Source organism: Sorex araneus, chromosome 6, assembly GCF_027595985.1.
Source record: "Sorex araneus isolate mSorAra2 chromosome 6, mSorAra2.pri, whole genome shotgun sequence".
In the NCBI taxonomy this organism is placed as follows: domain Eukaryota; kingdom Metazoa; phylum Chordata; class Mammalia; order Eulipotyphla; family Soricidae; genus Sorex; species Sorex araneus.
Genome location: NC_073307.1, coordinates 443,259 through 515,347, shown reverse-complemented (window position 1 = coordinate 515,347; position 72,089 = coordinate 443,259). Strand labels below are relative to the sequence as shown.

Sequence of the window (72,089 nt, the reverse complement as noted above, 5' to 3'; positions counted from 1 at the left end):
TTCAGTGAACCTGCACGGGAGCAGATAAAGTCACGAGAAGTTGAAGTGTTGGGGTCAGTGAGTGCTGGTGGGGGCTGCAGCACACGGCTGCCCACAGCAGTCACTAGCGTGCTCAGAGTAAACATGGAATGCTCTCCCTCCCCCATCTCTCCCTCCCTCTCCCTCCCTCCCTCCCTCCCTGCCTCCCTCCCTCTCTCCTTTCTCCCTCCTTCCCTCCCTCCCTCTCTCTCTTCCTCCCTCTCTGTCTCTTCTTCTCTCTCTCCCTCTCTTTCTCCCTTTCTCCCTCTCTCCCTCTCCCTCTTCCTCTCTTTCCCTCTTCCTCTCTCTCCCTCTCTTCCTCTCTTCCTCTCTCTCCCTCTCTCTGTCCCTCCCTCCCTCTCTCTCCCCCTCTCTCCCTCCCTCTCCCCCTCCCCCTCCCTCTCTCTCCTCTTCCCCCTCTCTCCCTCCCTCTCTCTTCCCCTCCCCCTCTCCCTCCCTCTCTCTCCCTCCCCCTCTCCCCCTTTCCCTCTCCCTCCCCCCTCTCTCCCTCCCCCTCTCCCTCCCTCTCTCTCCCCCTCTCCCTCCTTCTCTCTCCTTCCCCCTCTCTCTCTCCTTCTCTCTCCCTCCCTCCTCTCCCTCCCTCTCTCCCCTCTCTCCCTCCCTCTCTCCCCTGCCTCTCTCTGTCCCCCTCTCTCTCCCTCTCTCTCTCATTTCCTCCCCCAACAGACAATCACATGTCGGGCAGCCATTGCCTGGGCCACAAATTCTCCTCTTTCCATTGAGGATGTGCAAGTGGAGCCCCCAAAGGCTGGTGAAGTTCGAATTAAGGTAAATTTAAGTCTTTTATGACACAGGCACTTTGGGGAAAGTAAATTTTACCTTGAAGATAGATCCATACCATCTTCATTAGTAACCCAACATGCACTGAAGCCAAACTAAGAGAGCACTTTTGGGATCGGGGTTACAGCACAGTGGTAGAGTTTGTGTTGTGCATTTGTGAAGCCCTATGTTTGATCCCCAGCAGTGAAAAATGAAGGACATTATTTTCACCAGATTACTAAAGGGATTTAATAACAATACCCAGTGTTTTCTCACCTGTGGAAACTCATGCTCCATCACTGGGAAACTAAAATTCTTAGGTGATAAAGTTAGGTGATAACTTGACAACATTGTATCAAAGGTCTTAAAAATTTGCCTGCATTTTGATCCAGAAATTTATTTTATAAAATAATTTTAAATTTTATTAATAACATACAAAACAACAAATATAACATATTTTGTGTACATGCACATATTCATATGCAAAAAAGCAGTGACAATAATGGGTCTCATTCCCCTGACCTGAGAGAGCCTCCAATGTGGCACCATTGGAAAGGACAAGTAAAGAGACTGCTAAAATCTCAGGGCTAGGATGAATGGAGACTAGAGATTGAGACTGCTTGAGAAATTCAATGATCAACAGGATGATGATGACAATGAAGATGATGATAATGATAATGATGATGATGATGATGATGATGATGATGATGATGACGACACATATAATTTCTGGTCTGCTCACTTTTCTTAGTAAAGGAAGAATTTTTAAAACTAAAATAAGGAGCTGGACTGATAGTACAGCGGGTAGGACATTTGCCTTGCACACGGCCGACCCGGGTTCAATTCCCAGCATCCCATATGGTCCCCTGAGCACCGCCAGGAGTAACTCCTGAGTGCAGAGCCAGAAGTAACCCCTGAGCATCGACAGGTGTGACCCCAAAAAAGCGAAAAACAAACAAAAAAAACTAAAATAAATGGGGGACAGAAAGAGTATAGCAAGTAAGGTACTGCCTTGCATGTAGTTCACCCAGGTTCAATTCCTGGCACCACATATAATCCCCTGGAACCCCATGAGGACTGGTCCCTAAGTGTAGAGCCAGGAGAAGCTCTGAGCACTGTCAGGTGTGGCCCCCAAACAAACAAAAACTAAACGAAACTAATAGGATTAATGCTTGGAATACTAATCCCCAGGAATTCCCAAATAGAAGACTGTTAGGGTAGCTGACATTTTTCTGGTGAGGAGTGGGAGCACTGGTGGTACTTAGGAGCCACTCTTGGTTCTCTGCTAGAACTAATCTTATCACTGAATCGCTGTATCACTGTCATCCTGTTGATCATTGACTTACTCGAGCAGGCGCCAGTAATGTCTCCATTCATCCTAGCCCTGAGATTTTAGCAGCCTCTTTGTACTCGTTCTTCCCAGTGGTGCCACGTTGGAGTCTTTTTCATGGTCAGGGGAATTCAGGGGAATGAGACCCATCATTGCTACTGGTTTTGGCATATCGAATATGCCACGGAGAGCTTGCCAGGCTCTGCCATGTGGGCAGGATGCTCTCGGTACCTTGCTACGTTCTCTGAGAGGGAGGACTAGGCTATAAGAGATCAAGACCATGTGCTCCCTCGAGCTTTGTTTTATAGTCTCTGGCCACTGATGGGATTACACGGGTGGGGGGGGGGGGTTGGCAGTCCCTTGGTGTGACTGCCTAGCTACTGGAAAATGGGGGATCTGGGTGGAAGAGGCCCAGTCCCAATCCAAGCAGACTTGGAGATCTCAGTCCCGGGTCCCACACACCTGGGTTCCTCTGCCGGTTCCTTCATGCGTGAGGCTGGTCTGAACGTGTGTAGAGGGGTCTTGAGCATGGCTGTGGCTGGGTTCTATAGGTCTTTGGCTGCCAGGGCTCTGCTCAGGGCGGGGAGGGAAACTCAACCTGCTCCGAGGGGCCCCAGTGAAGACAGCCAGGTGTGGAGGCAAGAGACTCAATAAAAGAATTAATCTTAATAATTATAAAATATTGGCAGTTCACTCACATACATATTAGTTTTCAGTTACTAAATTTTTAACTTACATTCTATAGTTACCACAGCATGATTCTATGTATCACAATGCAACTTCTCGGTTTAGAGGAGTCTTAAGTCCTTTCCATTATCGAGGAATGAGAAATGCAGGACTCCAGGTATCTGCAGTACAAAGTTGAGACCACAATGCCTATTCGGTGATTGACAGACTATTACACCTTCAATATGGTAGCGTAAAAGCCTGTCTGTTACACGCTTACACCCCCATGCATCACACTCATACATCGTAACACACTCACAGTTCTGAAGGGCTCAGTGCTGGTACAGCAGTTTCCAGGAAGGAGAGGCCTTCAGAGAGCTGAGAAACAATTGCTGAACGGGGCCTCCAGGGGTGGGAATATGCTGACTTGCTGTTGACTTCAAGGAATATGAAATCATTAAATACCTAAAATTAAGAGTGTCACTGCTTAAAATCTTCTTAAACATTAAACTCATAAACCTTCTCATTTAAGACCAGGGAAATCAACACTTGATTCAACTGATACAACTGTGATATGCCACAAGGGCCACTCCATACCGGTCCCAATCAGGCAGAAGGTAGGGGAGAATGGTTAGGAGAGCCACGGAGAACAGAATGGAGGGAATACGAAAGAAACGGGATGAAGGAAGTAGAGAAAGGGAGTCCACCAAAGAGAAAGCAGGTGAATATAAGCACCCGTGTGCCACAATATCCCACACTTTACTTCATCATAGGAGGAAAACAAGACAGAAAAAGAAAGGTGGTGAGAATACAATGAAGAAAGGGGTTCAGTGACAGCTGTTGAGAAGTCATACTTGTCTATTTGCCATTCATCCAATGGCATTCATTGCAAAGCCATAGTCGCTAAAGATTTGCTGGTTAGTTAACCAAAGTTCTCTGTTTTCACATTGCTCCTTAGCTACAAAGGCTGCACCTTACAAATAAAGCCAGGGTAGCCCACAGGTTGGAAGATTTAGGGCAGGGACTCAGGATAGCATCAGATCACGGCTGACCGTCCCCTGAGGCCAGGCTGGTCTCCTTGGCTTCGTATGGAGGCTGCCCGTGGGTGACGGCATATTCTGGCTGTGTAGAAGAGAAGAGAGCTGGCCAGGAGCCTCCCCCTGCTACATGTCTAAGAGACCGCATGCTTCCTCGGAGAGCTCCTGGGAGCTGCTCAGCCCTGCAGGCACCCAAGCCACATACACTCCCACAGGCAGCCGTCACCTCTCCCTTCGCCACAAAACCCCATCACTGGCTCGGCTCCAAATATAAACGGGGGCCTCCTACTGCAGACGCTGACAGAGGACTCAGTGTGCTTGGGCATGCACGATCCTGGCTGCACACAGGCACAGCCTGGGGCGTCTTGCGCATACGCCCAATATAACTGGATTCACCTGCCCGTGCAGAGATAAAAACTTAAGCCATTGAGAAATCCTAACACTGCAGTGGGAGTTAAATTTTACAATCACTTGTATCACTTGTCATCCTGTTGATCTTCGATTTGCTCAAGTGGGTGTCAGTAAAATTTTACAATGATTAGTTTAATTTAAATTCACTTTATACTCAATTTAAGGAGCACTTGCTGGCTGAAGAGATAGTACAATGGGTAAAGCACTTACTTTGCATGCCACTGACATGGGTTCAATCCCCAGAACCCCAAGCCAGGACTAATCCCTGAGCACAGAGCCAGGATTAAGTCCTAAGCTCAGTTGGGTATGACCCAAAGACCAAATAATTACAAAGAAAACGTTTTAAACATCCATTTTCCAGAGCATTGGGGAAGCATTCTATAACATTAGACCTAAGTTTGGTGTTTCCCAGTAAATTACTTTATTGTAATGTGGTCATAAAATCCTTCACTGCATTAATTTATCCCCATATTTCAAAACTTTTTGAGGATACAGGATGACAGAGTATATATTAGGGTCCACATGTATTACTACATCTAAAAATATAGCATGTCACTTTGGACAAGTCACCTCACTTTTTTTTTTCAGGTGTGAAATATTTTTTAATGCCTGGTACTTTCCATTCATTTAAATAAATATAATCATTTACTTGAATATCCTAATAAGTAAGAACACTAGTTTTGGGGAGATAATCAAAGCATTTTTTGGGTCACCTCACTTTTTGAATGTTCTTTTCCTCAATGCTAAATTGGTGGAGACAAGTCAAGCTTTGTCTCCTTAGAGTGTTAGTATATAGTAAAACAAATGAGAAAATCCATGTGAAAAAAAAATGTAGTACTAAAACTAAGAAAAAAGAAAGAAAAGTTCCAAACCCATTTGATTCTTGGTCATTTCACCCCCATGCAGATGACCTCATCGGGGATATGTGGTTCTGATCACCATGTCCTGAAAGGATCACTCCCAGTGAACTTCCCTTTAATCCCAGGCCATGAAGGAGCTGGGATTGTGGAGAGTGTCGGCAAAGGCGTGAACTCCGTGAAACCAGGTGGGAGAGAGGGCCCTAAAGATCTTCCCACACACACACTGCCGAAGGTTCTCTCTGCGTAAAAGGAGAACTCAAACTGCATTAACATGTGCAGGAGACGCATACTGGCTTGTCATTCATACTAACCATGGGTCGTGATGCTCCACGTGGCCAATGATCTAAGAATCCTAAGGTTCTCTGTGTCACCTCTTGCCACCAGCCAACAATGTGTGAGCCAAGGCTGTGGCTACAGAGTTGAGACAGGACAGGACTTTTGACTGACCCCTCCTGATGGGCAAGACTGCTTACTACATACACGTTAGTCCCCAGGCATTTAACACAGTGCCTGTCCTCGACGAAATGACGACAGTGAATGGAATAGAATATAGGATTTGAATTAGGTGACAGGAATAGTGACATTTCAAAGAATCAAAGAAGCTGACACATTCCTCCTCAGATGGAATTCATTTCCGTGACCAGAGAGAGACGTGCTTGGGCGTAAGTTAAACATGTGCAAAGTCCTGGAGTTGCTCCCCAGTCCCACAGGGTCCCCAGAGCATCGCAGGATATTGCCCTGATGGCCCCAGCACTGCTGAGTATTTCCAGGGGGCTCCCAAGCACCGACTCCCAAGCTCCCGAGGTTGACCATCGATGAGAGTGCCCGGCTCCCGGCCCCCAGCACCACTGGAATACGGCCCCTGTTTTACATAAGGATCTTGACACAGTGATTCTCAGCATTCTCAGAAATGGTCACATGAATACGACCAATTACACTGATGAAGATATCACGGAACCCGGCATGTCATAACTAGTCACACAAAGAGATTTAAGAAAACACGGTGGGAACCCTCAAGAGACACCCTCATTGAACCCCCTCGGCAAGCGATAATAAGGTCAGCACCATGAGCTGACACGGGCTCAGAAGGAGGCACAGGTGTGAAAGGCTCATCCCTCCATCCCCAAGGACATAACTCATACAGTAGAGACCCAGCCTTTCCTCTAGAAAAACTCTGGTAAAGGGGTTTTGTAAGAAATGAGGCAAGTCTGAAGAGAAAAGACAAGGGAAAAGAACTTCTCCATCTGAGATCCAATACCTCTAGAACCCCGAGGAGTCATTGAGGGCCAGGTGCACAGAAAGAGATTTTCATTGCCATCAACACTCTGTAAGGAGCCAGAAAGGGGTCTTTCCATGTTATAGATACGGTAGCCAACCGAGCCCTCTGTAGGCTGTGATGGGTCTTCCCGACCCTTCCCCGTCTGTCACCCCAGGGCCCGGCGGGCTAACTGGTGACTGGATCTGCCTGTACACCACACCTTCCCCAGAACACTGCGTCTGTAGTAAGTACTCATCAGAGAAAGATGGTTTTGTCTATTCTCTGAAGTTAGAGTCACTTAGAACTTGCCCCAAAAGAAGAGCTATGTTAGAGGTGAGCCAAGGGTCTTTCACAGTGACAGCTGCTGTGGGACCTGATTCCCTCAACCTAAAACAAAAGGATCCGGTGAGATGCCGCATCTCTAAGCTTCACTCTACTTCCAGGACAGGGCGGAATGACTTCCATATATGTATCCAAGTAGAGCAGATAGCTGAATAAGGAGATTTCTAGACCCAGGGTACATGACCAGCAGCATTAATCTACACAATGTGAGTGTTGGGGCCACTGGAGAAAATTCTTCAAGCAATGCTGTTGTGTTTCTTTCAGTAATATTTTAAACTAATTCTCTTTTCTTCCCATATGTAGGAGATAAGGTCCTCACGCTCATTATTCCGCAGTGTAGAGAATGCAGCTCCTGCTTGAACCCCGAGGGGAACTTCTGTGAGAAGCAAGAGTTAGTATTTGCCCCTCAGTCTCTTAAGTCATTTCCTCTGAGCCAGCAGTGACCTGGAACCCAAGTGCTCCCTCTCTTGACCTCCCCTTGTGCCTCTGTCTGCCAGTGTTCTGCCCTCTTCTGGACTGATGCTGGATGGGACCAGCCGATTCACCTGCAAAGGAGAGAAGATTTACCACTCTTTCCGCACAAGTACGTTCACTGAATACACGGTTGTGCCAGAGATCGCGGTGGCAAAGATCGATTCTTCCGCACCCATGGACAAAGTCTGCATCCTGAGTTGTGAGGTGCCCACGGGCTACGGGGCCGCAGTACACGCAGCTAAGGTGAGACAGGAACTGGGTGTGGCTCACGGTGATGTGCAAAGAAAATGTCAAACATACCCCAGACTTGAATGTTTTTGTTTTGAAAAAATATTTCTTTCCAAAAGTCCCAGTGGTGGGGCCGGAGCGATAGTACAGCAGGTAGGGCGTTCGCCTTGCACGCGGCTGACCCAGGTTCAATCCCCGGCATCCCATATGGTCTCCCTAGCACCGCCAGGAGTAATTCCTGGGCACAGAGCCAGGAGTAACCCCTGAGCATCACTGGGTGTGACCCAGAAAGAAAAAAAAAGGCCCAATGGTGACTTTCATCTATTTTTTCTTAGTTAAGCGTGTGTCGGTACAGGTTTGTTTTCCGAATCTGCAGGTCAGCCCCGGTTCCACCTGCGTGGTCTTTGGACTGGGAGGGATCGGCTCTGCCATCGTCGTGGCATGCAAGGCCTCCGGAGCTTCCAGGATCATCGGGGTGGACATCAATGAGGAGAAGTTCCCCCGGGCCAAAGCACTAGGGGTCACTGATTGTCTCAACCCCCAGAGACTCGAGAAGCCTGTCCAGCAGGTGGTGAGGGAGATGACAGGCACTGGAGTGGACTTTGCGTTTGAGGCCATTGGACTGCCTGACACCATGGTGCGTGGGCTCCAGGGAGAGGCCTGAATGGCCTCACGCTAGATACTCTCGTACAGACAACTATAGTCACTCCTGAACATGCCTTTTGGACTTGTGGACCCTACTCTAAATTAAAATACAGGGCTGGAGCGATAGCACAGCGGGTAGGGCGTTTGCCTTGCACGCAACTGACCCAGGTTCGATTCCCAGCATCCCTGAGCACCGCCAGGGGTGATTCCTGAATGTAGAGCCAGGAGTGACCCCTGTGCATTGCCAGGTGTGACCCAAAAAGCAAAAAAAATATTTTAATTAAATTAAAATACAAATTAACACTAAATCAAAAAATACTTATTGTGAAAATAAAAGCAATATATATTTAAAGAAATTCCATTAGCATATACCAATTTTATACATGATTGACACTAGTTTCCCTTTTTCTTTCCTCCTAGTTCTTTTTTCCCCCTATCTCTTTCTTCATATGTATAAATTTATTTTGGTGGGGGTTTTGGGTTTGGGGTTTTGGCTGTTTTTGTTTTCGTTTTCTTTTTGGGTCACACCCAGCAATGCTCAGGAGTTATTCCTGGCTCTGCACTCATGAATCACTCCTGGTGGTGCACTGGGGACTATATGGGATGCTGGAGATTGAACCCAGGTCGGCCACATACAAGACTAATGCCCTACCCACTGTACTATTGCTCCAGCCCCAACATGCATGTTTTTATATTTTCATGTGAACATTATCAATTCACATATATTTATGTGTGCTCTAGATTCTACATTTTATTCACTTGAAACTGAGCTCCTGGGCCCCCGTGTGTTAGGGACCCAGGGGTGAATGGGCACTGTGCCCCAGTCTTCTAAGTTAGCAGGGAGGAGGTGGAGTCCTGGCATGCTTTGCTTTATACCCAAGAGATCTGATATTTATTGTGGAAAGTGCTCATGGTCACTGTCACCCTCCCAGCTTGCTGCGTGGGAGTCCTGCCACCTGAGTCACGGTGTGTGTCTGATCGTGGGGGTGGCGCCAGCAGACACACAACTCTCCCTGGATGCGACAAAGCTGATTTCTGGACGGACGCTGAAGGGCGTGTGTTTAGGAGGTAGGTCCGTGAACAGAATGCCCTCCCATCCCCACAGAAACATGGAATTCAAAGTTACTCTGAGACAAAGCTATAATGATTGATATTTCCATAGACTTCTCCAATAAATTAGGGTTTTATCACAGTATCACTGTATCACTGTCATCCCGTTGTTCACTGATTTGCTCGAGCGGGCACCAGTTTTAATTAATTTAATTAATCTAATTAAATATGGCTTAAGTTAAAATAAAATTTGCATCTCCCACAAAAAGATATGGGGTTTTCCAGTATTTGGAATAATTCGGTTGGCTTCGATATTGCACTGATAGGGTCGAAACACACTGTACTTCTAACAACAGTGCTTTGGGGAACTCTGTGCATCAACCTAGTATTTGGGCCTGACTTTCCTCTGTCCGGAGGACAGGGGTTTTACCCTGAGCAATGCTTGTCATCAGCTTCAGCAGATGAATGTCACCAGTTCTGTGCATGAGTGGAGAGAGGAGGACATACATGCATCTCTATACTAGAGCAGTGGGTGGGAAAATTCTAGTTTAAATGGGTCATTTTTCACAATGGAATACTATGCAGCTCTAATAAAGACCAAATCATGCAACTTACAGCAACGTGGATGGAAGTGGAGAGCCCCACACTAAGTAAAGTCAGTTAGGAAAGGGAGAAATTCAGATGTTCTCTCTCACAGCAAGTTAGCAACAAAGGGACAACACTATACAACATGGGAACTGGTTGACACAATTGAGTTGGGCCTGGAGGTTGAAAGGGAAGGATATTGAGATCCTGGGGAGGGAGGTGGGTACACTGTTGATGGGCATGGTGCTAGAATTAGGCATATTAGGAACCACAGTAAACCACAGAGTCTCAATTAATTTTTTAAATTTAGTAAAAACCAAACAGGTCATATTTCAACTTCTCAATATTCGATGATACAAAATGGGGCTCCCAATCAGTGCCTAGGGAACTTGGGTACTACCGAAGCAAAATTAAGTTGACTGAACTAGACAGTTGAATGGTAAGACCAGATGACGGAGCACTTTCCAGGGGACCACCCCTGGCAGTGCCCTGGGGCCACACAGTGCCACAGACTGAACCTCAGGCACATGCCCCTAACTCCTGGGTCATCTGTCCCTTCTCCACGATTGATTAGACTGGGGGAGCGAGTGTGGTCAGGGCCACATTAATGAGTGGGGGTCACTTCCTGTTTGTGAGGGGCATGCGGTGCCAGGAATTGAACCTGGACTTCCTGCATACCAAGTATGTGCTTAGCCCTGGGACTTATCTCTCTAGTTCTGAGTTTTTTCTTTTGGCTAGTCTTGCATTTATCAAATCTTATTACTATAGCCTCTTTTTTTTTTCAGATTATAAAACCAGAGACTGTATTCCCCAACTGGTGACTGATTATATGCAAAATAAAATTAACGTAAATCCTCTAATAACTCATCAGCTACCTTTTGACCAACTCCACAAAGCACTCGATTTGTACCAGGATGGAAAAGCGTGAGTGTTTTGTTGGCTGATCCTTTGCACTCTTAACTCAGAGAAAATCACTTCTGATATCTAACATCTTTTTATCATTGCACTTCTATTTTTCAGCATCCGCTGTGTTCTGCTGTTCTAAGGTTCCTGGGAGAGGACCAACCAGGGCATCCCTAGAGCCCCCTGGCTGACTTCCTGAAGGAGTGTTCCAGTGCAGAAGAAAGGGTACCACCGGTGGAATGTGGTGCAAATCTAAATAAGAAAAGATCATTTTGAATAATGCAATAAAACAAGTTTCAGAGAAAGATGCTACGAAGTTCTTTCTGTAACTTCAAATCCAAATCGGGGGAAAATAAATCAGGTGGGCCAGGGATGTGAGTGGCAGACTGAAACCTTCCGTGTGTGAAGCCCAGGGCAGTAATCTCAGCACACATGGTGCTTTCCACCAAAGGGTTTTTATTTTATTTTATTTTTCTATTGAATCACCATGTGGAAAGTTACAAAGCTTTCAGGCTTAAGTCTCAGTTATACAATGCTCGAACATCCATCCCTTCACCAGTGCACACATTCCACCACCAAAAATCACAGTATAGCTCCCCCCCACCCCCTCTGCCCTGGCCCCCCACCCCACCTGTGTAGCTGATAAATTTCACTTTACTTTCTCTTTACTTTGATTACATTCAACATTTCAACAAAAAACTCACTATTATTGTTTGGACTCCCCGCCCCCCCCGGCAAAGTCGGACCTGCTGAAAATGAAGCATTTGATAATTTGTTTTCCATTGCTGAGAATGAAGAGATATGAGGTCGTGCAGCTGCACTAGAGGCTGTGCGGTTTTGGATTTCTGTATTTTAGTATTTTAGTAACTAAGTCCAGAGAAATTTCTGCCAGAAGTCGCATCATTGCAAGCTTGTACCTCTCTGCTACTTTATATTTCACATATGAGTGCAATCTTTCTATGTCTGTCTCTTTTTTTCTGACTCATTTCACTCAACATGATACTTTCCATGTTGATCCACTTATATGCAAAGTTCATGACTTCATCTTTTCTAACAGCTGCATAGTATTCCATTGTGTAGATGTACCAAAGTTTCTTTAACCAGTCGTCTGTTTTTGGGCACTTCGGCTTTTTTCCAGATTGTGGCTATTGTAAACAGTGCTGCAATGAACATAGAAATGCAGATGTCATCTCTACTATACCTTTTTTGCCTCTCCGGGATATATTCCCAGCAGTGGTATTGCTGGGTCAAATGGGAGCTCAATTTCTAGGTTTTTTGAGAATTGTCCATATTGTTTTCCAAAAGAGCGAACCAGTCGGCATTCCCACCAGCAGTGAAGGAGAGTCCCTTTCTCTCCACATCCACACCAACACTGGTTGCTTCTGTTTTTTTGGGATGTGGGCCAGTCTCTGTGGTGTGAGATAATATCTCATTGTTTTGATCTACATCTCCCTGATGATTAGCGATGTCGAGCATTTTCTCCTGTACCTCTCAGCCATTTGGATTTCTTCTTTGGGGAAGTTTCTGTTCATTTCATCACCCTGTTTTTTGATCGGGTTGGCAGTTTTCTTCTTGTGGAGTTCAACCAGTGCATTGTATATTCTTGATATCAACCCTTTATCGAATGGGTACTGGGTAAATATCCTTTCCCATTCTGTAGATTGTCTTTGTATTTTGGTCACTGTTTCTTCTGAGGTGCAAAAGCTTCTTAGTTTGAGATAGTCCTATTTATTTATCTCTGTTTTCACTTGCTTGGCCAGTGATGTGTCATCTTTGAAGATACCGTTGGCGTCAATGTCGTGGAGGGTTTTTCAGGCCTTGTCTTCAATGTCCCTTAGGGATTCTGGTCTGATGTTGAGGTCTTTAATCCATTCTGATCTGACTTTTGTACATGGTGGTAGGTGGAGGTCTAACCCAATTTTTTTGCATGTAGCTGTCCAGTTTTGCCAGCACAATTCGTTAAACACGCTTTCCTTGCTCCACTCCACATTTCTTGCTCCCTTATCAAAGATTAGATGATCATATATTTGGGGGGGGGGGGGTCAGAGTATTCAGCCCTGTTCCATTGGTCTGCAGCTCTGCCTCCACTAAAAGGTTTTTTAATGAAACTGTTAGGGGCTGGAGAGATTACTCCCTGGCTGAGCACATGCTCTTCCTGCAGGAGATCCAGCTTCCAGCACCCCCAAGCACAGCCCGGAGTGACCCACAGCCTCAGGATGTGAGATACTCCTGGACCCCACCAAGTGTGACTCAAAAACAAAACCAAGAAGAAAATGCTTTATTGAGGACAGGAGAGATATAGTACAGAGGGGAATTTGCATGGAGACAACCCAGGTTCTATCCCCAGCACCACACATGATTCCCTGAGCACTGCAGGAGTAATTCCTGAGTGCCAAGTCAGGAGCAACCCCTGAGCATTGCTGGGTGTGATTTGAAAACAAAACAAACAAGAAATGTTTTAATGGGGGCTGGAGTGATAGCACAGCAGGTGGGGCATTCGACTTGCATGCAGCCAACCAGGGTTCGATCCCCGGCATCTCATATGGTCCCCCGAGCACCGCCAGGAGTAATTCCTGAGCCAGGTGTAACCCCTGTGCATTGCCGGGTGTGACCCAAAGAGAAAAAAAAAGAAATGTTTTATTAACACAATGTAATTCAGGCCACCGCCCATCTAAGTACTAACCAGACCCGGACCTCCCGGCCGTACAGCAGATGATGAGGGAATCTAATCAGTGATGTTGCTAATGTGCCCATAGCCTGCTGGTCTCGTCAGCAAAGTGTCACCACTGTCCCCCAGTACCATCCTAAAGTCCTCCCACAGCCCAGGTCACTCAAGTGGTGCTGCTGCCCTCAGCCCAGGAAGGCTCAGGGGACCAAGGAGCCGCCCTCCGACTGACGTCACATCACCCTAAGCCTGTGCTGTGGGCCTCAAGGCCCCATGCCGTTTGCTCTCCACGCATGCATGTCTGGAACCCTTGCAGCCTTGCCCTTGGGGGGCTTGTTCCTGCTGAGGAACTCATGGTCCGCGACTACTAACTTCCTCTTCATGTGCTTTTTCCCCCCAAAACCTGCATCATGATTTTCTTCTTGAAGTTGGGAAAACAGGACAACAGGGGGAAATTCTGCTCCTTTTTTTTTTTAAATTTATTTTATTGAATCACCAAGTGGAAAGTTACAAAGTTCTCAGGCTTATATCTCCGTTATACAATGCTCAAACACTCATCCCTTCACCAGTGCCCATATTCCACCACCAATAAAAACAAAAACAAAGGCAAAAACAAAAAAAAACAGTATACATCCCACCCCTCACCCCCCAACCCCCCCTTGCGTGAGTGACAATTTCACTTCATTTTCTCTTTACCTTGATTACATTCCAGATTTCAACACTCAAATCACTATTGTTGTTAGAGTTTCAAAACAGACTCACTATTTTTGTTGGAATTTATCCCCCAAGAATACAGCTCTATTAACAAGGAAATATTTGATAGTAAGTTTTCCACTGATGAGAATGAAGAGATAAAACCGCGGCCGCGCGGTTTACAATTTCTGTATTATAGTAATTAAGTCCACAGAGATTTAAGTTGGAAAATGAATCATTTCCCTTCCTGGACCAGCATGTGGCAAAAGCTTAGTTCACAGTCTCTATACATGGGTGCAAGCACTTGCTGGAACCCCAAATCCTAAATTGTCTCTGGTTCCCGCTCGTTCCACATCCACCGGCTGTGCAGAGGCAAGGGCACCCAGGCCGAAACTGGCCGGAGCCGAGCACCGGCCCTGGCGGGGACTGCCCCGGTATCCCGCAGCTGTTTCAAGTTCAAAGCACTTCCCCCCCCCCCCCCCCGCGCCAAAAGTTCATACCTTCTCAACGGACCCACAAAATGTCGGACACCACGCCTTCTCCCGGAGGGGAGAGAGACCAAACTGCTCCTTTTTTTAAAAAAAAAAATCACTTGCTTTTCATTTCTACCAGGAGTCATTTCCATTCTCCTTAATTCTTCCACTTTTGAAACACAAAAGCCAAGAAGAAAATTCCTTTTGTAACTGTCTGATTGAAATATCCCTTTGAAGCTTGAGCCCAGTCAACTCTATTGGCCCAAATAACCCGCCCACATGTATGCCTTGGCCTGAGAGGTCCAGTGCCACAAATGGACGCTTTGCTCAGACACCTCAGACACCGGCCAACTGGGGGAATTACATTACATTTCTTACACTCAATGAACTCAAAACAATATTCCAAAAATGTCTTAATTTCAAACTAAGTGATAAAAAGATCAAATTAAGTTGGGTTTTTCTGTTTTTTACAACCTTTGGTCATAGGTCATTCTTAGCATGACACCAAAGACAGAAACCATGAAGAGAAAGGCTTATGTATCTGAGCACCAAAAAATTAAAACTCTGGTTTGGAGAAAAAAAAGTCATAAATAACGAAAAAGTCATGTGAAAAAAAAAAAGAAATATATTTGTGACTTTAAAACAAAGATAAAATGTAAGGAAGATTAGTAGATAAATATTCAGTGCATCACTAGTCATCCCATAGATCTTCGATTTGCTTGAGAGGGCGCCAGTAATGTCTCCATTCATCCCTGTTGCATGCTAGTGTAGCCCAGTGGTATTTGCTCCCTCCAGGAACAGGAAGAGCCTCAAACCATTCATTCAGGGTTTTGATGAAGAAGTCTGACCATCTCATTGGTGTGCAGCCACACGGTCTTTTGACGTCCGGTAGAATCCAGTCGGTAACAGCTCTAGTCCAGCGGTGTCTCTGAATCGCATTATGTGTCTGGCCCACCTGATTTTTAACGCTTTGGCAAAGAGACAGCATCCCTGATTCTTGATCGCTGAGAGAGGTCGGAACTCCAGATTCCTTCTCTTACTTGAGTGAGACGTGATACTCCCAGCATAGCTCTTTCGATTCCTCTTAGGATACCCAAATAGCATTCTCATCCTGTTTGCGTAGGGCCCAGGTCTCTGAGGCATATGTTAGTGCAGGAAGAATGGTGGAATTGGAAAGATGTACCCAGAGCCAGAGATCCTTCGTCCTCTTAACCACTTCTTCGATGCTCTTGAAGGCATTCCACACTGCTCTCTTCCTCCTGCAAAGTTCTGGCACCAAGTCGTTCCTCATGTCAAGTTCTCGACCCAGGTACACATAGCTGCTGCATTCGGAGATGTTCGTTCCATTGAGAGCAAATGAAGCTTCAGGGACTAGTTCGTCTTTCATGAGCATCGTCTTGTTAAGGTTCAGCTGCAGTCCAACCTTTCCACACTCTCGGTCGAAGTCGGCCAGCATTTGTGCCGCTTGGCTAATGTTTGGCATTATGAGAATGATGTCATCAGCGAAGTGGAGGTGGTGTAATGCCGACTGTCTATCTTCACTCCCATTCCTTCCCATTCCAGTCATTGCATGACATTCTCGAGGGTGGCACTGAAGAGTTTTGGTGAAGTGGTATCACCCTGCCGCACCCTTCTCTTTACATCAATGATCACTTCCTTGTAGAATGGTGAGATCCTGGTGGTGAATCCACAATACAGCTCCTGGACGATCTTGATGTACTGAGTTTGAACACCCTTTTCGGCTAGGGCTTCGATGACCGATTCAGTCTCAACAGAATCAAAGGCCTTCTTTAAATCGATGAACGTTAGACAGAGCGGCATCTTGAACTCTTGTGAAACCTCAATGAGCTTGGTCACTGTGTGGATATGGTCGATTGTGCTGAATCCTTTTCAGAACCCAGCTTGCTCACATGGTTGTCCTTTGTCTAATGTTCTACCTATTCTTTTTAGGATGACTCGAATGAACAACTTGTAGACGATGGACAACAGGCAGATTGGGCAACAGTTGCCGATATTGTGGATATCTCCCTTCTTGTATAACACAACAGTCCTGCTGGTTTTCCATTGGGATGGAGCCTTGCATTCGAACAGGTAGCATGTGAAGAGCTGAGCCAGTGTATTAACGAGTACTGATTGATTCATTCGAATGTCTAACAACCTGAATCGGACGATTACACTTGAATAGATGTGGCTCACTGTGGAGGTCCCGTCCTGTCCAGCAGGTAGGACCCTTTGTGGGGCTGAGGAGGGGACACAGCCGAATGAACAGACGCAGAGACAGAAAGCAACAAGAAAGAGGAGAGAGAGAGAGAGAGAGAGAGAGAGAGAGAGAGAGAGAGAGAGAAAGCTTTATTCACTGGCAGCTACAGCATTTATACTTGCCTGCTGGGAAGCAGTGGTACGGTATGTGTGCCCAGACCCCGTACAAGCAGTAGTCAATCACAGATCGTGACATGTCCATTTATCATGTCAGGCACAGGTATCAGCTAGTGTAAACAATGGCGGAACAGTAAGGTCAGTAGGGTCAGCAGTGGCATCCTTGTTACAGGAAGTTTAAGTAAGCCTCTGTTTGAGAAGAGCCAGACTCTGTCTTACTTGAAGATAAGAGCCAGGATTATAAAATGGCTCCCTACATCTCCCCCTGTTTTGTTTTAAATTAAATGTGGTCAGGGGAGGCATTGTCCGGTATCCCTTGTGACACAAAGACTCCATTTTTGCAGGGAGAGGAGGGAAGGGATGATCGGGTCTATGCAGGGGGCTCTTCACAGGCCCCATCGAACCCTGGTCTTGGAGCAACCTCTATGCTATACCGGAATACCTCACAGGGAGCCGGGCCTGGGTATCAGCCCTCCCTTGCAGTGCTTTGCCTGGCAACCTGATCCACTATAAGAAATCCTTGGGAGCCCGGCATCCTTCAAGGTAGAGAACTGGGGGAGGGTGAGGTATGAATCTGAACAGAGGTGTGAGCGTCCTGCAAACCAAGCCAATGATAATGAACCTGTGTAGGCTTGGCTTCTAATTGCTGAATTTGTTGTCTAATAAAAGCCAAGATTCGATTAAAAACGCAAGGGCCAACAGTAACTAACAATGATACAGCTGACAGTGGACCCAGCAAGGGGAGTAAGTAATCTTAAGTCCTACTCTGAGCTTAGTCATGGAATCGCGGACCACTCCTTTGTGATCTGCAAAAAAACAGCACTAAAACAGCATTCCTCCCCTAGGGCAGCACACAATCCTCCCCTGTTGCAACAATAAGTCCAGTCCTCTCCTGTTCTGCAACACCACTTCAGACAGGAACGTCAGGGATGTCTCGAGATGACTGATGGGGGTTTCGATCCTCTCCAGGTCCTCATAAGTAGCTGCTCGAAGGGATGAGAATCCATTCGCTCTGCTGGGTTGCAAGTGAATTGATAACAGTCCCAGCTCCTGCCAGTCCAGTTCCAAACAGCATGGCTATGGTTAGAGTGAATGTCACCTCCCTCTTCTGGATGGGATGATGGGTTACCTATGGGGATAAAGAGTCTCCTTCATAGTAGAGGATTCAGGGAAGCACAGTGACCATCACATAAAATTCATTTAGTTCCATGTTGAAAACATTGATTTTCCATTATCTAAGAGCACTGTAACAGGAGTCTGGATACTAGAACAATTCTGCAGATATATTTAGAGTTTTTACAACAATATAGATTGATTACAGTTTCTTTTCCTTAAAGCACAACCTCAAACCTTCTACACTTTCTTTTATATTCATTCTGTCTTGTAACTTTCCTTAACCCATTTAATAATCAACTTTACTTTAACAGGATTCCCTTCCTTTTTCCGACTGATATCTACATCCATTATCTTTCTGACTTAAGACATACATCTATATTCCTTATAGTCATCCCACAAGTTTAAACTCTTATTTTTACTGAATTTAGTACAACATGATCTCCCAAACTTGGACACTGGTTACCAATCATCTCATTTAACATGACAAAACTACTCTGCAGTACCATTCAAAAAGCATTACATCAGTTCTCTAGATTTTCAAAAAGTTTTAAAGATGATCACAACTAAAGTTCTTACAACATATTCACTGGGCGAAAGTTCACTTTACATTAGAAATTAACCAGAGACATCTTTGGAACACTCATAGATCACCATGAAACAGTAAGGATTTCACACTTGTCCACAAAGTTCTCTGAGGATCAGGATTACGTCGATACTGTAAGTCCCAGACTAAGTCTTCAGGCCAATTCAGCCTGTCCTTCCCCATAGGGGTCCTGTGTTGCTGACTCTTCCTCAGATTTCCTTATGACTTCCAGCTGAGATTTGTTTGAGGTTGAAGTTTGGAGGGTTGTGGAGTCTGGGTCAGTACCAGGAGGATGAAGTTTACTCCAGATGAAGCCATAGCAGGACCCAGAGTACATTAGTAGGTGTTATCTGTTAAAATATAAGCATAGACTTTTCCTCCTACAAGGAGGTTTCCCACCATTTCTTTTATGTGTGTTCATCAGATTTTAATACAAATATAAGGATCAGTTGTTTCCCAAGCCCTTTCTCATTTACAAAGTTGCAAAAACCAGATACCTGGAAGAGTTAAGAAATTAAATTAATCAAGTCTTATCTGCTGGGCAAAAGTGTGATTAGAATTCACTGTTGAGGTTAGGGAGGGTCTGCATATCCAGTCTAACTGAGGCAGAGCTTGCTGAGCTGGGAATGCAGGGGGATGGGCGGATCCAGGGAAAATCTTTAAAAACTCCCAAGCTGACATCTGAGATTAACCCCTTATAACCCTAAACTAAGTAGCTTTAAAAATTTTAGTTACCAGAAGTCTTGGAGATAAAATAAAACACAGGTACAATAAGTTTTTCAACCAATTTTGCAACTCTAGAAAATAATATTTTAAACTGAAGCATTACTCTTTGAACCTGTTTTCATAGGTCACAATTATTTCAACTCACAAGATTCTCTAGGTCAAATAATTCTAATCCAGTGCAGATACAAATATATACATTGGTATAATAGCATAAGACCTTTGGACCATCGATTTTTGTGAAACACGGTAAAAACTTCTTTGACTTAATTTTGATAGTTTTTGTACCTTAGTTATTTAAAATCACGAGCTTTCAAACTTTATCAATTCCACAATACAAATATGCTTTCAAACACAGAAAGAGCCCTTTGGGTATATATATATATATATATATATATATATATATACATATATATATATAATTTTTAAAACCAAACTTTGATAATAGCATAGAAAAAAAACATTTGGACTGTCAATGTTTATGGAAACATAAGAAAACTTTGTTTATTTTGAGGGTTTCTGTACCTCTGTTGCTTGAAAAACAACTAAATTCCTCATTAAAATTGGCTGAGGCTTGTAAGATAAAGCCTTGCACGCTCAGAATTCTTATTTCACTTTTAGTCTTCTGGCTCTAGTTCTGTAGCTCTTTCTAGATAGTACAGATACTGGAATTCAAAAGAATTTCAACTGTTAATAACTGTTAATGTTCTTCCAATAAGAAATTTAGATTAAAAATTTCAATTTCGTTGTAGGCGCCACATTCTAATTAGAAATCTTTGTTTAAACCTGATCTAACAAGTTCCAAAGATACCTAGGTCTTTTAAATTGCTGGGCTTCATATCACTCTGATCTCCCTTGATTTTGCTTGCCCGGGTTTAAGAATTACTGACTTCAAACTAGCTCTAACACTCGAGTGTTCCACAGACAGACAGACAATAAGTTCACTAAAAACAACACACGTACATGTGCACACGTCTGCAGTTGGTCTATCGATCTGACCCTTCAGAAACGGCAGGGAGAAAACTGACAGACTGAGAAAGGAAGGAGCAGTCCCCAGGGCAAAGTTAAGCCCTGTCGGCCGATTGGGAACATTGCTCCCCATTTCCCTGCCTGACCAGCCAGTTTTCTGCCTGTTAAAAATGGGTCAAGAAAGCGCTTTTGTTGATATAAGCCGGCAAAACCTTTTCAAAATTGTTGAAACCTAAGGTGGTCAGATACTAGCATTTTTCTTTCTAGGTCAAGACTAGTTCTGAGACAGGGAACTAGTATCTTCTTATCAGACTTGGGGATAGGAAAAATACTTTTTCATTCCTGATATTATTAAACACTTAACCACATGATCTTGCATTTTCCTGCCTTCTCTGCTGATAATAATAAGCAGAACTAAGAGAAAGATAATGAGACAAATACACATACTAAGGGCACACGCACAAAGCACACTCCTGCACTCACTCGAACCAGTCCTTCTTTCACGCGGGTGAGCACCCCACTCACCACGTTCACACTGAGATTCCTGAACCTGCCCTACAGGCGTCCACGTCATCTTTGGTTTTATCCCCCTGACAATGGGGTTGCTTCAATGTACATTGGGCTCTTTCTAATTAGTAGCTGGCAAACTAAAGGCAAAGCGGGGGTGACCATCAGGATGCAAGGGAATTGAGAAAAAGCAGTCTTTTAAATCGAGTACTGTCTTACACATTTCTGAAGGAATGGCTGCTGGGGACGGCAGTCCAGGTTGAAGCGCCCCAAAAATGACTATGGTTTTATTTACTGCCCGTAGATCCTGTAGCAGTCGCCAACTGCCGTTTTTTCTTTTTTATAAAAAAATGGGTGTGTTCCAGGGGGAGGAGGTGGGTTCTATGGGGGTGGGGGCGCTGGGCTCCGCTGGGCCCCGCCTTCTCCACGTAAGGCGGCAGTGTCCCCAGCGAGCTGGAGGACTGACTCACTGGCGTCATATGGGGAATTAAAAAAGGCAGTGGCATGGGACAGATAAGGGGTGGCTGTTTTCCCAAGGGGGGGCCAAGGGACTGAGGGCTGATACCTCGTCACCTCATTTTCCAGGACAGCCCCGTCCTCCAGGGGCAGGGATTCAGGTTTCGGAGGGGAGGGATCGGGATGCCAGAAATCACAGGATAAAGTCTCGGAGGCGCCTCTGCTTGGGAGGGTTCAGACAGGGGAGCAGGATGGTCAGAGTCTATAGTGGCAGATTTTGAGGAGTCAGCCTCTTGCATGGGGGGGGCCTCATTCCCACAGACTGAGGGAGCCTTGGAACTCTTATACTTTTTCCTCAAAAAGGTCTCAAATTCAGAAACAAGGTGCTGAGTCTCCGGCTGTCTTTGTTGTGTCTTAAGAGTCTCATTTATTAAGTTCCAATAAGAAAAAGCGGAAATAGGGATTTTTTTTCAGGACCAAACTGTTCATAATAATCTTCCATACAATCACCTACTCTGGCCCATCTCTTTTCACTAATAGTCCCTTCCTGAGGGAACCAGGGGCAAATATCTTCTATAAAGAGAAAAAATTGCACTAAGTCTTTTTTCTTTACTTTTACTCCACGGTCTTTAAGGGAATCTTTCAGGACATTGACAAAGAGCTCCTTTTTAGAAAGTGTTTGTCCCATGATTTTAGGGAGTAAGGGAGTGGAATTTATCTTTATCAGCCGGAAAAGCACTGCGAAAAGCAAAGCGAAAAGGCAAACAGCAACAAAGATAAGGATAGTGAGAAAAAAGATGCAAATAAAGGGACAAGGAAACAGAAGATAAGCAGGCCATAAGGCAAGAAGAGAAAAGAAAGGGTTGCTGGTAGGCTGTTTATGCCAATTCGTCAGAGATGAAAAACACAGGTCTAAGGGATTCAGTGACTGTCTTCACTGGTAGGCTGTTTCTGCTAACTCGACGGAAATGAAAACACAGGACAAAGAGATTCAAGCCTTCCAACAGTGACTGTCTCATCCTTAACATAAGACTATATTTGAACCCAGTTCCATACCAGGGTGTGACGAGACTGTATTCAAGCCCGGTCCCAAACCAGGGTGTGCGCCAAGAGAGAGGCGACCCTCAGAGATACTCACTTTTCCGTGATTTTGTCAGCCGACGTGAACCTGACTGGGCGTTTGGTGTTCCCCTATTGCCCCACGCTGGGCCACAGGTGTGGGGCCCCGTCCTGGCCAGCAGGTAGGACCCTTTGTGGGGCTGAGGAGGGGACACAGCCGAATGAACAGACACAGAGACAGAAAGCAACAAGAAAGAGGGGAGAGCTTTATTCACTGGCAGCTACAGCATTTATACTTGCCTGCTGGGAAGCAGTGGTATGGTATGTGTGCCCAGACCCCGTACAAGCAGTAGTCAATCACAGATCATGACATGTCCATTTATCATGTCAGGCACAGCTATCGGCTAGTGTAAACAATGGCGGAACAGTAAGGTCAGTAGGGTCAGCAGTGGCATCCTTGTTACAGGAAGTTTAAGTAAGCCCCTGTTTGAGAAGAGCCAGACTCTGTCTTACTTGAAGATAAGAGCCAGGATTATAAAATGGCTCCCTACAGCTCACTGCTGGCTATTTCTATCCATCATCTACACACCAACATCCAACTACGATGAAGAAGAAATTGAGAAGTTCTATGTGGAGCTGGAGAAGTTCTATAAAGAAGATCACACCTTCTACAAGGTCATTGTCAGTGATTATAATGCCAAGATAGGACCGAGAAAGTCGCCCTAAGAACTCCACATTGGGACCCATGGCCTAGAATGGAATGAACAGGGTGAGAGACTGTCTAGTTCATCATGTCGACCAAGACCATCCATGGTAACTCACAGTTCCAGAAGGCCGAATCTAAACGCTGGACATGGGTGTCTCCTGGTGGACAATTCCACAATGAAAGTAGATAAATATTGTTCATATTAACAAAAGTATGGCAAACATCCCAATCATCATCATCATCATCATCCCGTTGATCATCAATTTTCTCAAGTGGTCTTAGTAACGTCTCCATTCATCCTAGCCCTGAGATTTTAGCAGCCTTTCTTTACTCGTCCTTCCCAACGGTACTGCATTGGAGGCTCTTTCAGGGTCAGGTGAATGAGACTCATCATTGTTACTGGTTTTGGCATATGAATACGCCACAGGGAGTTTGCCAGGCTCTCTCATGCGGGCAGGAAACTCTCAGTAGCTTGCTAGGTTCTCCGAGAGGGAGAACTAGGCTATAAGATGTTGCTTCCCGGAACTTGGTTTTACAGTCTCTGGATGTTGGCCATTGATGAGATTACACGGCGCTGGGGGAAGTTTCTGGGTGTGACTGCCTAGCTACTGGAAAATGGGGGATCTGGGCAGAAGAGGCCTAGTCCTGACTTGAGCACACTTGAAGATCTCAGCCCCGGGCCCCGCACACCTGGGTTCCTCTGCTGGTTCCTTCATGCATGAGGCTCATCCAAACGTGTGGAGAGGGGCCTTGAGCATGGCTGTGGCTGGGCTCTGGAGGTCTTCGGCTGCCGGGGCTCTGCTCGGGGCAGGAAGGGAAACTCAACCCGCCCCCCTCCCGAGGGGCCCCCGTGAAGACACCAGGTGTGGGGGCAAGAGACTGTACGTCGCTCTCTTCCGAGGGCTTGGTTTTATAACCAAAAATAAGTCACTAAATTTAGAGGCAGGACCTATTGTCTGCTACAGTGTTTGCCTTGCAATGGACGACCTGGGTTCTGTCCCTGGCTCATTTCAAGGTATCAGAAGCAGCAACTACAAGGTATGACCCAAATCCAACAGAATAAAGGGTAATTTATGCATCAACTTCTCCCAGTCAGTTCTATAGGGCACGGGTTTGGGTGCTGGAGCTCCTATTCCTGGCGGCACCTGAGGACACGGCGTGTGCCGGAGACTCTACCGTGGCAGGCTGCTTGCAAGGCCAGGGCCTGTACCCCCGGGCTACCTCTGGCCCCAGAAATTTAAACTCTATTATATCCTGTGAACATTGCAAGGACGCAGATTGGCATGAAGCGGGGCAAGGGTGAGCTCAGCTGGCTGAGGCATGGCAGGGCTGCTGACACCTAGAAGCTCCCGATATGACCTGAGCTGGACGCGCAGGCTGCAAATAGAATTAAATAAAAGTCATTATGTTATATACTATTGCTGGGCCAGGGCAATATAGGGTTAATTCCCGTTAACTGTGGTTCTGATCACGGTATCCTCATTCTTGCTCATTTCGAGGAATATTTATTTTTTTCTTTAATTTCCTCTTTAACGCAATAGTGGACTAGAGCGATAGCACAGCGGGTAGGGTGTTTGCCTTGCACATGGCCAACCCGGGTTTGATTCCTCCGTCCCTCTCGGAGAGCCCGGCAAGCTACCAAGAGTATCCCGCCCGCACGGCAAGGCCTGGCAAGCTACCCGTGGTGTATTTGATATGCCAAAAACAGTAACAACCAGTCTCACAATGGAGATATTACTGGTGCCCGCTCGAGCAAATCGATGAATAACGGGATGACAGTGCTCCAGTGCTACGCAATAGTGACTTACGTTGTTCACTTTCCAAGTGTTGGAACTTTTTCAAAATTGCTTTCATGATTAATTTCTACCTCCTACCTTCATTGCATTGTGGCCTGGGAAGAAAACTTAATATGGTTTTTATTTTCATGAGTTTATGGGTGCTTTAATGATGCATTCAAGAAAGAAGCCTGAAAGAGCCTCCAATCACTGGGAAAGATGAGTAAGGAGAGGCTGCTAAGATCTCAGGGCAGGGATGAAAGGAGATGTTACTGGCGCCTTCTCGAGTAAATTGATAAACAGGGGGATGACAGTGATACAGTGATAGTGAATCTACAGCGACTTCTGTAGAAACTCAAATATTGGGTAGGTGAGCTAATGGGGGAAAAAGTGTCCCACATCCTCCAACAGATCAAAACTTGCCCTAATAGTAGGGTTTGTCTTTATATACCGAAACATAGGAATTCTCACATACCCTAGCGACACCAGAATTGCTCAAAGCCACCCCCTGATTCTGACTCATGCATGCCCATGGGAGGCCAAAATGCTATGACTTCATTTTTCTCTACTCCTCTGGTAGCATTTAAAATGCCTAGAAAATAAAAACCTGTTCAAATTAGACTATGGAGAGCTGATACACGAGCAATGTAAAGTATCTTCTTACACAATTCACAGCTGTGTTTGCATCTCTGATCCTGTGATTTCACCATAGCTGATTACTAAAGACTTCTATGAAATGTATTTTGAAAATTCACATGTAATATTAGGCAATATATAAAATTTTAGCAACAGCCTTTCCACGCTGCCCAGCGAGGGATCCATACGGCATTGTTCACAATTCCTGTCGTAACTTAAAGGGAAATTTCACAATGTCCGGAGCCCTCCATGTCCTGCAGATGAAGGAGGAGGATGTCCTCAAATTCCTTGCAGCAGGCACCCACTTAGGTGGCACCAACCTGGATTTCCAGATGGACAGTACATCTACAAAAGGAAAAGTGATGGCATCTACATCATAAATTTGAAGAGAACCTGGGAGAAGCTTCTGCTGGCAGCTCGTGCCATTGTTGCATTGAAAACCCAGCTGATGTTAGAAAAAAGGAGGTCAAGAATTTTGTAGTTAAGTAGATGGGCATGAAAAGTTTCATGCTGAGTGAAATGAGTCAGAAAGAGAGAGACAGACATAGAAAGATTGCACTCATCTATGGTATATAGAATAACAGAGTGGGAGACTAACACCCAAGAACTGTAGAAATAAGTACCAGGAGGTTAACTCCATGGCTTCGAGGCTGGCCTCACGTTCCGGGGAAAGGTCAACTCAGAGAAGCGATCACCAACTACATTGTAGTCGAAGGCCATGTGGGGGAAGGGAGTTGCGGGCTGAATGAGGGCTAGAGACTGAGCACAGCGGCCACTCAACACCTTTATTGCAAACCACAACAGCTAATTAGAGAGAGAGAACAGAAGGGAATGCCTTGCCACAGTGGCAGGGTGGGGTGGGGGGGAGATGGGATTGGGGAGGGTGGGAGGGACGCTGGGTTTACGGGTGGTGGAGAATGGGCACTGGTGAAGGGATGGGTTCCCAAACTTTGTATGAGGGAAGTATAAGCACAAAAGTGTATAAATCTGTAACTGTACCCTCACGGTGATTCTCTAATTAAAAATAAATAAATTAAAAAAAAAAAAAAGAAAACCCAGCTGATGTCAGTGTGACCTCACCCAGGAATACTGGCCAGCGTGCTGTGCTGAAGTTCACTGCCCCACGGGTGCCACTGCAACCGCTTCACTCCTGGAGGCTTCACCAATCAAATCCAGGCGGCTTTCCGGGAGCAGAGGCGTCTTACGTGAACCTGCCTACCATTGCTCTGTGTAACACAGACTCTCTCTGAGCTATGTGGACATTGCCACCCCTTGCAACAACCAGGGAGCTCACTCTGTGGGTCTCATGTGGTGGATGCTGGCCCGGGAGGCTCTGCGCATGCGAGGCACCATCTCCCGTGGACACCCATGGGAGGTCATGCCTGATCTCTACTTCTACGGAGATCCTGAGGAGAGTGAGAAGGAAGAGCAGGCTGCTGCAGAGAAGGCCGTGACCAAAAAAGTGAATGGACCACCCCAGCGCCAGAGTTCACCGCGACTCAGCCCGAGGTTGCAGACTGGTCTGAAGGGGTGCAGGTTGTGCCCATTCAGCATTTCCCTACTGAAGATTGGAGCTCAGCCTGCCACAGAAGACTGGTCTGTAGCCCCCACGGCCCAGGCCACGGGATGGGTTGGAACCACCACCGAGTGGTCTTAAGCTGTTCTAGACTCAAACGAAAAGTGAAAATAAGGTTGACAGAAAATAAATGAGTTTCTAAGAGTGAAAAAAAAATTTAGCAACAATATATGAAACAATTAGAGTTAACAAACCAAAATCCAGGGACAGTATTAAGGTATCAATACCGCTGACTTTGAACAAGAGAGATAATAGCAAAGAAGGACCAGGAAACCTGGGTTTATTTAAAAATTCAGGCCAGAGAGATAATTCAGTGGACTAAGTACATGCTTAGTATGCAAAAGGCCCTGGTTCAATCTCCAGTATGGTTCCCCCAAGCACCACTGGGATGGGCCACAAGCAAAAAAGCAAAATGGGGGGCTGGAGCGATAGCACAGCGGGTAGGGCATTTGCCTTGCACGCAGCCAACCCCGGTTTGATTCCCAGCATTCTATATGATCCCTTGCACACCACCAGGGGTAATTCCTTAGTGCAGAGCCAGGAACGACCCCTGTGCATCATCGGGTGCGAACCCAAAAAGAAAAAAAAAGCAAAATGGGGATCAGGGATGTAGCTCAACAGGAGAGCACTTACTCGCCTTGCGTGTGGGGGGCCCTGGATTGAAATTCTAGCTGCAGAGTCAGATGACTGGGCAGATTCTAGATGTGAGCAATCGTCTGGTGGCTTGAGACAGCTCTGACACGGCAAATGACAGCCCGATGGCTCGATGAATGTTCTGGATCTAAGTAATCAGAGTCTGGTGGTGTGATGGAAGTTCCGGAGGAGCCAGATGGTTTGGGGATTGGCATCCCGGGTCCGCATGATGTTCAGGCTGGTGATTGCAGAAGCGCCTGCCTTGCCCATCACTCTAGTCCTCATTCTACAAGTGCTCTGACTACATTCCACAAGGGCTTTCTTACCAGTGAAATATTTTAGTAGCTAAGATACAAGACAGGGGGGCCGGAGCGATAGCACAGCGGGTAGGGCGTTTGCCTTGCATGCGGCCGACCCGGGTTCGATCCCCGGCATCCCATATGGTCCCCCAAGCACCGCCAGGAGTAGTTCCTGAGTGCAAAGCCAGGAGTAACCCCTGAGCATCGCTGGGTGTGACCCAAAAAGAAAAAAAAAATAAATAAATAAAAATGTTTAAAAGAAAAATATTAAAAAAAAAAAAAAAAAAGATACAAGACAGGGATTGAGGCTTTTGTCTTCCATGAGGCCAATCTAGTGTCAATCCTCAGCAGCAAATTTGGTCCCCAGGCACCACCAGAAATGATCTCTGAGTACAGAGTCAGGAATAAGCCCTGACACCACTGGGTGTGGCCCAATAACCAATCATGCTTTGTTTAAAATCAATAAACATAGTGTATTATCTCATGCTACATAATTATCTGAAAGGTTAAACATTGGAATTTTCTTGGAAAGAGGGGCACACTGGGAGTGCTTAGGAGTACTGGCTCTGTGCTTGGCACGGAGAGCAAAAAATTGCTCCTGGCAGTTTTTGGCAAACAAGGATTGGCCCCAGGCAAGGCAATTGCCTTAGCACTGTACTCTCCAGCCCCCAAATGGAAAATTTAAAGCATGTGTGTCTCTGGTGAGTAAAATTGGGAGTGAAAAAAAAATTGCTTTCCACAACATGCCCTCCTGTTTCATTTTTGTGTTATGTGCGGATACTACTTAAATAACACCAGAAAATTATAATACAATGGGAAGCTATAAGTGGGCTGCTTAAAACCCAATCTTTAATTTCGCTTCCTATTTTTTGCTCATTCCTTACCTGCTACTCTTCGCCATTCTTTTGACTTTTTCTGTCATCATGTATTATCTTATTTTTCACTATTTCTACCTCTACCCCCTGAAAATCATAGAATTTGAAATAAAAACTCTTACTTGAGCTCTATCTAAAATTAATCTGCAATTAATCCTCAGTCTCCTCTTTCATAAAGGCATGATGCAACATTGAGTTTAGGATCAAAGAAAATTATAGATGTAGAATTTCCAGCAGCACCAGATACATTGTAGGCGCTGCCAACGGTAACACACCCACTTCCCTCTTCCCGTTCAGTAGCCCCCTTGCCCGCCCTCACTCTCCCCTCCCCGTTCCATGCCTCCGTCTCCCTTGTCCCTCAGCTTTCCACTACCCCCTTCGCTGGCCTCCCTGCCTGGAGCCCTGTGCTCCGCACCAGCTGGAGGTGTGAGAACAGGTAATCAGTGTTCGTGCGGTTTGGCCAAGAGAAGAGGCAGAGGACCTCTCCCTCCTACTCCTGCCAGGGAAAGGGATGGAGCCAGCTCACTTCTCTCCAGAAACTGCCAACCAAGTAAGTCATGGGACACTCGGTAAATGTAGTCCTGCACATGACCTAGCCAGTGGGCAGGAACTGCTCACCACGCTCTACATCGTGGGGGCATTTCTGGTGATCTGCAAGTCAGTGCTGGGGAAATAAAATGACAACTGTGATAAAATAAAATTATTCCTTAAAGAAATACCTTACGATTACAGTGGGGGGAAATTAGTTAAAGCTAAAATCGTCCTCTAATTCGCCCACCTATTAATATGGGGGTAAAAATCAAGAAGTATTTTCTCTGCTTTCTTGTTTGGTTGACCTTATGTGACTGTGCAGTGTCAGTGATCAAACCAAGGACCTCACAAATGCAAAGAAAGTGCTCTATCACTGGGCTATCCGCAGCCCAATAAATATTTTAAATTGTACTACTAGATTTTTTTGTTGTTTTGGGATCACCTCTGGCAGTTCTCGGGGCTTAATCCTGGCTCTGTGCTCTGGGATAACTCCTGGCAGGGCTTGGGGACCATACGTGGAACCCGGGTCGGCCACCGGCAAGGCAAGCACCTACCCACTATACTATCTCTCCAGCCCAGAACTATCAAAAAGTTTAAAATACAATAAATAAATCATAGGATATAGGAACCAAGTCTCAACACAAAATAAAATGTTCCATATAATCCATAGGAATGAATTTTAGTAAAGAAGGAAAACTAATACTGTATATTTTGTCCTAAATCCAAAGTAACATCCAACTTCTCTTAATATTTTCTTTGCATGAAGAATTATAAAACATATATTTTAAATAAATTATTGGTATTACAAATTAGAATATAAAAATTTTAACTCTATATACTAAGTTGGACTTTATAGGTCAGTTGACCGACATTAATAATCTGTGACAGACAGAACAGATGAGAAGTCCCCTAAGAATAAAATTATTAATCACATGCCCAGGATCTGATTAATATTACTTAAATAATGACATAGATATACACATTATATAAAAAATGAGTAGTAGATTATCTCTTTGCTTAAAAACTTTTCACCCAGTCATTGCTCTCACCCTCCTCTCCCATTTCATATTTTCCTTCTCCTTCTTCACCTCATTCATTCTTTATCATTAATTATCATTAATTAATTATCGATTAATATTATTAATTATCGATTTCCTCAAAGTGACCATAAAGACTGCAGGTACAAGCACAGCTTCTGTGACTGTGAGCCAACATTCTCCCGAGGGCAGGGGGACGCCCGGGGGCTGGTGAGGGCTCCGCTTGCGGGAGACCCCGCGTCACCCGGTTTGATCTTGGCCCAGAACTCAAGGCCAATCCAATCCAAACTAACAGAAATGGTCCTTTCAACAGAGAGGCAGACTTGGTTAAGTAATCAAAGACCTAGAGATAACATGAAGGACAATCTTCACTTCCTAGGTAGATTATTTAGAAGGTAAAGAAAACATTATTAAGTTAGCAGATAAAATAAAGTTCCACTTCTGTATCAGCACACTGCTGATATTAAATAAAATCCTATCTCATCATATAAATTCTGCTTTAGCTACACTAGTAGCCTCAAAGGGAGAAATTTTATTTTCTCTCTCTTCCTAACTTTCTGCACCACCATTTTGTTTTCATATGGGGTCGGGGGTCACACCCGGTGATGCTCAGGGGTTACTCCCGGCTCTGCACTCAGGAATTGCTCCTGGCAATGCTCGGGGGACCACATGGGTTGAACCTGGGTCAGCCAAGTGCAAGACAAGCACCCTACCTGCTGCAGTATCTCTCCACCCCCATCCCTCATTTTGTTCTTTATTTTTCCTATTTTCCAGTTTTAATTTAGGACAAAATCACATACTTTACACATGATGAAAAATACATATCCATACTTCATTCTTGTATGGAGAAATTTTCTCTTATTCCTTCCAGAATGTTTAATTACATTTCCTAATAATAATTTTCCCTGCCCCCTCCAACCAGTAAGGACCTTTACAGACCTTCGTTCTTTAAAAAGTAAACATTACAACAGCACCCTTCAGACAGGTGAACACTTAAATACACGTGCTGGAGGGATAGTATACTGGGCAGGGGCTCGCCTTGCATGCGGCCAACCCAGACTTAGCCCCCAGGACCCCTTACGGTGCTCCAAGCACCATCGAGATGATCCCTAAGCACAGGGCCAGGAATAGCCCTGAACATCACCAGGTGTGCCCCAAAGCAAAACAAGCAAAATCAGCCACTTTGCAAAGCGACCTCTCAGCACCCTCTTCTTATTGGATAGCACCAGTCCAGTCCCTTCTTCTCTGACACGCAGTTTAGGTTACTGAGTAACGCCCATCACAGTGCTCCCGAAGCACTCCCCATTCCAGACTCACACTGCCTCTCATTCTAGTCTCACACTCTCCATTCAGTTTCACTCTCCCCAAGTGTAGGGTGACATTGGTTTGTCCTTCCTCCCTTGCCACAAGGAGTTTAGGTTTAAGTGCTCTGGAGACACTCCCATCCCTTTGTTTATCTGTAAACTCTTCTCTGCACCCTCCTTCCCAACCAGTTAATCACCTTTTCCTAATCAGACTGTTATCTTGTAAGATCAGATCCTTCTAGGTACTCTGAACTTGTATTGTAAGTTAGTGTCTTTTGCATAGTTACCTTAAAGCAATGTCCTTTCTGTATGGACACAGGAAGACATTTAATATTATGCTCTTGTAACTTGGGAGCTGATTGACTCCAATAATATTTATTCCTGGGCATCTGCTTTCTCGACTCAGTTGCCCTTAGTTCCAGCACCCCAAAAGCAGGGTCCCGACGAGGGACAGAATGGACCCAGGGCAAGCTGTGAGCTACCCTGGCATCAAACTGGGCCAGGCCAAAACGCCACAATACTCAACGATAAGTTGAGGGCATGATCATGGACAAAGCTGTCATGATCCAAAGGTAACGACAAGACTAGGACCCTGCTGGGGTTAGGAAGACTAACCTGGCCTGAGGTCTGTGGTCTGGAATATATAGTGAGATGTCCTCAGGAAGAACCAAACTTCAAGTCTGATGTATCTCTTACTGTGCTCATACAGAATGACATTACTAGAAATATTAGAAGTAGATTTACTATAACTATTTAAGCAGATTACTAGCTCACACCCTGACACACCCTTGTTTGGACCCCTACCCTTGAGTGGATCTCCTTAGATGATGAGATTTTGTTAATCTCCTCAAGAAATGGTCTTAACTTCTTTGTTGATTTGTTAATGTTAAACCCACCTTTGTGCTACTGCCCGATGTAATTTGCTATAAAAACTAAGATAGTGGAGGCACTGAGGGGAGACAGAAGAAGACAGGGGAGACAGAAGAAGACAGGGAGACAGAGGAAGACAGGGAGACAGAGAAGAAGACAGGGAGACAGAGGAAGAAGACAGGGAGACAGAGGAAGACAGGGAGACAGAGGAAGAAGACAGGGAGACAGAGGAAGAAAACAGAAGAGACAGAGAAGGAGACACATAGAGAAGACACAAGAGAAGAATGGGGAAGACACAGAAGTAGAGAGAAGAGACAGAAGCGGGGGAACACACAGAAGAGAGAGAGTGTGAGGGCGAGAGAGAGAGAGAGAGAGAGAGAGAGAGAGAGGGAGAAAGAGAGAGAGAGAGAAGCAGAACAGGAATGGAGATTGGAATAAACTACAACTGATACCGACCAGCCTGGCCCTCGTTCCTTCCTTCCTTCGCCTGCCTCATCATCGCCATCAACCTCCCCGGGGGGGGGGGGGGGGGGGAAGCGGCTGGAGACTACCGAATGTGGGCAGTGCTAAAGATAGAGCACTGCTGCCCTGTGCTCGGTGTGGTGCCCCTTCCTCTATTGTGTGTCCACACACCAAGTCCAGTCTCCCAGCATAAGTTAAGAGCAAAAACTCAAAAATTGTGCGTAGCAATTACACTGGTGAGGTAGCACAATCAACATGAAAAGCCCTTTCTTCTGGGGAAGCTAGGACAAAATCCAAGGGCAGAATTTCATCCAAGGGCTTATTTCTCCTTTTCTTGTCCAGATCCATTTAAACAGTCATCTTAAATTTACTTCTTAATGATATTTCTAGTCATTTTGTATTGACACAGTAGGAGATATATCAAGCGTTAAAAGGTGTCTCTCCTGGGAACACATCATTATATATCCTAGACTACAGTCCTTAAGCCAGGTTAGTCTTTTCTAACCCCAGCAGGGTCCTTATCCAGTTACTTCTATTTAGGTAAAGGCTTTGTCGATGGCTGTGTTTGTCAATGACTGTGCTCTTAACTTAGTATAAGTTTTATGGAGCTTGGCCTGTTTTTGATGCCAGGGTAACTTACAGCTTGCCCTGGGTCCATCCAAGTCCCTTTGCCAGGACCCTCCTTATGGGGTGCTAGGAATTAAGGGCAAATTAGACTTAAGTAAATATGACAGATGCCCAGGAATAAATATTATTCAGAGTCAATTAATTCCCAGGTTACAACACCGTAGCATCAACCATCTTCCTGTGTCTATACAAAGAGGACAATGCTCGAAACTGCAAAGGATATGACGGGTGTTACTCAGTACCCTGAACTCCTTGTCAGAGGAGAAAGGACTGGACCGATGCCTATTTTAATTAAATCAACAAACTTTAGCTTTTATTTTCCGAGATTATGTGAAAGACAAGCATTTGGGTTAAATTATGAATTAATATGTCAACTTTGGGACAAATGCTACTCTTTTACAAATTAAATCTGGCAGTCTCATATGAGGTAAAAAAGGAACGGACACAGAAACAAACACAAATATATTAGAACTTTTATTTTAAAGTTTTAATCATGTTTTGCATATAATTCACTGTTATAAATGAACAATTGGATCCAAATTGTGTCCTGTGTGTTCAACTAAGATTTACTTATTTGGATGGTTAAATGTTTGTGGGCAGGACGTTAAATATTTGCTGTCAGTCTACTTTTCAAAATGTTTTCTTTCTCCCCGCAGTTTGATGTACTATATTTGTCCTTGACAAGCAGTCCCTTGAAAGCTGTGGATGGGAACATTGAACAATCTTTAACCCTACTTTTCAATTTCCCCCACCCACCGACTTTGTCCTTAGTTATTCCTGAGGATTACATTTCAAAGACCAGAAACCTGTGATTGTACTTTTCAGATCCATCTGGTTCTCCTAATTTCTGAGTATGCTGATATTCCCTTTGTTAATCAATGCCATTACGCTTTATTTCCACATGGCTTTCTTCAGTCCTCTGAACATACCTATAACAGTTGACTCGAAGGGCTAGTCTCAGCCCAAAGTCTGGGACTCTCTAAGGTCAATTCTATCGTCTTCTTCTTATATTCTAGAGTCTGAAGGCCTGGATAAAGCATAACAAAGGTTTTCAAGTGCCAGGTACTTTCCCCCATAAGTTTACAATCTTGTTTGGGGTGGGGAGACTCTAGGTCTCTTCTTTGCCCGGGACACTCTAGATGATACTTGGACGACCAGCTAGTGGTTAACCGGGAGGGCCTGAGGATGCAGTGTCTGCACAGGGACCACCAGGACCATCCCAGCAGTGCCCAGGACCCCCCAAGTAAGCCCATGGGTGCCACGGTCTGGAACTGAATTGGGCACCCTAATTGCTGTACTTGAGTTTACAATTTAACCTTTTACAAATATATTCTAAGGAAAGAGCCTTAGTTATTGCTTCTTTATTAGCCCCACAATATTTGCCTCTAGGTAAGACACATTTCATCACTATTAGAGGAGCTTGGAAAAACTCTGATTTCCCTGTGATGGTGGGTGAGCCACACCAAGGTTATCTGCCTTTCTGCTGCCTGTGTGAGTGAGAACAACTCACAACTCCCTTTAGCAGCCAATCAAGGTGGCTCTGGGTGGCACCGCGAGTCCTTTTGCCTCTTTTCTAAGTTTCTGAAAGTGGAGTTCAAAGGATTTATTTAATTAGAAGTTCTTCTGCAACCATGGGACATAAACCATTTACAATGGCATTCCCTAAGGCTATTAGCGTTCCTTGTTTTTATTTCAATTTGATATTTCCCAAAACAACTATTTAGATTGAGAGCTAAAAAAAATCAATAGATTTTCCAATAACAACAACAATGACAACAAAAATCCTTAGTTTGGGAATATAGTTGAATGGTAGAGACAGCTTACCTTGCATGTGTGAAGTTCAGAGTTCAAAGTTCAATCCCCTGAACAACAAAAGACATTTTAATTAAAAATCTATCCTGTGGTGACCCTCAAGTTCAAATTTGAGTGACTCAAACCAATAATCCTTTTAAGAATTAACCATGGATGCAAGAGCCATTTCCAAAACAGAGCAAAGGACACAACCCTCACCAGACCCAGGAAAAGTCAACTCCCAGTGCTGACCCACAGAAGGACAGACTAGGAGGAGCCCGTTTTTCCCTAACAACTGCTTCAAAACACATGGACTCTCCCATTTTCTCCACTTTTGAACAAAGTAAGTCCCTTTGTTTTTTAGATTCCATCAGTCAGACAGAAAACAAAAGACAAAGAGTGATCATGTCTGTGAAGTAATGAACCCATTAACAGCATGACCTTTCACGCCAGATAACCAGGCTCACGACATGAAGGAACCACTGGACCAAAAAACGTTCACCTGAAGTCAAAATCTTGTAAGAGTGGGAGAGAAGGTCCTCACCAGCCCGAGGCAGGGAGAGGTCTCGGAGTGGCCATGCTGGAGACTGACCTTGGGGCTAGTCAGAGCTTCTGGGTCTTTCAACTCCAGCGCAGGGGGACTCACAGCGTCACCAGTGATCAGCTCGCCAGGCGACACGGGAGCTTCCTCTCTCCTCCAATCTGATAACATTAATTTGAACAGAAGACGACTGATGTGCGGGAACATATTGATTTGCAAGCACAGGAAACTCACATAGACATAGGGGTACAAGACAGTAGAAGCAAGTTATTATGGCATCCTGAGCCAGGACTGGTTCAAGAACGGAGTCCCGACGGGGAGGGTGTTCGCAAGATGACAAGGAGAGCACGTCTGGAGACTAGATGTTTGTTCTGTCATTCTAATGAGCCACAAAATTTTATTTTCAGTAATGGTTCTTATCTGGGCTGGAGCGATAGCACAGTGGGTAGGGCATTTGCCTTGCATGCGGCCAACCCGGGTTCGATTCCTTCCTCCCTCTCGGAGAGCCCGGCAAGCTATCAAGAGTATCCCGCCCACACAGCAGAGCCTGGCAAGCTCCCCATGGTGTAGTCGATATGCCAAAAACAGTAACAAGTCTCACAAAGAGACGTTACTGGTGCCCGCTCGAGCAAATCGATAAAAAACAGACGACAATGCTACAATGGTTCTTTTTTTTTTTTTTTTTTTTTTTTGCTTTTTGGGTCACACCCGGCGATGCACAGGGGTTACTCCTGGCTCTGCACTCAGGAATTACCCCCGGCCGTGCTCAGGGGACCATATGGGATGCTGGGATTTGAACCTGGGTCGGCCGCGTGCAAGGCAAACGCCCTACCCGCTGTGCTATCTCTCCAGCCCCTACAATGGTTCTTATAGTGGGCAACACCTCTTATTTAAATTTTCCAGGGAGTTAAAGGAGAGGTAGAAATTTCCTCTTTAACCTCTGAATTCTGTAGACCTCTGAGCTGGTCTACAGAATTGAGCCAACTGTGGGAGGAGGGAGTGGGGTCACTTAGGATGGGTGTGGGGCACAGGGGGCTGGGGTTGGGCGTGCTGGCACTGTGGTGGAGGGAAGCAGACCCTGTGGAGGGTGTGGGTTAAAGTGCTGTGTGCATGAAACCCTGCCACTAACAGCTTTCTGAATCACAGTGCCTAAAATTAAAATAAGTTTTCTTTTGAACATGTATGATCTTGATTGCCGTTGGTCAAAATGATTCATAGGATCAAGTGTATCTTGAGGAGGCCAGTTCTTAGTATTTCGTAGTGTCTTTCAGATATATGTGGTGTGCATATGTCTAGTGTGGTACCAGCGAGTGTCAGCGGGCAGCGGGAACGGCCTGTGAATGTGTGGTGTGAGTGAGAACTGCTTTCAGTGGGTGAAGCAACCGTCCGCACGCCAACGTAGACAAGGGGTCATAAAAGTAACTCCAGAGGCTGGACCGCATGCGCCGTTTCTGGGAGCCCTTGGGCTCAGTCCCAGGGTCTCCTTAGCACCACTGGATTTGAGCAAAACAAACAACCAAAGCGAGATGACCAGAAGAAACAATTAGCACGGTGCATTAGGACATAATAATGTCATAATATAAAAATAACACCAATGTATTTCACCTGGGTATTTGTTAAGTAGCAATACACCTGCCTCATTATTATTATTTCTTTAATAGATTATCACTTGCCGGGCAGCTATTGCCTGGACAGCAAATGCTCCCTTGTCCATTGAAGAGGTTGAAGTTGATCCACCAAAAGCTGGTGAGGTTCGAATTAAGGTAAATATTAATGAGACTTTCAGCATGTACAAATGTGTCCATAAGGATTTACAATATTTTTACACTGTTGGAAGAATAAATGGCATTTTCTAATTGAATATAATTAAGATTCGTTCCAATTTACACATATATCTACTTTACCACATATGATTGTGAAAACATTTTCTTTCGTTAAGGTGTTACAAATACTAGTTGCATAAGGCTGAAATGCCATTGAGTGTTTTAGATACACTGTTGTTTTAAAATGCATTGGAAGTCAACACAGTCAACTGTTGACTCACAAACTAACGTTTGTCACAATTAAACAGTTTCTCTGATACTCAGGTTGTATATAGAGCATTCTATTTCGAGTAGTCATGGCTGAGAATACAGGGCCTAATCCCCCTCACCGATCACCCTCCTTCCCCACATTCACTGAGTTCTACCAGCAGGGAAAAGGAGCTCTCAGGCTAGCATTTGACTGCTCACAGGCAAAGGGTTACTCCAGGAGAAGGAAGTCAGCATCTTCCCACCCAACCCTGACATACTGCAGTACTACTAAAAAGCCAGAGACAAGAACACAGGGCTACAGTTCTGCTGATCTGGGTTTCTTGGAAGGCGGCATTAAGGAACCAATACCTTAAGACATAATAAAAAACAAAAGCAGTCAGTTATGGGCAATTACAAGAAGGATATCTGTTCCATGGAACAAGTAGCTGCATGTTTAACAGAGAGAGACAGAGAGACAGAGGGCCAGAGAGAGACAGAGAAACAGAAAGAGACAGATCCAAAGAGAGCCAGAGAGACAGAGAGAGACAGAGAGAGGATCTGAAAAACCGGAGGGGCTCTGCTGAGAACACATCCATCCCAGGGGTGAGCACCTGGAGCGGCCAGAATGGGGCCTGAGAGCAACCAAATGGTGACCATCCGGTGTGAGAGGGGCTGGAAAGCAGTTCTCAAGATGATAGAGATCCCCTAGCAAAGAGCAAAGACCTCGCCAGATCCAGGGAATATTCTACAACATCTGGTCAAGCACCAGTAAGTAGTAAACTACACTAATCCAAGAGTAACGTCGAGGAATCCAGGCTTAAAAATTAAAATGTGGAGGGCTGGAAAGATGCAGTACAACAGGGAAGGCACTTGCCTTGCACATAACTGACCTGGGTTTGAGCTCGGGCACCACTAACCCTGAGCAAGTCCAGGCAAGATCCCTGGGTATAGGCCCTAAGCACTGCTGGGTTGACCCAAAATAAATTGAATAAAAAGTGTTTTAGGTGTGGCCCAAAATAAATAACAAAGAAATTTGGAAAACTGAAAACCTGGCCATAGTATCAAATGCTATATTTATATCAGTGGAGAATGGGAAATAGAGAATAGATTCATATATGCAGCCTATAGCCCACTCAATAAACAAGCTAACAAAAATAATAACAAGCTCACAGGGGAAGTGAGGGATGGAGGGGAGACTAATCAGAGTTCAAAAACATTTCAAATGCATTGGAAGTCATTGTGAACAATGACTTTCATTGTGAACAAAGAATTATGAGATTAAACAAACAGGATAGTGTGACTCTCAAATAAACAAAAAGGAAAAAAAGAAAGCGAGAGAGAAGGCAATTGGAATGATCTTTGAGAGATCCTAGTCTCAGATTGCACTGAGCAAACAGATTTCAAATCAGGTATTATAAATGTGTCCAAGGAAATAAAGAAAACCACACTGACGTAATTGAAGTATGCTGACAATGACTCATTAAATATATATATACCAATAAAGACAAATATTTTGAAAAGTATAATCATCTAAGTGAAAATATCACTGGGCTTCTCATAATAGATGAGCTAGCAAAAAAAAAAAAACCTATCAGCAAACCTGTAGATAGATCATGAGAGATTAAACATGAAAAATTACTAACACGGTGAGACCTGTGGAATGCCTTCAAGTATATTAACAAAACATGAAGGAGAAGAGGAAAATATATTGAAGCAATTATTGAAAACATTCCCAAATATGCTGAAAAATTAACCATCATACCCACGAAGTTCAACATAATGCCACAGGAGACTCTCAGATATGTTCATATAAAGATTTAAACAGGGACTGGAGCGATAGCACAGTGGATAGGGCATTTGCCTTGCACATGGCCAACCCAGGTTCGATTCCCAGCATCCCGTATGGTCCCCCAAGCACTGCCAGGAATAATTCCTGAGTGCATAAGCCAGGAGTAACCCCTGAGCATCGGGTGTGACCCAAAAATCAAAAAAAAATATTTTTTTATTAGTTTATTTTTAATTAGAGAGTCATCGTGAGGGTACAGTTACAGATCCATACATCTTTGTGCTCATGTTTCCCCCATACAAAGTTCGATAACCCATCCCTTCACCAGTGCCCATTCTCCACCACCAGTAAACCCAACATCCCTCCCCCCCTCCCCAGTCCCGTCTCCCCCCACCCCACCCTGCCACTATGGCAGGGAATTCCCTTTTGTTCTCTCTCTCTGATTAGGTGTTGTGGTTTGCAATAAAGGTGTTGAGTGGCCATTGTGTTCAGTCTCTAGTCTGTATTCGGCCCGCATCACCCTTCCCCCACATGACCTCCAACCACATTTTACTTGGTGGTCCCTTCCCTGAGTTACCCAGAATGAGAGACCAGCCTCCAAGCCATGGAGACAATCTCCTGCTACTTATTTCTACTATTCTTGGGCGTTAGTCTTATAGTCTATTATTCTATATTCCACAGATGAGTGCAATCTTTCTATGTCTGTCTCTCTCTTTCTGACTCATTTCACTTAGCATGATACTTTCCATGTTGATCCACTTATATGCAAACGTCATGACCTCATTTTTTCTAACAGCTGCATAGTATTCCATTGTATAGATGTACCAGAGTTTCTTCAACCAGTCATCTGTTCTAGAAAAAAAAATATTTAAACAGAAGGGCATAATATACAATTAGAAATTTCTAAGAAATTTCACAGTATATTTCACTTCAAATATGGAATGCATGTTTTACAAAGGGATGAAACTACTTGTGATATCAGTAAAACTTGTTCCTAAGTTAACTTAATTGCTTCTCAGCTGTTCCTAAGTTAATAAAAGTTTTCCTAAGTTAATTAGCAGCACAAAGTGGAAGGATTTAGGTGACAGTCATCCCTCAGATTGGTTGGGAAATGGTCCAGGGACTCCCCCAGATACTACAATCCATCTTGCTCAAGCCCCTAATATAAATTGTAAATTTATAAATGTAAATTGCATTTACATTTGTCTGTAACTTACACACTTTCTTCCCACACCTGAGAACATGCCCAGGTTACTTGTTATACAGTAGAAGCTCTCTCACACACGTTCAGTACAGAAGCAACATCCAAACACCCAACTACATAGAGCATATTCTCGCTGAGATGGGTCGAGGCCAAGGACAGGGCCCCGGACAGGGCAGGCAGAGTGCTGAGAGGAGAGCTGGCATCAGCGGTTCATTGCCTGCCTCCGTGCTCGCCGCGGTATCAGTTGCCAGATGCTCCTCTCGTTAGAACCCAATCAGGACTCCAACTCAAGGAGCACGCTCTTTGCATGCATCATTACATCACACCCAGAACTCCCTAGGGAGCTGCTCACGCAGGACGCTCTCATGGTGACAACACAGCTCTCAAGTTCAACAAGTTAATAAAGGTTTGGTCTGCTTTTTTCTCTACAATTAGGATCTTTTTTTGAGTTTTATATTTTATGGCAAAATTCCACTGAAGAAATTCTGCACTCCAGGGCCAGAGTGATGGTACAACAGGTAGGGCATTTTCTTCACATGCAGCTGACCAGGGTTCAATCCCTGGCATCCTATATTGTCCCCCAAGCACCACCAGGTATAATTCTTGACTGCAGAGCCAGGAGTAACCCCTGAGCATCACTAAGTGTGGCTTCGGAAGGAAGGAAGGAAGGAAGGAAGGAAGGAAGGAAGGAAGGAAGGAAGGAAGGAAGGAAGGAAGGAAGGAAGGAAGGAAGGAAGGAAGGAAGGAAGGAAGGAAGGAAGGAAGGAGGGAAGGAGGGAAGGAGGGAAGGGAGGAAGGGAGAAAGGGAGGGAGGAAGGAAGGAAGGAAGGAAGGAAGGAAGGAAGGAAGGAAGGAAGGAAGGAAGGAAGGAAGGAAGGAAGGAAGGAAGGAAAGAAGGAAGTAAGGAAGGAAGAAGGAGAGAAAGAGAGAGAAAGAAAAAAATCTAGCATTCTTGTGCAATTAATGCAAATAAGACTATATTCCTACACAATGATACACTATCCAAATACAAGCAACAAAACAGACATTAATAAATGCCAATATCTTATTGTGGTCTACTTTAATTTTTCCAATTAGCCAAATAAATTTCACTCTAAAAAGGCATGACCCATATTGCATTTAGTCATTATATCAGATTAATTACCTCCGATCTGGAAAGCTCCTCAGTCTTTCCTTGAATATTATGACATTGGCACTTTTGGAAGTGACAGCATTTGATAGAACATCCCTCAATTCAGTGGGTTTAATATTCCCAACTATAGTAAGGCTAGACAATTCTAGCAGACATATCACTGAAACATATTATGTCCTATCAGTTGATGTTTGATTTCAGTCTATCACATTGCTAGTGACCTTTTTGGTATGTGTCAGTTTCTCTGTATTTCCTCAATGTAAGCTGAATCTCAAAGAGATGACTTGGCATAGCCAGAAACTGAACAAGCTATGTATAATTTTTTAACTTTCACTTGATAACTATCTTACAGATCAAGTAAAAATGTTCTAATTTTACAAATGAGACACCGAATGAAGTGTGTGTGTGTGTGTGTGTGTGTGTGCACCTGTGCCTGTGTATCTGTGTGTCTGTGTGTGTGCACGGTGGGTTAACGCATGAACTGAAACAGGAAAAGAAAAAAAACATAAAATTCATTCAGAGTACAAAAGATGAGACAACAACCTGAAATAATCTAGAAAACAAGTAGTATGGAAAGAAGGATTAGTTAATGGAAGTACATCTACAAAGTATTAGTGAACACATTCATTTTGCTTAGAGAACTGAATAAGGGGGTGAAAACCAGTAACAGGTCACATGATAGGTCGGAGATGTCCTTTGGTCAGACCTCAAGGTGAAGAGATGTGAGCACCCAGTGGAGCTATTTTGACAAAAACACTTGAGCAAGCAGCCCAGGGACACAGATAAAGACCATGATGGATATCAGAAATGAGTCAGCACTGAGGCGATCAAGCAACCGGGCAGGAAGTACGGGAGCTCCAGGATTAACTTTTCCTCTGCTAATGAGGGAAACCGTGAAAAGACGAGCTAAAACCTGGTGCTTCAAACATGGAGAGTCGATACATGCAATAGGAGACAGACGGAACTCAAGGTATGCCTCCAACCCCACGCAACCACGGGATGCCCTTAACAAAAGGAAAGACTGACCTTTCCTGTCCCAGAGTTGGGGTCTTAGGAAACCAGCTACTAGGAGGGAAATGAGAGAAAACTGATACAGCACAAGTATTAGCTGCAAGTTATGACCCATGTGTCAGGGTCAGGGTGGAAAATTGAAGTAACAAGCGCTGTTCCTGGCTGGGGAGAGGGGGTGTAGGAGAGGGCGATGCAGGACAGAGCATGGACACGCTCTTACCTGGAGATTCCTCCTGGTTAAGCAGAACTATCACAGTAGACCTTAAAGTTTGGGTTGTCTGACACAGCTCACAGAACAGTACTCTTCTGGTCCAAGAGTTAGACACGAACGCAATGTCTAACTTTTTTGATAGGGGACATGAAGAGACAAAGACAAGAAGGTTATACCACAGGGATGGTCAGTAACATGTCGATTCCCTTTTATTTGTAATTTATAAAGCCCAGCTTTACAGAATATTTCACCCCTAGACTTGGGAATAGACATTTTCCTGAATGATACAATTATATGACCAGGACCTTTCCCGCCAATCATGTGATCACTTTTCAGATTCTATCCTCCGGGCTCTGCGGCACAGATCTGCACATCCTGGAAGGCAGAAACAAAGTGCCTTTTCCTGTGATTCTGGGTCATGAGGGAGCTGGGATTGTAGAGAGTGTTGGAGAAGACGTGACCAGCGTGAAACCAGGTAGGTGACCAGCAAGATGGGTGCCAGACCAGTAAACTCACTCCCTGACATCTCCCCAAAGGCACAGAAAAGAAGTGTGAGCTTTATCACATTGGCAAAAAAAAAAATGCTTTACTCCACCATGTTTATCTTAAAAATAAACAAATAAGCAAGGTGGGAGCAATAGAACAGTTGGGTAGAGCACATGCGTGGCACACAGCACACCTGGGTTTGAGCCCAGGACTCCGAGCCCTGCCAGGACAGGCCCCTGGGTTGGGTGCACAGTCAGGAGTAAGCCTGAGTATATCAGAGTCAGAATCTTCTAATTTTGTGTTTTACTGAAAGGATCACCCAGAAATGATTTCTCAACTGGTTTTTATAAGCTACTCTAATCTACCTCGCCCAAATTAAAGGAAAATTTGCAAACATATACAATATATTAGGATTGCCTCAGATTGAAAGTATGCGTAATGATCTTCTCTCTCTAGGTCTCTGTCTCCCTCTCCTCTCTCTTTCTCTCTGTTCTGCCCCTACACACACACACACACACACACACACACACACACACACACAATAATTCTATAAAATTGACTAAGGTTTGCAACATTTATAGAAAAGTTTGCTCCAGAATTATAGATACTGCTTCTACACTATATAATTTATGTCTCAAACTTTGTGAGATGATCTATATCTCATATTATTCTAACAACAAATATGTCATAGCTAATTCATGCTCATTTTATATATGAGGAAATTAAAGTTTTGGAAATTTATTCAATTTATTGATAATTATTTTATATATTAACAACTGATTTGGTTATTTAATTGCAGAGTTAGGATTAAAATAATATCAACTTCTTACCTCAAATTCTAGACTCTTACTAACATAATGTCTTATATGACATTTATTCTAGCATTAATATTTAATATTGTTGCATTCTTTCAAGAAATACTTATTGTTTATAAGTATTACACAAAAAAGGGAGCACGGGGCAGCAGCACTCTATCTTCCCCGCCCCCCCCCCAACCCTGGTTGATCTCAATTGCGATTTATTCCATTCCCATCTCCATTCTCCTCTGATTCTCCTCCTGCTTCTTCTTCCCCCATGCTACTTCATTCTCCTTCTCCTCTGGATCTGGATCTTGATCTAGCTTCTCCAGATCTGGCACTGGAACCCCCAGCCCACTTCTTACAGCCTAGCTAAATCCCCCAGCGTGAAGAGTTGGGGCTTCCACTTAGGTGTGGTCACAATCAATAGGGGTAAAGTTCTTTCCCTCAGAGCATGCTGCTTCCAGGACAGATTCTCTTTCAGCAGGACACCTGCCCAAGGGCAGAGTCCCATGGGTGTGTTTCTCCTCTCCTTGTCCAACTAACATACAAGCATTCATAATATCAATCATTTTGTATGGACACAGCAAGAGATGCATTAAGCTTATAGAATTGCTCTCCTGGAGTCATCTCGATCTCAGACTACAGTGCTCATGTCAGATTAGTCTTTCCTATCCCTAGCAGGGCCCTAGTCTTGTTGTTACTTTTGGATCATGACAGCATTTGTCCACGACCAAGGTCTTAACATATAGTTAAGCATTAGGCACTTTGGCCAGGCCCATCTCGATGCCAGGGTAGCACATAACTCACCACTTACCCTGAGTCCATCCCGTCCCTCGTCAGGACCCTGCTTTTGGGGGCACTAGGAAGTAAGGGCAACTAAAGCTTAAGTCGAGAAAGCAGATGCCTGGGAATGAATAATACTCAAAGCCAATTAAATCCCAAGTTATAAAGCATAATATCACTGTCTTCCTTTGTCCATACAAAAAGGACATTGCTTTAAAGTAAAAGCTTATTCAAAGACATAAGCTTATTCAAAGACTATTCAAAAGACACGAGGAGAGGAGAAAGGCAATATTAACTTTACAATGCAAGTTCAGTGTCCTAGAAAGGTCTGACCTTACAAATTAACAGAGTCTGATTGGGGGGAAAGCTGATTAACTGTTGGAGAAAAGAGCATAGAGAAGTGGTTACAGATAGACAAAGGAATGGGAGTGACTCGGGAGCACTTTGATGGGCGTGACCCGATAAACCTAAGCTCCTTGTGTCAAGGGGAACAGGACATACCAATGTTGTCTTAAAATTTAAGAGATTATTTGTTTAGGTTTATCTGGTAATAATCTCTAAACAAATTTTAGATTATTTGTTTAAATTTGTTTAGAGATTATTACCAGATAAACCTAAACTCTTTGTGGCAAGGGAGAAAGGACAAACCAATGATATCCTACAATTTTTAGGCACATGCTTTGTGCAACATATGGTTCCTGGCATAGAATACTCACTTAAACAAACAAACTCCATGCCACAAATATGGTTGTCATTCAGACACTTCCTCTTACCTTTGCTATTACCTCAATATCAATAGAGACAAATCCTCAATCTGTATTTTACACTTTGAAAATCTCTTCACAGTAAAATTGATGTGTTTTTTTGAATTCTGTTCCAAATGGAAATGAGAACTAAAAAAGACCCACAATCGTTGGAGGCGGGCTGGGGAGTGGCTCAGACGGTGCTGCACACGCCTGCTTGTGAGACGCCCTGGGTGAGATCCTCGCACACACACCTCCCCTCAACGCCCCTGCAGTATCAGGGGTGTACCCGGTGGCTTCTTTAGCACTTTTAGGTATGGCCCCACCACTAACAAAGACAAACAGAGAAAAATAACATCTCAACCAACGGATAGCATCTACCATAAATAATGTCCTATAATAAGGCTGATGCTTGGGTGACGATGACCTCTGCCTTCTTTCCACAGGAGACAAGGTCTTATCCTTCCCCCTCCCACAATGCAGAGAATGCAGCTCCTGTCTGAATCCCACAGGCAACTTCTGCTTGAAGGAAAAGTGAGTTTCAATGTCTGTGACTCCTTTCACCTGGTTTCATGGGTACAGGGATTGACAGAAAGCAAAACTCCCATTTTTCTCTCCTTGTTGCTTTATGTGTCCGTGAAACAGTATTCTTACTCCAACTGGATTAATGTCAGATGGAACCAGCAGATTCTCCTGCAAGGGGAAGAGGATTTATCATCTCTTTGGCGCCAGCACGTTCACGGAGTACACAGTCGTGCGTGAGATTGCCGTGGTGAAGGTCGATGCTTCGGCCCCTATGGACCAGGTCTGCGTCCTGAGCTGTGAGGTGCCCACGGGCTTTGGAGCTGTGTTTAACACCGCAAAGGTGAGGACGTCTTCTGTGAGTTTTCTTTCAATTAACTTTTATTAGGGCACTGTGACTTACAAAGTCACTCCTAGTTGAGCTCCAGGCAAACGATGCCCTGACAGCAATCCCACCACCAGTGCCCACTCCTCTCCACCCTGCTGTGTAGTTTTTTCCTCGGTGACTCTGCTTCACTCCAGGGCCACACCTAGGAGATCACCTCCATCAGACAAAAGTCAAAGTGAGCTGTTCTTTCCTGTTAGCATGGGGGCATCGGCTTGGAAGACCATCCGATGTTTGTTTTCCGAATCTGCAGGTCAGCCCCGGTTCCACCTGCGTGGTCTTTGGACTGGGAGGGATCGGCTCTGCCATCGTCGTGGCATGCAAGGCCTCCGGAGCTTCCAGGATCATCGGGGTGGACATCAATGAGGAGAAGTTCCCCCGGGCCAAAGCACTAGGGGTCACTGATTGTCTCAACCCCCAGAGACTCGAGAAGCCTGTCCAGCAGGTGGTGGTGGAAATGACCGGTCTTGGCGTGGACTTTGCGTTTGAGGCCGTGGGACTCACAGATACCATGGTGTGTGGGCGTGGGACAGTCGGGGAACTGCCACTGGCCATGAAGATGCATTTAAGCATCTCCTGAGTGAAGAGACGACTGTCTCCTCGCGAGCACGTCACACACGTGACTTGCACTGTCCTGCACTATCCGTGTCACTCGTCTCCTTGAGCCTCACATCATTTCCGTCTTCAAGACTGAAACTCAACTAACTGAGCTCACAGGCCCTGAGACCTCCCAGGGGGCTACCGCACACCGTCCAGTCCATATTACTTTTGGTGGTGCTGGGATAGGTATTTGGGCCACGCCAGCTGCGCTCACTCTGGGCTCAGGGGCCACTCCCAGAGACCACGTGGGGTGAGTGGTTGAGCCAGGACGAACGACATGCGTGAGCCTTAACCTGAAGGAGCCCTCCGCGCCCCCACCCCTGCATGTCACTTCCCCCATGTGACTACTCTAACATCAGTCGGGGCGGTGGGAGCCACCCAGATGCCCACGCCTGTCTCTGCTGTCAGGTTGCTGCCCTGGAGTGCTGCCGCGTGAGCTACGGGGTGTGTGTGTGCTTGTTGGAGTGGCGCCCTCCCGCTCCCGGCTCTCCTTCGACCCAGCGCTGCTGCTCCCAGGGAGAACTGTGAAAGGTGGCACCATGGGAGGTAGGTCTCGGCCCCCACGCTGCCTCTCAGAGCCCAGACACCCTCTGAGCACCTGGCGAGAAGTGGGGGGTGCAGGAAGCAGGACAACGTTTGTGTGTGAAGGAAAAGAACAGGGTGTGACACTGGAGCGTCAAATAGGTATCTCCTGCTGGTCCTTAGTCCCCCGGACAAACCAAATAGGTATCTCCTGCTGGTCCTTAGTCCCCCGGACAAACCAAATAGGTATCTCCTGCTGGTCCTTAGTCCTCCGGACAAACCAAATAGGTATCTCCTGCTGGTCCTTAGTCCCCCGGACAAACCAAACAAGCAACAAGCCCCAGGGAAGGCAGCTCTACCTAGAGCCACTCGACTCTCCCCAGGCGAGAACCGCAGACTCTCAATAGCCCCCCGCCAGGATCCTACACTCGTAAACCCTCAGCTGGGCGAGTCTTTGCACCCTGTTCTGCCCAGGCCGGCAACCTTGCTTCCTTCTGGCTGCCATGAACACGGCTTCTCACTAGTTAAGATACACTTCATCTTAATTAGCTTTCATCATTTACGTTAGGTTTGGGTCACACCCCACGATGCTCAGAGCTTGCTCCTGGCTCTGCACGCAGGAACTACTCCTGGCAGCTGCTCAGGGGACCACATGGGATGTCAGGGATCAAACCCGGGTTGGCTGTGTGCAGGGCAAGCACCCTGTCCACTATGCTATCACTCCAGCCTCTTAGTTAGCTCCCTTTAACGGCCTTGGCACAGCGCTTCCTTACTAAGCAGCTCTGGCAAGGTGGTCTTGTCCTCAGACCTCAGAATGCACCGGAAGGTGCCACGTTGTAGAAAGCAAGGACGTGGCTACCGGATCACTTACCAGGGCCCATGACCTGGGCAAGTTAGCTGCTCATCCTGTCATCTGAAAACAGAAGGAAATGAGAGGCTGCAGGCAGAGTACCACACAGGAGCAAAAGCAGCACACACAGAATGAATGCCCAATTCTGCAGGGACAGTGATGATAGAAACTCATCAGTTCAGTCCAAAGAGCAGGAAGCACAGGGCCGGAGAGACAGCACAGTGCGGAGGCCTCACAGATGGCCGACCTGGTTTGATCCCTGGCACCCACAGCACTTCCTGAGCCCTCCAGGAGTGGTTCCTGAGCAGAGAGCCCGGCGTAAGCTCTGAGCACTGCCAGGAGTGCCCCAAAAGCAGGGGGGAAAGAAGAGAAGAAAGCACATATGCAGCAACAGGCAATGGGAAAATCGCTGTTTTGAGAGACCTGCTGCTGTTTCCTCTTCTCGTTGGTGCAGTTTCGCGCGAATCAGCTGAATGCAAATAAAACTGCATCAGTTAGCAGTTTGTCAAGTACAACAGAAAACCTGCTACTGACCAACCTCCCATCCTGGAGAGTTTCTTTCTTCAGAAACTCTTAATGCCTGTGAAACTTCCAATTGAATAATAACTCAATACAGGAGAAATGATGTGAAATAAGGCGTTTGCCTTGAACCCCAGACCTCAATTCGAATTCTGGGCTCCACCTACGATCTCCCAAGCACCAGCAGGGGTCACTACTGAGTGCAGAGCCAGGACAGCACCTGAGCAGTACGGGTGTAGGCCCCTGACACCCCCGGCCCCAGCTTAAAATTTCACCACTTTTTCAGGTGATTTAGCTGTGCCTGGAAGGACTTGGCACGACTGCTGTTCCTTCCTGGGGTCCGCCCTGCTGGGCTGCGGGCGAGTTCGTGCACATTTCTGCATTCGTCCCATTTGTATGTGCCAGTCCTCCTCCCTCCCGTCCTACAGGCAAACACGCCGGAAAGTCACCGAGTCAGATCCTCACTTCATTAAAAGATGAAATGTTCTTTCTTTTATTTACTTCCATGCTTAAAAGTTTCTAAGTTACTCAATAGCTTGCATTCCAATTGCATAACACTCAGGAATTCTAGTACAAAGTATTATATTAAGCAAAGTCATATACTTGTAGCCAAGGCTTTGAGTTACGGGAAAGACATGGAAAAGCAAATTTTTTTTTACATAAAAGAGCTCAGTGTCCTTGATTGTTTTTGTTTTGATGTGGGGGCCACACTCCTAGTCCTGGCTGTTCAGGGGTCACGCCTAGCAGTGTCCAGGGGGTCACACAGGGCGCCAGGGTCTAACCTGCAAGGCAAGCACCTGCCTGCTGTACTGTCTCTGGTCCCTCAATCTTCTTGATTTCTTGTGTTTGTTTTTGGGCCACTCCCAGTAGTGCTCTCACTCAGGAATCACTCCTGGCAGGGCTCAGACCATATGGGATGCCGGGATCAAACATGGGTCAGCCCGTGAAAGGCAAGCGCCCTGCCCGCTGTGCTATCTCTCTGACCCCTCAACCTTCTTGACTTTTAAAACTGTACCGTAATATCCTCTAGTGCCCAGAGGCAAATGTTCACTGATGTTGGGCCTAGAGAAACAGTGCAGTGGCCAGAGTGCAAGAGCACTGTCCCGTGCCAAGCGTCCAGTGTCCAGACCGTGACCCTGCCGGCTGCTGTGGAAGCCACAGCAGCTTCAGCCCTCCACACAGGTGTGTGCGAGCACCAGGAGAGGGCCGGGATCTCTGAGAAGCACCGCACAGAAAGACGTGAAGTCCCAGCCAGGATGTGGGGCCCTGCCAGGCTGTTGAGCACCACAGCCACCCCACAATAAGTCAGGAGCACAATCGTAACACACCGTCAGCTGAGAGGGGGCCTCTGGCCAGCACTGTGCAAGTACCAGGGGTGAACACGCGTGGGCACCACAGCTGGCATGTTTCCAACCTGCATCACCACACTAACCGTGGGAACAAAGAGGAGGTGAGAGGCGGAGGGGCAGGAGATGAGAAGACGGTGCTGTCGGTTCTGTAAGCACTGGGCTCTGGGTTCTCAACTGCACCTGCATTTTGTTCCATTTGGTGTAGGAAGCAACAGGCCCAGAGAGATGACCTGAAATTGCCCCCCTGATTGCACACAGTTCGGGGGGGGGGAGGGGGTTGGGGCACAGCCGGCCACGCAGGGCCACTGGGGGAGAAGTGGTCATTCTGGAGGCTTGACGCACCTCGGGAAGGTCCAGACCTCTGGGAAGGAACAGGCGCAGGGCCAGGCCATCTCTGTGAGCGCCCAGGGGAGCCAAGGCCCTGGCAATAGGCCTGGGGAAAGGGCAGACTGCCAGCCCTGACTTTGGGCCCCAATAAAGAACGGCTGACGGGGCCTATAGCTTGTGGCTGGCCAGTTTCTTATCGAATGGCAAACAAGATGATCATTTTCCCCAGAAATTAGCCAATTCCGGGAAGCACTATCCCTCTGCAGGTCCCTAAGCCCCAAGATGGCAATGGATGATAAAACCAAAAAAATTCTAAAGACAAAATACAACCAGTGAATCACATTTCACCTCTCGAAACCTCAGTCTCCTCAGAGGTATAAGCGTGGGGAGGTTGGGGCTGGAGAGGTCGCTCCAAGGAGAGGAGCAGATATGGCGTGTGGCAGGCCCCGGGTCTGGTCCTCAGCACCACACAGGCCCCACATGTGACTGGTGGTAGCTGCTTTGCTTTTTAGTGGGGAAAATAATGTCAGTGTCTCCCTGACTCTTGGCACCAAACAGCAGATGGGATCTAGTTGACGCCAGCATCTGCTGGTACCACTCTCTCCAAAACTCACTTCTCGGGTGGACATGTTGGGCTGGAAAGCTGGTGACCCAGAGCCTCGGGTGGAGGGCTCAGACCAAACCAGCTCCAAGGTCAGCTGCTACAGGTCAACAGCGTGGAGGGTTTGCTGCAGCGGGAAATGCTGGTGCCCTGGAGACGCATCTGCAGGGACGGACACCCTCCACAGCCCCCAGCACCCCCACCCCGGCGCCTGACACCCTCCACAGCCCCCAGCACCCCCACCCCAGCGCCTGACACCCTCCACAGCCCCCAGAACCCCCACCCCGGCACCTGACACCCTCCACAGCCCCCTGCACACCCAGCGAGGAGGCAAGCCTGCAGAGAGGTGCCTGCATGCTGCTCTCTCTTTGGGTGTCTAGGAAAAGGGTCAAAAGACGAATGGTCTGCAACATCCATGAATACTTTGGCCAATTTTATATATGTGCTTCATTTGATCATTTACCTACTTTTCTCATGCCTTATTATTGTTATTTCTTCCACAGAGTTTAAAACCAGAGACTTCATCCCTCAACTGGTAACTGACTACCTGCAAAAAAAATTCAACATAGATCCACTTATAACCCATAAGATGCCTTTTGAAAAAATCAACCAGGCATTTGAATTGCTTCAAAATGGAAACTGGTAAGTATTTCTGAATGTCTGTGTGTGAGAGAGAAAGAAGAGAGAGAGAGGAAGGGAGAGAGGACAAGAGTGTGGTATGTGTGAGAGTGTGGTGTATACTCCCATGGCGTGACTCTGGCACTGCGACAGAGCCCCACCGAGGAGGGACATAAAATGACAGTCGTTTTATTCAGGTAGTTACTTTGGGATGCCATGCCTGCGGAGTTCAGGGCTAACTCCTGGTTCTGTGCTCAGGGTTCACTCCTGTAGGGGCTCAGGAGACCCCATGGGGTGCCAGGGCTCGAACCCAGGTTGGTTGCATGTAAGGCAAGCTCCCTACCCACTGCACTATAACTTCAGCTCCTACATGCTGCTTTTTGTCTGTGTTTTGAAACACCCACCTGTGCCCCACGGTTTGCTCTGGGCTCTGCAATCAGAGATAACTCCTGGCAGAGCTCAGGATACCCTATGGGATGCCAAGGATTGAGCCCGGCCGGGCTGTGTGCAAGGCAAGCGCCCTCCCTGCTGGACTAGGAGTTCCAGCACACCAGTGTGCACGGACGGAATGACAAGCTTAATCAAGTTCAAAGCATCTAAAAAATACAGGTGTTGGGCCACCAGCCCTAAGTCCACTTTACAAGTGGTGGCCTCACCCGTGCTTCCAAGGGTACAAACCTTATGCTGATGATAGGGAACTGGGTTCTAAACAGGAAGACCCTTGGGTATTGAGGTCTAGAGAAAGATAGTACAGTGGGTAGGGTGCTTGCCTTGGACATGGCAGTCCTGGGTTTGATTCCTGCCATTCCATAGGGTCCCTTGATCCCATCAGCAGGGAAGGTGTAATGGTGGTAGGACTGGTGTTGGAATACCAAATGCCTTTTTTATTTTTCTTGCTTTTGGGGTCACATACAGTGATGCTCAGGGGTTACTCCTGGCTCTGCACTCAGGAATTACTCCTGATGGTGTTTGGGGGACCATATGGGATGCCAGGGATTGAACCCAGGTCAGCTGTTTGCAAGCCACACACCCTACCCACTATACTATCGCTCCAGCCCCCAAATGCCTTTGATAAATTATCATAAACAAGTTTGTAAACCACAGTGCCTAAATAAAGTATAAGGGGAAATTTTGAAAAATTAAATTAATTATTTTATAAAGAAGTGACCCTTTGGGGCTGGAGCAATAGCACGGCGGGTAGGGCATTTGCCTTGCATGTGGCCAACCAGGGTTTGATTCCCTGCATCCCATATGGTCCCCTAAGCACCACCAGGAGTAATTCCTGAGTGCAGTGCCAGGAATCACCCCTGTATATCGCCAGATATGACCCAAAAAGCAAAAATAAAAGAAAAGAAAAGAAGTGACCCTTCAGTGCAGAGCTAAGAGTAATCCCTGAGCAGTGCTGGGTGTGACCCAAAAACCAAAAATTAAACTCAGAAACAGGGAGACCCAAGTACACTTACAGACCTGTGAAAGCTCTCCTCTTAGAGACTTTTTTTTTGTTTTTTTGTTTTTTTGTTTTTGTTTTTTCTTTTTTTTGCTTTTTGGGTCACACCCGGCAATGCACAGGGGTCATTCCTGGCTCATGCACTCAGGAATTACCCCTGGCGGTGCTCAGGGGGACCATATGGGATGCTGGGATTCGAACCCGGGTCGGCTGCGTGCAAGGCAAACGCCCTACCCGCTGTGCTATCTCTCCAGCCCCTCCTCTTAGAGACTTTAGCTAAACATTCTCCTCCTAGCCCAGCAGCATGTAAATGGATGTGTCCACGGTCACAGTATGAGAACTCGAACATCCATCACTGGTCTCAGAGCCACAGGGAACGCCCCCAGGGTCGGCGGTGCATTCAAGGCTTTGTCTTCTGGGCCTCGAGACTGTCAGCATCGAGGGCTTGTGGGCTCATCCCTGGCACCATGTGGTTCCCTGAGCGTCTCTGCCTGCAGCCCCGGGGGCTCAGTACCCACAGGGTCACCCCGGCAAAGCCTGGCATCTCGTCCTGGGGCCCTTGCATGTGACCCTTGCCCGCTTAGCCGAGAGTCCTCTCTGGAGACCCCTGACCTCTGAGCACCACTTGGAGTTCTCCTCCCCCACCACCATCACCAAAATCTTCATCTTCGAAGGAAAACAGAGTCCCGTGGACGATTTAGCAGTTTCAGGCATTCTTCTCTGAACACGAGGCTTACACAATGTTTCTTGTAATGGTATATAGAAGAACGTCTCAACTAAAAGCTAAATAACAGATTTTCAAGCATTCTAAGTTAATATATTCAATAAAACTAAAGACCACGATGACAGATTATAGCCTTGCCGATGTGGAGAAATGCAAAATGTGAACCTAATTTCCTGAGGAGATGAGATGGGCTTGCTAAGCTGGAACTATGGGTTCCCAAGTGGCGAGACGGACAGAGACTCTAGCTCGATAATGCAAAGGCGGAAGGAGTTTTATTCCTGTGTACTGGGGTCGACTATCTCACCCCCAGAGTGGTCTCTTGACAGAGAACCCGACTTCAGGCAGCAAGCAGTTTATATAGGGTCTGATTATATAAGCAGGGCATGCCTTACTGTTTCAGAAAAATCCTTACCTAGTTACCAAACAAAGGTGTTTTGGCAAGTGTCCAGGGTAAGAGTGGTCAGGCAAGAGTTAAACAATAGTTTCCCCTAGCAGTGTATGGCTACATGGGCCACTCATCCTTTCACTGTTCACAAAACACAGTTCCGGGGCACTTGACTGGGGCACAGTGAGTGATGGAGCCACTTGCTGGGCCAGGAGCTTTCCCAGGTGGGCTCAGGCTGGCTAGTTACGCAATGTTTCTTTGCTGGGAAACGGAATCTGTTTCAGTCCCAGGCCCTGGACCTGAGGCCTGGCTGATTTTGCTGATTTCTGCCTCCTGTCATGGTGTCAGTTACGCCCTCACAGGCTTTCCTGCTACTTGATGGGGGCATTTATTTCTGAGCTGCCGTAACGGAAAGATCATGAAAGTTGCCAAGCCTGTTCTTCTCATTAACTATGACCATAGGAAGTATCCATAAATAAATTTCATATATTAATTTAAAAGCGTTTTCTTCCCTTATTTGAATTTTTAATTTCTGAACTTGACCCCAGTAAAGGGCTGGAGTGATAGCACAGCGGTTGGGTGTTCACCTTTCATGCAGTCGACCTGAGTTTGATTCCTCCGCCCCTCTCGGAGAGCCCGGCAAGCTACCGAGAGTATCGAGCCCACGAGGCAGAGCCTGGCAAGCTACCCGTGCGTATTGGATATGCCAAAAACAGTAACAATAAGTCTCTCAATGAGAGACGTTACTGGTGCCCACTCAAACAAATCGATGAGCAACTGGATGACAGTGACAGTGACAGTGACCCCAGTAAAAAGCAGTTTCACCAACTATTCACAATGTCCTCAAGTAATTTATTTTGCTGAATTACACTATCATAAAATGTTACTTCTCTTTAAATGTGCTTTATTGGAACTGACTTGATAGTTACTTGATTCAGGAACCTTGTATTTTGGCACCAAGGTCAAATAAAATAATACTGCCCTTCGCAGTATTAATCGCCTATGTGTAGTATTAATAGAATAATACTGCCCTTCGCAGTATTAATCGCCTGTGTATACTGCACTGTAGCACTGTCATCCCATTGTTCACCTCGATTTGTTCAAGCGGGCACCAGTAACATCTCCATTGTGAGATTTGTTGTTACTGTGTTTGGCATATCGAATATGCCACGGGTAGCTTGCCAGGCTCTGCCTTGCGGGAGGGATACTCTCGGTAGCTTGCCGGGCTCTCCAAGAGGGATGGAGGAATCGAACCCGGGTCGGCCGCATGCAAAGAAAACGCCCTATCCACTGTGTTGTCGCTCCAGTCCTAGAACAAAACGTGGGGCCAAGAACCTGAGGTGAGCTTTCATGAGGAAAAACAAGTAGGCTCCAGCTTGGGGGTTTATACAAATGTCCTGAGTACACCCCCATGTTTTCTGAGCAAAGTACTCATAATACGTGTATAACAAATGTTATTGTTTGAGTCACTTTCACTGCAGCCACAACGACAGCCAGTGACCTGTGCCGACTGCCAACCCCTGGCCTCTCTGGGGCAAGGATGAAGGGACAGCAGGGAGGGGTGAAAGGGCATAGAAACAGACACACGATCATTACTGAGGACTGAAGGTGATTATTTGTGACTCACCCTGAGTCCATTGTTACCTTTAAAAAATGAACCACGTGTAAATACTAAAATGAAAAAAGACTACATTACTGAACTTCTTATTACAATCATTTTCTGCTATCAAGTGAACTCATTTCTGATTGCTTTCCTTAGCATAACTGGATTTTCATACATTTAATCTCAAATGAAGAAAAGAAATATGACTTCTCAAGTTTCCATTGAGAAATTCCCTTCTTTATTTCACAGATATCTTTTGCAGTTGGAAGTCTCATTTCCGTCTTTGACATATTGTATATATGATTCTAGAATGTTAAGGAGATTTATTTTAATAATTATGCTATTAAGCATACTTTAGTATTTGAATAAAATAATCAATTTTCACCCCCCCAAAAAAAAAACAGAGCACTTGCTTTGCACACAGCTGACCCGGGTTCAATCCCTGGCACCACTTGTGGTGGTCCCCCAAGCCCACTAGGAGTAAACTCTGACCATAGCCAGGTGTCGCCCCAAAAAAAAGAAAATAAAAAAAGAGAAAGAAAAAAGAAAAGGAAAGAAACAGGGTAGGCAGAAAGTATCAATTATTTTTTGCACTTATTTTCTCTGCAAGTATTGTTTAGGACCCACTTTTGTGCAAGCTACTTCCATGTTTGAATTTTGTGTTTCAGCATCCGCTGTGTTGTCCTGCTAGGAGGTGAGGAAAGTGGACCCTAGACCTCCGCACTGGTGCTCCTGGCTGACCTTCCCACTCCCGCAGTGACGTAGCCGTCATGCAAAGAACCCAAAGTTGGAAATAGAGCAACTCTGGAATTTTAAGAAATAAACCTCTCTGGGTGGGGAGCGGCACGGGAGGGAAACTGGGGACATGGGTGGGGGATGTACACGGGTGAAGAGACGGGAGTTGGAACATTGTATCACTGAACAACTTTGTAACTGTATCTCACTGTGATTCAATCAAAATTAATTAAAATAAATACATGAAACTCTTATGTGAAATTAAGCTATTATTAAGCTGGTGTTGGAGATGTTACTAGCGCCGGCTCGAGCAAATTGATGAGCAACAGGGTGACAGTAACAGTTTTTATGTCATGCCAATGCCTAAAGAAGCAGAAACAGGTTAGTGAAGACCTGGTTAGTCATTCTATCATTCTGACAATCTTGTCAAAAATGTCTCAGTGCAAAAATTAGAAATTGAGCTCCCATTTGACCCAGCAATACCACTTCTGGGAATATATCCCGGAGAGGCAAAAAAGTGTAGTAGAAATGACATCTGCACTTGTATGTTCATCGCTGCACTGTTTGCAATAGCCAAATTCTGGAAAAAAACTGGAGTGCCCAAGAACAGATGACTGGTTAAAGGAACTTTGGTACATCTATACAATGGAATACTATGTAGCTGTTAGAAAAGATGAAGTCATGAAATTTTCATATAAGTAGATCAACATGGAAAGTATGTTAAGTGAAATGAGTCAGAAACAGAAGGACAGACATAGAAAGATTGCACTCATCTCTGGAATATAAAGTAACAGAATTTGAGACTAACACCCAAGAGTAGTAGAGATAAGGACCAGGAAGTTTGCCCTATGGTTTGGAAGCCGGCCTCACATGCTGGGGGAAAAGGCAGCTCAAAAAGAAAAGGGGACACCAAGTAAAAGGTGCTGGGAGGACCCGCTCAGGTTGGGAGCTGCCGAAAACAGACTATAGACCAAACACCGTGACCACTCAGTATCTCTATTGCAAACCACAACACCCAAAAGGCGAAAGAGAACAAAAAGGGAATGCCCTGCCACAGAGGCGGGGTGGGCAGGGGGATGGCGTCAGGGCGGGGGGCAGGGGGGAGGGATACTGGGACCATCGGTGGTGGAGAGTGGGCACTGGTGGAGGGATGGGTACCCGATCATTGTATGACTGAAACACAAATACGAAAGCTTGTAAGTATGTAACAGTACCTCACGGCGATTCACTAATGAAAAAATAAATAAGTAAAAAATTAAAAAACATTTTAAAAAGAGCAGTCAAAACTGGGATTGCTCACAACACCTGGCAAAGAAAAACTCTGGCTCCTTTTTAAATATTTTTTTCCAGAGAGTAAAAAGAATTTTTTATTGTTTTCATTTACAAAATGTAGTAAGAAAATATAAAGCAGTGACATTAATGCTTGGCAGATTAAGACTGAATTAAAAATATGGATTATTTCTTTTTTTTTAATTTAAATTTTATTGAATCACCGTGTGGAGGGTTACAAAGTTCTCAGGATTATGTCAGTTATACAATACTCAAACACCCTTCCCTTCACCTGTGCCCATATTCCATCACCAACCACCCCATTATACCTCCCGCCCCCTCCCGCCCCCCCAGTCCCCGCCCTTGTAAGTGATAAGTTTCACTTCGTTTACGCTTTATCTTGGTTACAGTCCATGTTTCAACACATAACTCACTATTGTTGCTAGGGTTTCCCCCAAAAAAAGAGAAGACAGTCCCACTGCCAAGGAAGCATTTGATGGCTCTCCATTGCTGAGAATGTAGAGATATTAAGTCCCGCTGTTTGTTACATAACTTTTCTATTTTTTCCCCCCTCGTCCTGCGCCACCGAGATCACGCCTGCTTAGTAATCACCACGCTGCCTGACAAAGGGAAAACAAACCAAAAGAGATGGTTATTTCTCGTCATCAGCCGGCGTGGGGCTCTGGCTTAGTTGATAGTCTGGTAGAATGTCTGCAAGCAGTTTCTGGAACCAAAAGTAATACGCTGGTATCGGCCCCGGCTCAAGATTCCACCAGCGTCCCGCTGTTCCAAGTACATAATAATTTATTCCCTTGTATCCCATTCCCACGCCACCAGGTCCGTGTCAGCTTAATGGACATCATACTATGGTTAATGCCACGCCGCGTTTCTTCCTGAGAAAGAAGGATATTTCTTCTCAGCCGGCGTGGGGATATGGCTTAGTTCAGTCTATAGAGATGGCTACCACTTTGGTAGCCTTCAATATTTCAGCAAAAGACTTACTATTCTTGTTAGGATTTCCCACCAAAGTCCGACCCATTAAAAGGGAACCATTTCATATTGGTGATGATTAAATGACAATAGGTTGCGCGGCCATGGCAGCGGCCTCGCGGCTTTGAATTTCTGTATAAAGTCCAGGGAAAGTACAGCCAGAAATTACACGTCGCTACAAACTTTAACCCTATTATGGTCCCCCCAAAGTCCAACCCATTACAAAGGAACCATTTCATATTGCTGATGATTAGATGACATTAGGCTGCCGCGGCCGCGCGGTTTTGGGTTTCTATATAAAGTCCAGGGAAAATTCTGCCTAAAATTCTATCGCTACAATCTTTTACCCTTCAACAAAAAACTTAGTACTATTGTTTGGAGTTTCCCCCCACGTTAAGCCCTGCCAAAAAGGAACATTTACACGTTGCTGACAATCAAGAGATATTAGGTTTTGGATTTCTATATGAAGTCCAGGGAAAATTCTTTTGGTAATTGCATCACTCGCTGGCAGCGCCTGGGCCAGAAGCTCCGAGCACACAGTTTGGAGGCATTTTGGGGGCGCCGCTCGTGTCCAAAGTGGTTCAGTTGCCTCCGGGGTCGATCTCGCGCGGGGCCGCAAAGGAGCGTCCCCACATGGCTCTGTGCTTAAATGTTGGCCGGCACAGGGCGGATCCGGGGGTCCCGCCCATCGGCTATCCTGGGCTTCCTGTAGAGTCTAAAAACCGGCTATAGCCTTGCTGCATTCAAAAAGAAAGAGTTGAGAGAGAAAAGACCATACCCTGCCGGCAGCGCCTGGGCCAGAAGCTCCCAGCACACAGTTTGGAGGCATTTTGGGGGCGCCGCTCGTGTCCAAAGTGGTTCAGTTGCCTCCGGGGTCGATCTCGCGCGGGGCCGCAAAAGCAATATGGATTATTTCTTTAAAAAAAATTTTTTTTAATGTGTGGGTGCATCTAAGGGGCAGCAAGCATTCCCAGCTCTCCACGGGACCCTCTCTCCACCCCACACACTGCAGAGAAAGTCTGCAGGTGAGGAACCTTCTACCCGGCACTGAGGAGATAAATCTGGCCAATAATTAGTGCTGTGAATGGAGAAAGGAGAGTTGGAAGGATTCAGGCAACAACAACAAAATGCCATCTTAGTATATCAAAAACTGAAAGTAGGGCAAGATAATCATTTCGACTGCCCACAAAATATAATCCATGACAAAACACATCCCAAGCCATAAACAAATCTCAATGAATGTAAAAGAACCAAAATTCTACCAAATGTGTCATCTTATGTCAATGGAATCAATTAGAAAGCTACTAACAGAAAACAACAGAAAATTAATAACAATAATGAAATAATCAGAAATAATGAGAGAACTCTCTCTAAACACTTAGAAATTTAAACAACACATCCCAGAAGGTGAAGCACATGACATGCTAAACCATGGCAGATAGGTACTAGACCAAAACATCTAGACATGACATAGATATTAGATGCAAATTCATAAAATACATCAAGAAAAACATAGGCAAAATTATCTATTATGTTGAATGCAGAGGCACCGTCAATAATTTGATGCCATTGGCCAAGAAAAGTGTTGCCCAGAATCAAAAATAAAGTGGAACAACATCAGATTAAGGTTTTACACTGATAAAGAAAGTATGACTAGAATAATAGACACCTACTGACCGGGAGAAAATAAATCACTCAGCACACTTCAGACAAAGGGCTAATGGCCCAGATTTCTAAAGCACTGGCAAAACATATCAACATAAAAATAAGTAACCCTGGGACTAGAAAGCAATACAGCAGGTAAGGCACTTGCCTTGCAATGGTTGACCCGGGTTCGATCCCCCATCACCACGTACGGTCTCTGAAAGCCACCCACAGGTGATCCCTGAGCACAGAGCCAGGAGTAATCCCTGAGCACAGCTGGGTATGGCCCAAAACTCTCAAATAATCTAATAACCCCATAGACAAATAGGGATAAGAGCCAAACAGACATTTCCTCCAGAGAGACAAACAGATGGCCAAAAGGTACATATGGTTCTTGGCTCTCCATAGGGTCCCCCAAACACTGTCCAAGATAGTCGATGAATACTGCCTGGTGTGCCCTACCAGTTTGTTTTAATTATGTAGGAGTACTGCTCTTTGTTCAGCCATTGATTACGCTGATTGAATTGGGCATGAACTCCACATTACTTTTTTTTTTAAATTGTACCACAGTGAGATAGAGTTACAAAGCTTTCACGTTTGAGATTCAGCCATGAAATGAGTGAACACCCGCCCCTCCACCAGTGCGCATTTTTCACCACTCACATCCTAGTCCTCACCCTGCCTCTATGGCAGACAATTTCCCCAGTACTCTCTCTCTAATTTTGAGCATTATGTTTTGCTCAAAATTTCCCATCACCACTCAAGCCTACCTGCCAGGGCAGACACTAGATAATTTATTTTCCATTGCTCATTTTTAATGTCATGAGAGCTCACAAGGCCACAGTTGTAAATGTAAATTTCTAGATTGTAAATGGTTGGGGACCAGACGCATCTCTGTATGGCACTAGTCAATTTTCGGATTCAACTGGGAGTCTCTGGATGCCCCCAAGATTTTTTAAAATAAAAAAAAATAAGTTATAAGAGGGATGACAGGTCTTTCCACTCTCTCTATAATGGATCTTTCTCCTCCACACCCCTGCTCACAAGCTCCAAGGAAGGACAAGGTGAGACCATGGCGTCTCACCCGTGGTGAGACAATAGCCTCTCTTGATGTAATTATGTCCATCATAATGTACTTTAATTTTAATTCTGAAATCAGCTCAAAAAAGCTGCACTGCTTTAAAAAGTTATCATATTATAGCTAAAATATGGAATCAATCTAGGTGGCCAGCAATAGGTAAGTAGATCATGAAGATGTTATATATGTGTGTGTATATATATATATGCTATATATATATATAATGGAACAACATGCAGCAGTAAGAAAAATGAAACCATGTAATTCCCTGCAACATGGGTGGAACTGAAAATTATTGTGCTAAATGAAGTAAGCCAGAAAAAGGACAAACACAGGATGGTCACACTCAGATGTTTGTGGTATGTAGAGGACAAGAGAATACAATGTTTGGAAGGGAGGGATGCCCGGATAACCCTTGACCCTGGAGTATAGGGAGGAGAAAGGCAGAGGAGGAAAGAGGTGGATGGGCAGGAGTAGGGAGCAGTGTCTGAGGGGACCCGAGTGCCCGGGTGGTGAGAAGGAGTGGACAGCCAACTTTGCAATGAGGACAAAGGATCCAGACCTCAACAACCAAACTTAAAAATCTACCTGTCAGAGGGGCTGGAGCAATAGCACAGTGGGTAGGCGTTTGCCTTGCACACGGCCAACCCGGGTTCGATTCCCAGCATCCCATATGGTCCCCGGAGCACCACCAGGGGTAATTTCCGAGTGCAGAGCCAGGAGTGACCCAAAAAGAAAAAAAAAACCTGTCAAGGCGGCAGGCTAGGGGTGGGGGGGCGGGGGCAGGAGTGGGGAAGGGGAGTGGGAAGTGAACACTGGTGGGGGTTGGTGCTGGAACACAGTATGTCTAAAACCCAATGAGGACTAACCTTGTGAATCACGGTTGCTTAATAATATTTTAAAAACTGAAAATTTCACTACTTGCATAGAATTCAATACTTGTATAGAATTAAAACTCAGAAATAGGATCACCTTAATCAATGGCCAAATAAATAGCAGTACTCCTACATTAAAAAACTCAGAAATAAAGTATTTTTGGGGGGTCACTCCTGGCTCTGCACTCATGAATTACCCCTGGCAGTGCTCAGGGGACCAGATGGGATGCTGGGAATCAAACCCGGGTTGGCCGTGTGCAAGGCAAATGCCCCACCCGCTGTGCTATCACTCCAGCTCCCATCAGAAGTAAAGTATTAAAAATGAACATAGCAGGGGCTGGAGCGATAGCACAGTGGGTAGGGCCTTTGCCTTGCACGAGGCTGACCCGGGTTCGAATCCCAGCATCCCATATGGTCCCCTGAGCACCACCAGGAGTAATTCCTGAGTGTAGAACCAGGAGTAACCCCTGTGCATCGCCGGGTGTGACCCAAAAAGCAAAAAAAAAAAAAATGAACATATCATACCAAACTAGCCAAAGGGTTAGCGCACAAAGAATGCCAAGCACCTTCTTCTGAGGAAAGGTGTCCCCCTCCCACACAGACTGTGGCCACAGGACTCTGTGTTACAGAGATGAAATTTTGGAAAATAAACCTCCCTCCTTGCTCTACCTCATATCCACGGGCCATGAAGGAGGCAGCAGGGTGGAAAGTGTCACAGAAGGAGCAAACATGTGGAAACAGGTATGAAGCAGCACCTGGAATTAGGGAGCAGCAGCAAGGAAACAAAAGAGGGTGAGAGCAGGTGAGACCGAGGCGGAACGTTACCCGTTCTTAGACAAGGGTTGTTGTTAGTAACCTCTGGCTGCAGCCAATTTGTAAATTAAACTTAATCATGGGGTTGTACTTTCAAAGGAAAACCTAATAGCTGGAGGATTTTTCACAATCTCTGATTTCATAAATGCTCTGGGGGTAAGAACACATCCTTGCAGATATCCGGGGTCACTGTATTTTGTGGGGGTGTTTGTTTGGTTGGCTTTGGTTGTTGGCCGCAGCAGGCAATACTGAGAGTCTACTCCTAGCTTTGTGCTCAGGGATCACTCCTGGCTGATATTCAGGGAATTGTTACATGGTGCTGGGGTCAAATAAAGGTCAGCGAAGCAAGCACCTTACCCTCCACAGTAGCTCCCCAGCCCGAGAGCACTGCATTTTGGGCCCGTACCTCCAGTTCTAGAAAGTCACTCCACAGATGTATACATTTCCTTTGCTGACATTAAATAAAATACAAATACAAACTTAGCAGCTTAAAACAAATTCATTATCTCCCAGCTTCTAGGGAGACAGAAGTCTGAATGGGTTCAATGACTCTCTTAGGGGTTCACAGGGTCAAAATCATGGCATTAGGCCTCTGTGTTCTCGGTGAAGACACTGAAGAAGAATCTCCCAGAATCTAATTCCCAGGGTGTCCCCCCTGCTGAGCCCTGGGAGATGCCACATCCCTCTGTGCAGTCCCTTGCCCTGGGGCCTCACAGCCACTAGCACACCACCCCTCCACTAAAATGATTCTGCCTTCCTCTAAAATTTAAAAGGATGGGCAAAGAGCGTAAGGGACAAAGGTGCTTCTCTGTCCAGGGCAATCTGTCAGTAACCCCACTCTGACTCAGTCGGTGACCATAAAGTACTGCTTGCACGGCCAGGAGGGTTGGTCCACGGTTGGAAACCCGCCTGCCTCATGTGCTGGGGAGGAGGCATTTGGGACAGAGAAGGGACCACAATGACAATAATAGCTGGAAATGATCACTCTGGATAAAAATTGTGTGCTAAAAGTGGGTGAGAGAGCAGGCATGACAACCTCTCAGTATCTGTATTGCAAATCATAATGCACAAAGGAGAGCGAGAAATAAAGAAAGAGGGGGGGAAGAAGGAGAGAGAGAGAGGGAGAGGGGGAAGAGAGAGATGGAGAGAGAGTGAGAAAGAGAGAGAGGGAGAGAGAGATGGAGAGAGGGAGAGAGAGGGATGGAGAGAAAGAGAAAGAGAGGGGGGAGAGAGAGAGGAACAGAGAGGGAGAGAGAGGAAGGGAGAGGGAGGGGGAGAGAGGGAGAGAGAGTGAGGGAGAGAGAGAGGCTGCCATAGAGGCAGGGTGGGGGGAGAGGGTGGCAGGAGGGAAAGTGGGGACACTGGTGGTGGAAATGTACAGTAGAGGAGGACGAGTGTTGGAACACTGAATGACTGAAACCCAACCATGAACAGCTCTCTAGCTCTGCCTCACAGTGATTCAATTTTAAAAAAGAAAGGCACTGTTTCTGGAACATCACCCAACCTTCCCAGCTCACCTCCTTCATGGTTGTAGAACTTCAGTTATTGTCCACTCTCTATTAATCTCAATACTATACAGTTAAAGGATTTGCAGTGTTCTCATTTTGAACTCAATAAAAGACAAGCATTTTTGGGGCTGGAGTGATAGCACAGCGGGTAGGGCGTTTGCCTTGCACGTGGCCAACCCGGGTTCGATTCCCAGCAGCCCATATGGTCCCCTGATCACCGCCAGGGGTAATTCCTGAGTGCAGAGCCAGGAGTGACCCCTTGTGCATCGCTGGGTGTGACCCAAAGAGCAAAAAAAAAAAAAAAAAAAAGACAAGCATTTGCTTCAGGACACTGAGCTTGTAATACAAAGTTTGCATATATCTGAAAGAAAAGATGGGGAAAAAGTTTCATGGTTTAAAAGGACTGGGAGGATTGTAGATGGTTTTAAGGAATTTAAGAAATATGGAATTAAACACTCTTTCAAATAAATAATCTTTTTTTTTTCAAATAAATAATCTTAAGATTCAGTGAAACTTCACTAAAATGCCTTTATTCATGCTGATTCCTAGGACTTAAAACTCTATTTGCAGGCAGTTTTTTGCTTTCATAGTAGGGTGTCTAGAAATATCTGGAAAAACAACTCAACAGTAATTTTTCCATGTCTATGCCGCATGAGGTGTACATACAGACTTAGCTTTTCCAGGTGGTTCCCTTTGCTTCTGTTTTGTGCCTTTGTGCTGCAGTCACTCCAGGGCCCACCCATGCCGTGTCTGGTCTTTGGAGAGTTGACCTTCTGTTATTACAGCTGCTTACGCTGGAGCTGGAGCGGCCAGGGTCATCAGACAGCAACAAAGACAAATTGCAAAAGCAAAGGAACTTGATGCTGCAGAGTGTGTCAGCCCACGAGACTTGCAAAGACCCCGGAGCAGATTTATACTTGATATGAGAGGTGCCGGTGTGGGATTTTGCTTTGAAGCCACTGGAAATCCAGACATTGTGTCATATAGCCCTCTGGAGTGAGAATCACTAATATTTCTGCGAGTCATCACTTGACAGTTTAACTGAATGGAAATTCTAAAGTTCCCGCCACATCCTTCTACTTGGTTTTCCCTGAGCCCCCTGATTTTCCAGTCTATTCCTACAAATCTATTTAGTATCCCAGACACAACATTTTCTTCTCCCTCTGCCCCTTCAAATGAGAAGACAGGAGAGAAAAGCTTAAGGAAGAATTCTCACTGAATAATTTCAAATCAAGAAGCAGCTTGTTCGCTATCATTTCCAAATAGGAAGATCCCAGAAAGATAAGGATAATACTGGGTTACTGCCTGTATGAAGCAATGTGCTTTGTGCTTTGTGCAATGCTGTTATGTTGGATCCGAGGTGTTTCCAAGGAAAATACTTACTAATCTTGATTAAATGGGTTCATTTAGAAAAAAAAAAAAGAAAAAGGAGAAAAGATTAGTGGTTTTTGAAGCCAGCCCCAGTTTATGTAAAAGAATGTAAATGGAGAAGAAGTTAAATTATAATCTGAGATGAGCCTTCTTGGGGAATTGAAGAAATGAAGTATTATTGGGTTACACAGCTCCATCTTCTAATCAGGAAACCCAAGAATTGTGCTCTCCCTCTGAGGTCTTTTCTCCAGCACACAACTGAGTTCCATTTCTGATGACACAACTGTGAAATGTCTTTCATCTGTAAAATGATAGGACAAAGTCTTTCTCTCGGTCTGCTCTGAGAAATAGCTTCAAAAAGCAACTAACGGAGTCTGGGGCTAATGCGGGTGTTGCCCACTCAATGTGTGAAAGAAAATACCAGCTCTGACTAGGAAGCTGTGTCTGAAATCGCTCCAGTGAAAAGTCTTCCTGATACCATCAGCACCACCAGCACTACAATCCTGGGTGCCACGAGTATATCCATTTTTTAACTTCCATCTATTAAGTCCTAAAGAATCACTTGTATCACTTGTCATCCCATTGATCTTTGATTTTCTCAAGTGGGCACCAGTAACGTCTCCATTCATCCCTGTCGCTTGCTAGTGTAGCCCAATGATATCTGCTCGCTCCAGAAACAGGAAGAGCCTCAAACCATTCATTCAGGGATTTGACAAAGAAGTCTGACCATCTCATAGTTAAGCAGCCACACGGTCTTTTGATGTCCCGTGGAATCCAGTTATTAACAGCTCTAGTCCAGTGGTCGTCTCTAAATAACATTACGTGTCTGGCCTATCTGATTTTCGACGCCTTAGCAAACAAGACAGCGTCCCTGATTCTTGACCTTCAAAGGAGGTCAGAACTCCGGATTTCTTCTCTCACTTGAGTGAGACGTGATACTCCTAGCATAGCTCTTTCGATTCCTCTTTGGGATACCCAAATAGCATTCTCATCCTGCTTTCATAGGGCCCAGGTCTCTGAGGCGTATGTTAGTGCAGGAAGAACGGTGGAGTCAAAAAGATGTGCCCAGAGCCAGAGATTCTTCGTCCTCTTAACCACTTCTTCGACATTCTTAAAGGCATTTCACTCTGCTCTCTTCCTCCTGCGCAGTTCTGGCGCCACGTCGTTCCTCATGTTGAGTTCTCGACCCAGGTACACATAGCTGCTGCATTCCGAGATGTTTGTTCCATTGAGAGCAAATGGAACGTCAGGAACTAGTTTTTGGTTTGTTTGTTTGGTTTTTTTTTTTCATGAACATTGTCTTTGTGAAATTCAGCTGCAGTCCGACCTTTCCACACTCACGGTCGATTTCGGCCAGCATTCATGCCACTTGGCTAATGTTTGGCGTTATGAGAACGATGTCATCAGTGAAGTGGAGGTGGTGTAGTTGCCGACCGTCTATCTTCACTCCCATTCCTTCCCATTCCAGTCGTCGCATGACGTTCTCGAGGGTGGTACTGAAGAGTTTCGGTGAAATGGTATCACCCTGCCGAACCCCTCTCTTTACATCAATGATCACTTCCTTGTAGAATGGTGAGATCCTGGTGGTGAATCCATAATACAGCTCCTGGATGATCTTGATGTACTGAGTTTGAACGCCCTTTTTGGCTAGGGCTTCGATGACCGCTTCAGTCTCAACAGAATCAAAGGCCTTCTTTAAGTCGATGAACGTCAGACAGAGCGGCATCTTGAACTCTCGTGAAACTTCAATGAGCTTGGTCACTGTGTGGATATGGTCTATCATGCTGAATCCTTTTCAGAACCCAGCTTGCTCGCATGGTTGTCCTTTGTCTGTGTTCTGCCTATTCTATTCAGGATGACTCAAGTGAATAACTTGTAGACGATGGGCGACAGGCAGATTGGGTGATAGTTGCCAATATCGTGGATGTCTCCCTTCTTGTACAACAGAACAGTCCTGCTGGTTTTCCACTGGGATGGAACCTTGCATTCAGACAGGTAGTGTGTGAAGAGCCGAGCCAGTGTATTGACAAGTACTGGCAGCAGATTCTTCAGGTGTTCGGGTCTGACCTTGTCTGGACTGGGTGCTATACGTGTCTTTACCAATGAAATGGCATGTCAGATTTTGGAAGGGAGGACGTTGGGAACGACATATCCATCCTGTGGAATTTGGTTTGTGGGCAGGTGGACGTGGCTGTCAAAGAGATCCGAGTAGAAGTCATGAATAATCCTCTCCATTGCCCTTCTGGAAGATGTGATAGATCCATCAGGACGTCGCAGGGCAGTCATCTTGGTCCTGTAGTTGGCGAAGGACAGGCGAGTGTTGCAAATACTTTTCCCAGCTTCTGCCACATCAGCCAACACTGCTGCTCTTCTCTCTCTGAGGTCTTCCTTTATCACATCTCTGCACAGCTTTGCAAGCTCGGACGTTAGCTTGTGGTTGCCTGAGGCTCGCGCCAAACCACGCTGGCGATTGAGCTTGAGGGTTTCCAAAGACAAGCATCTGTTTGTGGCTTTCCCACTCTCGGTATTCTTCGCGCAGTCATGGAGGTGCTGAACCTAGTTGATTGTATTCCTCATCAATGTTGTCAATGATGGCATCTTCCCATGTTGCTGCAATAGTGCCAAAGAGCTCCCAGTTGGTGGTCATTCTGGGAGTTCTCTTCTTAAACTTAAACTTTGCAGACCTTTCTCCCTGCTCTGTGAAGTAGAATTTTGCATGAAGGAGATGGTGGTCTGATCCCGTTTGGAATTTTGGGACAACAGCGACATTGGTCAGGCAAAACCTTCGATTAAATATGATGTGGTCAATTTCATTGTAGAACTGTCCACCGGGAGACTCCCATGTCCAGCGTTTAGATTCGGCCTTCTGGAACTGTGAGTTACCATGGGTGGTCTTGGTCGACATGATGAACTCAGTCTCTCACCCTGATCGTTCCATTCTAGGCCATGGGTCCCAATGTGGAGTTCTTCGGGCGACCTTCTCGGTCCTATCTTGGCATTAAAATCACCAACAGTGATCTTGTAGAAGGTGTGGTCTTCTTTATAGAACTTCTCCAGCTCCATGTAGAACTTCTCAATTTCTTCTTCATCGTAGTTGGATGTTGGTGCGTAGACAACGAAGATAGAAACTGCCAGCAGTGAGCCACATCTATTCAAACGTAATCATCCGATTCAGGTTATTAGGCATTCGAAAGAATCAATGCTCATGGCCAAGTTCGTGTTGACAAGGACACCAACACCACCAATGCCTCTGTTGTTGCATGTTCTGAGGAACAGTTCTTCTCCAGTGTCAAAAATGGCATGATGGGATTGATGCCTTCTCATTTCAGTCAGACCAATATGTTGTACTTGATCTTCTGCGCTTGCACCATCAGGTCCTAGATGGATGCTTCCGAGGCCAGTGTTCGTGTACTGAAAGTACAGACAGTCATTTTAGTCTTTCTTCGCTTTGGCAGTCTAGTTGGACCCTGAGATTTTATCAGCCTCTCCTTGCTCTTCCTTCTTAACGCTGCCGTATCGGGGGGGCTCTTTCGGTGTCAGGCGGATGAGGCCCATTGTTGTTACTGTTTTTGGCATATCGAATACACCACAGGTAGCTTGCCAGGCTCTGCTGTGCGGGCTGGGTACTCTCGGTAGCTTGCCGGGCTCTTCGAGAGGGATGGAGGCTTTTAGGGCGGCCTCCACTCGCCCTTACAGGTGTTCCCATGGTTCGAACCAGATTTGAATCCCATCAAATATGGTGCAAAAATTATGGAAAATGAGTACTAAGTGTCTTGTGAGTACCAGAACTATGCTACACAACTCACAATGTCCTACTTGTGTTTCAACATATTAACCAGATAAATGTTATTTCAGATCAGGACAAGGAGAATCAGAATTAGTTTTTCCAAAGGAAAAATAATCATTTGATTTTCTATTTTTAAAGCCATCTTACAACTTGAACTTTTATAGACTTCAAAGATTGTTTAACTGAGAAAATATAAATAAATATGTTTGTGGTTGTTATCATAAGCTATTAATCTGATATTTAAGAAAATATTTACCCAAAGAATCAGAACAATCTGAATTCTTGAGTAAAAGAGCTGAGACTTAGAAGCTGTCTGAATTATTTGGACTTGTGAGTTCTCTGTTAGTTCTCTATCACCTTTGATAATGTACTGTTAGAAACAGAGATTTCCCCCACTCGTTTATGAGCCATTAATGGAAAGACAAGGGGGGGAATGTAGTAATCTAGTTTAAATCTAACTTTCACTTCCTCCATTTGGTATATTTAGACACATCATTGCTATTTTCTTCCTCTATTACATTTTTAGACACTAACTATTGATTCCAAATACATACACAGCTATCTCCTGTAAAATAAATCAACAATAGTGTCAATGATTTTCTAAGAATCTCATTCACTACCTCTGAAGCATCCCTTATGATCAGTAGCATGGGTTCATTCCTCCCGCAGAGAGGAAAACCCCCAGATACAATGGCTTTTCGTTAAGCATTTAGTGGATGTGGAATAGCCTGCTAAAATACAATGAGCACAGTGGACAATTTTCCCACCCAGAAGACCAATTAATCAAGTTTGAGAAACACTAACTAACCTAATCTGCTTTCAGAATACTAACCTAGCTTTTTTATATTTGTTGTGTGAATGTTCTTCCAGCCGGGGCGCTGAGATAAGAGACCGAGAGAAATGAGAATTGCTGGAGAGGCTCCTCGCTCTTTCAGGCAGCAAAGCTGTGAAGAATCGCCCCACGGCCTCTTTCATTCACTGTCCTACGTACACACACGCACTCAGTACAGAGAAAGCACTGAAGTGAAAGGGGGGGACCCTCTGCTCCTGAAGACTATGATCGAGAGGTCTTCTAACCCACCTTGGCACCCACAGCGGCTTCTTGCAGAAATGCATCTAGACTGTGAACTGAGCTACAACCTCGTGCGCCCTGGGAGGGACTTTCCCTCTCTGCCCTGTTTTCTGAGTGGAAGATGGCGGCGGCGGCAGCATCCACGTGGCGAGAGCCACCTCTAAGACCCCCAACCCAGAGGTAGGACTTTTCAGCGACGTTGCTCGCAGGTGATCATGGGAAGGGGGCGTTACTGGCACGCCTTCCACCCAGATAAGATCCGGAGCTGCGGCTCGAGAAACGGACCCTCTGCTCCTGAAGACTATGATGGAGAGGTCTTCTAACCCATCTTGACACCCACAGCGGCTTCTTGCAGAAATGCATCTAGACTGTGAACTGAGCTAAAATATCAGAAACCCAAAACTCAGAGTCTTCACTCTCAGCAATGAAAAGAAATTATTAAATGATGCCTTTTCAG

General features: G+C 45.5%; 2 protein-coding genes and 1 pseudogene across 2 annotated transcripts in view; all 3 read left to right on the top strand.

The window, feature by feature from the left end:
• The window catches only part of LOC101554161 (alcohol dehydrogenase 1-like), an 11,712-nt gene extending 875 nt beyond the window's left edge, over window positions 1-10,837 (top strand). The window contains exons 2-9 of the mRNA XM_004617630.2: window positions 706-807; window positions 5,149-5,287; window positions 7,006-7,093; window positions 7,200-7,419; window positions 7,781-8,041; window positions 8,982-9,117; window positions 10,470-10,608; window positions 10,705-10,837. Of these exons, the coding sequence (XP_004617687.1) occupies window positions 706-807; window positions 5,149-5,287; window positions 7,006-7,093; window positions 7,200-7,419; window positions 7,781-8,041; window positions 8,982-9,117; window positions 10,470-10,608; window positions 10,705-10,729 (1,110 nt within the window). The 3' untranslated portion in view covers window positions 10,730-10,837. The remainder of the gene's footprint in view (window positions 1-705; window positions 808-5,148; window positions 5,288-7,005; window positions 7,094-7,199; window positions 7,420-7,780; window positions 8,042-8,981; window positions 9,118-10,469; window positions 10,609-10,704) is intronic.
• Window positions 10,838-25,485: 14,648 nt separating this feature from the next.
• LOC101553899 (40S ribosomal protein SA-like) lies at window positions 25,486-26,981 on the top strand (annotated as a pseudogene).
• A 2,237-nt stretch (window positions 26,982-29,218) lies between these two features.
• Window positions 29,219-57,236, top strand: LOC101545880 (alcohol dehydrogenase 1). Its single transcript, XM_055142488.1, is given in 10 exon segments — window positions 29,219-29,257; window positions 37,532-37,633; window positions 43,563-43,701; window positions 46,485-46,572; window positions 46,684-46,903; window positions 47,199-47,459; window positions 47,954-47,986; window positions 47,989-48,091; window positions 52,217-52,355; window positions 57,159-57,236. Coding segments are annotated over 10 exon segments (1,170 nt in total). The 3' UTR covers window positions 57,205-57,236.
• The last annotated feature ends 14,853 nt before the right edge of the window (window positions 57,237-72,089 follow it).